The following is a 71140-nucleotide window of genomic DNA, read 5'->3' on the forward strand; positions in this document are numbered from 1 at the left end:
CCAGGTGAAAGATGCTGGCGGCTGGGCAGTGCCAGTGGGGATGAAAAGGAGAGATGGATTTGAAACATAGGAATAATCTCTCAGATTGTTTCTTGGCATCACTTACCTAAAATACTTCTTTCAAATATGGATGTATACACCCCTCCCTTTAGGACACTTGGGACAATGTGCCACTTAGACATAGGGGATGGAACAAATTGGAGAGTCTGTCAATGCCCCCTGCAATCTTTTCCCTTGATGTTATCTCATAATGCCCCACAATTCTCTAAAAACAGAGAGCATAAATGAGTCATTGGTTCATTCCACTGACGTTTGTTGAGTGCTTGTTATGAATGTGGCCTTATTCTAGCTCTTGTGAGGTTACCAATTTTTTAAAAAACAAAAGTAATGCAAGACTGCTGATGAAAATTTGGAATATGAGAAAAGCATAAAGAAGAAAATATATATCTTTAAGCACACCACCCATTGTTAACATTCTGATCTATGTACTTCTAATATTTTCTCCATTTTCATATGTACACATACATTTTTTTACATGCATATATAGCTATCAAAGTATATATATAAAATTTTGTCTGCCATTAAAATTTTTACTGTGTAACAATCATGCATTGTAAAAAACAGTGAATAAAATGTATATAGTCAGTTTAAAGACTAACAAAACATGCATTCAATCACCAGCCAGGTTAAGAAGAAATACTGTTGCTTGTCCTCTGACATCTCCCTCCCACCTTTACATAGCCAAATCCAGAAAAGATCTGTTTTCCTAACCTTGTTCGCCTATTTTATTATTTAAATTGCAGCAGGAGGGAAGCATGTCTACTTTATCCAATTTCACACAGACACTGGAAGACGTCTTCCGAAGGATTTTTATTACTTACATGGACAATTGGCGCCAGAACACGACAGCTCAGCAAGAGGCCCTCCAAGCCAAAGTTGATGCCGAGAACTTCTACTATGTCATCCTGTACCTCATGGTGATGATTGGAATGTTCTCTTTCATTATCGTGGCCATCCTGGTGAGCACTGTGAAATCCAAGAGACGGGAACACTCCAATGACCCCTACCACCAGTACATTGTAGAGGACTGGCAGGAAAAGTACAAGAGCCAAATCTTGAATCTAGAAGAATCGAAGGCCACCATCCATGAGAACATTGGTGCGGCTGGGTTCAAAATGTCCCCCTGATAAGGGAGAAAGGCACCAAGCTAACATCTGACGTCCAGACATGAAGAGATGCCGGTGCCACGAGGCAAATCCAAATTGTCATTGCTTGGAAGAAAGTGAGTTCCTTGCTCTCTGTTGAGAATTTTCATGGAGATTATGTGGTTGGCCAATAAAGATAGATGACATTTGAAACTCAATGATTTATGTTTGCTTGTTGGAGCAATATTTTGTGCTGAAGACCTCTTTTACTTTCTGGGCAAGTAAATGTCATTTTAATCAATATCAATGGCGAAAATAAAGCCAAATTTGAAGTAAAGTGTCTGGGCAGTGGCCGTGGTGATAGAAAGGAGAGATTTACAAATCACTGAATATTCTTTCTCATGAAACATCACTTGTGTGTGACAAATTCAATTTATAAATAACCCAGATGTATTATGTAGAAGCCGAGGCTCAAAAGCTATCACTTGCTTACTAGACTGACATATGAGCATTTATCTATAATATTAATTCATGAGTGTGGAGTCTGAAGAGATGAATAAGCAAACCATAAGATTACATTTATTGTTTTCCTGGCCTTTAACCTATTTAGAAGTCTTAAGACAGAACAAACATTTTTCTTTTTCTTTTTCTTTTGAGACATGGTCTCGCTCTGTCGCCCAGCCTGGAGTGCAGTGATGCAATCTCAGCTCACTGCAGCCTCAACCTCCTGGGCTCAAGTGATCCTCCCACCTCAGCCTCCCTAGTAGCTGGGACTACAGGCACGTGTGCCACCACACCCAGCTAATTTTTGTATTTTTTTGTAAAGACAGGGTCTCACTATGTTGCTCAGGCTGGTCTCGAACCTGAACAAACATTTCAAAGGACAAATAATCCATACCAGAGAAGTTGAGTATTTAAGAAGTACCCAGTATAACAAGAACATATTTTAAAACTAACATTTAAAGTTTTGCAGAAAACTAATCTTGAAAAGTTCTCATTATTTAAGAAAAAAAATAAAAAGTTATAATGTCGCTTTAAAAATGTATTCTTTTAACTTGATTTAGTTTTCCTCTATTTATAATTACTTATTAGCATTTATGTTTAAGAAACTAAAGGATACAGAAAGGGTCTAAATTGCTGATGCCTTCTGAAGACCTAGACAGGAACTACTTAATATTTTGTACCACGTGGTGAAGGATATCATAGAATGTCAGGGCTGATCATTCCACTGTTGGCAGAGACCACTTCACTTACAGATGACAGAACTGCAATCCCCTGAGAGGAGACAATTTCATTCACTAATTCGGTCAGGCAACATTGACCTACTTGGTTCACTGGCCTAGACCCCAGGAGTATAAAGATGAACAAGGCCGGGCACAGTGGCTCACACCTGTAATCCCAGCACTTTGGGAGGCTGAGGTGGGCAGATCACCTGAGGTCAGGAGTTCAAGACCAGCCTGGCCAACATGGTGAAGCTCCTTCTCTACTAAAAATACAAAAATTAACCGGGTGTGGGGGCAGGAGCCTGTAATCCCAGCTACTGGGGAGACTGAGGCATGAGAATTGCTTGAACCCGGGACGGGGAGGTTGCAGTGAGCTGAGATTGCATCATTGCACTCCAGCCTAAGTGACAGATGCTAAACATCATAGTACAATGTGACAAGGTCCTAACAGAGATCAATGCAAAGGGGACACAGCCAGCCAGCACAAGGACAGGAGGGCATGTCTAACGCAGGTCAAGGTCTTCTCTCTCAGAGCAGCTGAGAGTAGCAGGTCAATGGCAGCAGAGAGATGTGGCGCCTTGGCATCCCATGGCTTCATGCCTCCTAGTTTACCCTGTTCTCCTCCCCATGCGCTAGCCAAGGCACAGCAATGATGGGCAAGGCCTCAAGCCTCAGGGTGCTAGGACAAAATTTAGAAAAAGAGGCTCTTCTTCAGAGAATGCTTGTAGAACTCCTTATTCCAACCACAAGGTTTGTCTCTTTAAAATTACAGAGTGAGATATATACAAGGTACCTACCTCCTAATAACAGATTTGCAATTATGCCAACTGAAGCACTCAGTACAGTGTTAGAGAAAACCATCCATGTTCCAAGAGCAGATGTAGGAAGAGTGGCTTCCCTCCTCAGATCAGAAACCCAGAAATGTTGTCCCACCCAGAAACATCCATCTCAGAGAGGCCAGAGCAGCCATCAGGCTTTAAATCCCAGCCCTCTGCTCTGCATCTAGACAGAAATCCGAGGTTTCCATCAGGTGACAAAGACCCTCTCCTTAACCAAACTATCAAGCTCCTCTGAGCCCTCTTCTTGACTAGAGCCCAACCATGGCCCTATAAAAACTGCAGACTCTCGGCACACATGATTTCGCCCACCTTCGCACACTAAGAGACATAAACGCTAGCATAGGTTCTAAGAGCTGAAAGCTAAAGCGCCTGCCCGAGAAAAGTGAATGTTGCCTGAAGAATTTACTAATTGTTCCAACCAAAACCTGGTGACAGGCAGATAGTCCCCTGATCCCTCTCTTAAGGCAGTTACTTTAGAAAGTTTGCAATTATAAATCCTTTCTCTCTCCCTTGAGATGTAAATCTTCTACCATTCAGAGCTGTATTGTCTCTTTGAAATGCAAACATTCAAACTCTCCTTGCTGGATGGGTGCCTTGCTCTAACTTACTGCCCCCCATCATAGACAGAAGTTTCTTTCTCCTCTAGATAGGAGCCAATTAACAAACCCAGATCACACTGACCAACCCCTTCCCACTTTTTATGCATTTCCACTTCCTTGACTCTGCTCAAGCCCCGTCCCCACTCAGTTATCTTTGCACAAAGGGAAGGTGAGCTGGGCCTCTTCCCTCTGGCAATAGCTAATGATTTCAGTCAATCCTTACTGCTTTAACTGGCTTTCTTTACCTTTGACACAGGTAAACACATGGAAAGCAAAATCGAGGGAGGTTTTTCTGGCCGGGCGCGGTAGCTCATGCCTGTAATCCCAGCACTTTGGGAGGCCAAAGTGGGAGGATCACTTGAGGTCAGGAGTTTGAGACCAGCCTGGCCAACATGATGAAACCCCATCTCTACTAAAAATACAAAAATTAGCTGGGTGTGGTGGTGGGTGCCTGTAATCCCAGCTACTTGGGAGGCTGAGGCAGGAGAATTGCTTGAACCTGGGAGGCAGAGGTTGCAGTGAACCAAGATTGCATCACTGCACTCTAGCCTTGGCGACAGAGACTCCATCTCAAAAAAAAAAAAAAAAAAAAAAATCGAGGTTTTCCTAATTAAGTACATTTTATTATTATCATCACTGAAAGTACAGGTGGTAACATAGAGGGTTGTCAGCCAACTTCACTTTTGGGGAATGAGAGAAATGCTGACTCTCTCAAAGCATGTTGGGTGTCTAGTGGTTGAAGCCATTTGCCAAGATTGTCATACTAGGATCCACTCCCACCAAACCTGGGCTTTTCACTTTCAACCCAGCAACTGAAAATGCCAGTTCAAACAACTTGCTGTTTTTTTCTACCCCATTTGCTTTTAGAGATCCTCCTGCCTGTTCTGCTGGCTCCATATGACCTGAATACCACTTACTTCTTAAAGCATAGCTCAGATGCTATTTTAAAAGGAGCCCAGGATAGTGGCTGATTTGATAGAATCTAGCCCCAGATTACCCAGGGTCAAGTCCCAGCTCTGGTACTTGCGGCCTTTAAAACCACGAAAAAATTACTTTAATCTCTGTGTCTCCATTTCCTCATTTGTCAAACGGTTATCATTATAGCACGTCCCTTACAGCTTTGTTAAGAGACTTAGGCAATAGCCACTAAGTGCTTAGAACAAAGCTATTTTTGTAACTTTCTCCAGGAACACTTCCTTAACAGAACCAACCCCTCCACCCCTCAGTTTGTTCTTCCCTCCACACCCTCTAACATTATAACATAACCACAAAGAGTCCTGATGGGATTTGGAGTTACACTGCCTGGGTTCGAATCTCAATTCTGCCACTGCCATTCGCGCGTTTTGTATTGCCAGCCACCTTACTCTCCCCTGGCCTCAGTTTCCTCATCCTTAGAAGGGGAGCAGAGCACATGCTGGTAACTCCCTGAACATTCCTCTCGTTCCTTGTATTGGGTGCCCAGTTTGTGCCCTCCCATGGCGCTAGCACTGAGTGGGCTCAAACTCTGTACGCGTTTACTAAGCATGTCGACTGAAGAAATCTGGAAACCTAGTACAGCGGCACCATATCGTTACCCCAAAGGAAAATGCATGCACGCTGTCAGAGATGAGGAACACTGCGTCTGGAAACTTCTTAAGGGCACCCACGTGTCCTCAGCTGCAGACAGCAGCCAGAAGGCACCCAGGGAATTCGAGACAGCGGAAGGCGGAAGGGTCCCGCAACAACCCACCCTTCAGCTCTGGTGAGTTCAGAGTGAGAACACACCGCCAGGCTTGGACAAAGGCACCCGGTCTACACCCCAGCGGCTTCCCGCCGGGGCCTACGTGGACTTCAGCCTCCAGCCACAGGGCCAACAGCTGCTGGCCAGGGCTGCCCGCCTGGGCTCACTGCGCCTGCGCAAGGAGTAGCGCGCCCCAGGTCGTCTGCCTGGGCCCACTGCGCCTGCGCACGGAGTAGTGTACCCACGTGGGCTGCACCGGCCCACTGCGCCTGAGCACGTAGCGGTGCATTTCGGGACGTGTAGTTTTCCCCGGCAGGACGGTAGAAATCGTGGTTTGTGCGGGCCAAGCGCTGGAGCCTCCGCTGCCGGGAGCAGTAAGTGTGTGACGTCGGGGTAGGAGGGAGTGACCCAAATTCCAAAAGCTCTTTGGGGTGCTGCGATGTCGCGGCCGGCCCCGCGCTCGAGTTTTCCCTCCTAGACAAAAGTCGGCCGGCTCCCAGTCGCGCCGGGGCGGGGATCCGGAAGGTGAAGGCCGCCAGGCCCCACCCGCGGGGCGCCCCTGCTGGACCTGGCCGTCGGGCGCAGTCAACCCGCTGAGCAGCGTGTTCCGGCTGGCACTTGGCCCGGGCGGGGCTCAGGATTGGTTCAAGCCTACGGTGTTGGTCCCCGGAGAGTCTAGGGAGACAAGCAATCCCCTGGAATGGTGGGGGAAGCGATGACAGCCCCTGGTCCTCATCCGCGGCTCTGGGGGAAGGGGGTGGGGTGGGGAGGGCAGGTGTTGCTCCCTGAGTGTTGGGGGAAGGGGATGGGGAGAGGACCCTGAACTGGCCCCCGGGTTACCCAGAAGGAGCTGAGGCCCAGAGAGGTTCAGCGACTTGTCCAGGGTTGCACGGCGAGCACAGGCACCGACGTTGCCCTCCGGGGCCTGGGCTTCCAGCAGGGAGAGACGCGGACACCTGTCATCGCTTCTCGGTGGATCCCTGAAATGTTGAGTTGTGGAGTCTGGGAGCTGAGATCGGGCAGGGCTGGTTTCTTGTAGCCCCAGGCCTCCGTGTAGAGGGCCAAGTGATGCCCAAGGTTCACCTGGCAGCCCCCTCCCTGGACCTACCCCTCCTTATGATTGGGTGAAGGGTTGGGTGAAAAGGGTAGAGACCGGGAATGAGAACAGCTTCAGAAAGTTCAGACAAAGGGAGCAGCATGATTCGTGGCTGGAAGGAGACAGGAAGCGATAGACTGATCCTTGAATTTGTTAGGTGTGCCAAGAAGAAAAAGTATTAATAGACTGTGGATGACACATTATCCATATTGCTTTAGTTGGTCTAACCACAATAAGCAAATAGCTTTTTTTGTTGTTTCTAAGAGAAACCTGACAAAGGAAGACAGGGTATTTTTCTTTTTACAGTGAAGGAAATAGAAATATTTGGAGTTGTATCTAAGCCACTTGTTATTTTTGTGTTTTAAGCTAAGATCATGGATAGGTCCAGGAAAAGTTAAAAATTTCCCGCACTTCATAGATTTTAAGCCCCTCAAAAACATCCCCATCTTGTTGGCTTTTGCAGTTCAACCTTCATATACCAGCTGCCTCGTTTCTAATATTGCATCAGGTGTACATATGGCAGCAGAACAAATAGCTTACTGATACTTTCAGCTTTTTTCTTCTCATTTGCCAAAGGCTCTATGAAAATGGCTGGCTTGGGCATGTAATTGAAGGGAGGTGGGGAAAAGTGGTAATTCAGAGGCAGTGGGTGGGAATGAGCAGGGCAGATCAGGGTGGTTCACCCTCTTGACTCCCACCTCACCACAGCCCGTCTGCTACTATTGCAGATTGACTCTAAGTATGTTTCTTTCCTAAAGAGCTTGAATTGTATCACTCCAGGTATGAAGTTGAGGCAGCTGCCAGTATATTTTGGCAGTCAGGTTCTGTGATATCAGAGAGGATGGTGAATTGTGAATTCTAGAGTTGCAGAATTGTTCTTTAGATTCTGATTTTTTAAATGACAGCACTTTGGTTTGGAGGGTTAATGACTTGCCCCAGGTCATATGCCACACCATGGGTGCCACCAAGAGTAGAGCTCAGATCTCCAGTTGTCCCGGTCCTCAGGCTACTGATCTTTATTCCCTGCCCTGCTATCTTGGAATGACTGCATTTTGCCCTGGATGTCACTAGCCTGTATCCTTCAGGTTGGCACGTCCGGTCATGGAAGGAGAGAGATTTAACATAACAACAATGGCTGACATTCAATGCTTTCTGTGTGCTGGCCATGGTGCTTAGTGTTTACAGTCTAATCTGCAAGAGAATTTACAGATGGGCAAGTTGAGGCTGAGAGAGGCCAAGTGACTTGTCCAAGGTCACACTGCTAGTGAACATAGCACATGTTTTCCAGAGGGCCAGACCACTGGATGTTTTTTCATTCATTTCCTCCTGTAGGATCGTTGGACGTATTTCTCGTTCTTGATTTTGGGAATCAATATTCTACATACATCAATTCGCTGGGTATGCAGTTTTGCCTCAGAAAATTTTGGGGGAACAGCCAGACTCATCTACTATATTTGTATACAACTCAATTAAAGCAGGAATTGTAAAAATAAAATTTATAAGATCTGTAACATTTTAATATACAACATAACTAATCACTAAGATTATTAGAGATACTCAAAGTGAAAATTGTAGCAACAGGTTATAACATGTTAGGAACATATTTCTTTAGGGCAGTCAGAATCTGCTGCTTCTTAAAGACAAGTGAGCCATTTACACATGAAGGTAACAAGCACATTCAGCCACCATCATTATAGTTAAACAGATCTATGATTTGAATTCCTATCACTACCTTATCTGACTTTGAAAAAGTCATGGGGAAAACTGGGCTACCTTGTGCCAACTGCTAGCTTGTTTTCAAGATATTATAATCTTGAATAGATGGGGGATGAACTTTTTATACTTAGATAGCTTTGTAATTGAAAGTTTATATAAAAACATCTTGCCTGAAGTTCATCTTATCCCCATTCTAAAGGCCTTTGAAATTTTCAGCCACTTTTCTTACGGTAAGTACATTTCAAGAAAAGTGTTTCCCTGACTTTTGAATGCAAAGCTCTCTGCCTGTGTCAGGATGGTGCCGAGGTTAAAGCCCTGGAGCCAGACTGGATGGGTTCAAATCCCAGGCCCACCTGTGAGACCCTCAATGTGTTACTTAAATTTTATTTCCCCCTTTCTAAAGTGGAGGCCGTAAGCTGTTTTATGGGGTAGTTGTGAGGGCTAAATGCCTTAACTCATCTAAGCACTTTAGCCACTTTTTCGTGTCTCACACAAAAAAGTTAAGCTATGATTATTGCGCTATAAAGCATTGGATTTCAGAAAAAGTAGGGGCACTAAACACCATCTGCTTGACACCTTTCTTCACTTACAGATGGGACTGAAGCCCTAAGGGAAGTCACTTACCAGAGGGTGTAGGTTCTTCATCCAGAGCTCAAGTCTTCTTGGGGTATGTGTCATATTCTAAGAGTAGTGACCTACAAGGCCCTGGAGCGAATTCCAAGGCTCGGGCTGCCGGCCCTGCCTTCTCACTTTCATATGCCATAGTGTGGCATATGACCTGGGGTAACATCCTCTGAACCAAAGTGCTGTCATTTAAAAAATCAGAATCTAAAGAACAATTCTGCAACTCTGGAATTCACAATTCACCATCCTCTCTGATATCACTTCCTTCCCTACCTTCTACTAGGTCTCCCTCAAGCTTTGGAGAGAATTCTACATCTGAATTGCATCCAACCATTTTTCTGCCCTGTCACTTATTCCCTTGCTCCCAGATAATCTTCGAAAAACCAAGATGAGCTTAATTTACACTCAGAGGACTTGACAAAGACACTCATTCCCAAACCAGCTTGCGTTTAGGTCTGGAGGCAGGTGGAGGGACAGATTTTAGACTTGGGCCCTTAGGTTCACAGATGAATGGGATGGGAGCCCATGTCCCCTCAGGAGCAGCGCTGTGCTGCTGGGGGCTTCAGAGAGCTGCTGAGGAGAGCTTTCTACTCAGCAAGGGCCAGGCCTGTCTGGGCCCTCACCCAGCCCATCCACTTCCCACCAGTCTCTCAATCGCCTTGTCAGGACACAGCCTGCCTCTCTGTGGAGCTCACTTTCTGTTCACGTGCCCTCTCTCCATCAAAGAGACATCTTTCTAAGGTGGTCTGCCCTAGGAACTCCAAATTGACCTGTTTCTTTCTTCCTGCCCAGATCAGACCTTCCAGCTCCCTGGACCTGACCTTCCAGCTGCCTCTCATGTACTCGTCGGGGGCTTGTGTTGATAAGGAGTGAATTCACAGTCTACCATGAATTGGAAGGTGAGTATAGTTTTAAATATTTATGGCTTGGGGTTTTTTCTTCCTCCTGATTGTGAAAATTCAGAATAACAGTTCTACACCAGTAGATTGATTAAAAAGAAAAGGTAGGTGAAAGCATAATATTTATGTTTCATTTTAAGTTAAAACATAAATGTACATTTATTCGCTGGGCTTCTGGAAGAAGGCCAGGCCTTTTCTTCGAGTGTGCATTCACTCACTTCAAATCTTCCTCACTTTTCTTACAAAAACTATAGCTTTAAAGCTTTACCTGCAATTTTGCATTGTGCTTTCTTTTTTTATACATTTTTTTGTAGAGATAGGGCTCCACTATGTTGCCCAGGCTGGTCTTGAACTCCTGGGCTCAAGCAGTCCTCCTGCCTGAGCCTCCCAAAGTGTCGGGATTACAAGAGTGAGCCACTGTGCTCGGGCCGTTTTGGTTCCTTTAAAGTAGATGCAGTGGACTGAATATTTGTGTTTCCCAAGTTCGTATGTTGCAACCGTAGTGCCCAGTGTGATGATATTTGGAGTTGGAGCTTGTAAGAGGTAATTAGCTGATGAGGCTGGAGCCCTAATGTTTGGAATAGTGACCTTATTGAAAGGGCTCCAGGGAGCTCTCTTACCCTCTTTCTGCCATGTTGGGGGTACAACAAGAAGCCAGCCATCGGCAGCCTGGAAGAGGGCTCCGCTAGAACCCCCCTGTACTGCGCCCTGATCCTCAGGCTTTCAGCCTTTCGAACTGTGACAAGTACCTCTTTAATAAGTCACCCAGTCTGTGGTTCTTTGTTCTAGGAGCTGAATTGACTAAGACAGTGGATTAAGATCTTATGAGCAATGCATACACAAAATCTTTCCAGTGTTTCATACTCTTCCCTGATCTTTTACAGTTGTCTTGCCAACAGCATTTTTTTCCAACTCAAACTTGAGTCTTTCAAAGTATTCAACTTAGTTTTCATAAAAACTTTTGCTTTACACAGTCATATTTCACAAGCATAATGTTTAAATAAGTTATGGAACATAGCATCAAGTACAACTTAAATAAACTGCTTGGCGAGTAAACACACCTGACTCCTGTGAAACATTAGATTCAACTGGTGGGAGCAGAAGTTCAAGGGCAGCCAGAGAGTAGGTCAGCAATCGGGTTTCACTAAGGGAAAGAAGAATGTCATTTTAAGTCCCGGAAGTCAATAAGGTGAGGTGGAGGTTGTTTAAGAGAGCAGCCACTAAAATATATGTTTACTGTAGTCACTTTGCAAAATCTAAAATCAAGCAAAAATCATACATTGTCTCACCATCTAGAAGTGGCTACTATTAACAATCTCGGTATATTCATCTTTTTCTTTTTTTTTTTTTTTTTTTTGAGACGGAGTCTTGCTCTGTTGCCCAGGCTGGAGTGCAGTGGTGCAGTCTCGGCTCACTGCAAGCTCTGCCTCGCTGGTTCACGCCATTCTCCTGCCTCAGCCTCTCCGAGTAGCTGGGACTACAGGCGCCCGCCACCATGCCCAGCTAATTTTTTGTATTTTTAGTAGAGATGGGGTTTCACCGTGGTCTCGATCTCCTGACCTCGTGATCCGCCCGCCTCGGCCTCCCAAAGTGCTGGGATTACAAGCGTGAGCCACCGCGCCCAGCCCATCTTTTTCTGTATATATGTGTGGCGTGTTTTCATGCATAGGATCTTATTGTACGTGTTTTTTCAATTATTATAAGCATTTTCTTCAAAACATCCAGTGGTTTTCTATTGCAAGGAGAAACTGGAAAGGTCTGGAAGCAGGATCAGGGAACCGGGAAGGTAGCTTTCCCATCTTCCCCAGCTCTGTGGGGTGAGGGTCTTGGCAGGTCCGGCAGGAGGGTTGAGGGCCCAGGAACTGGTATAAGTTAAAGATGGCAGAGTGAGTGTTCTGTGAAGGGTGGGAAGATATAGGAGAGTTTGTTTCGCATGGCTTGAGGATCAGAGCTCACAGTGGAAAGGTTGGGAAGGAAAGAAGAGGCAGTGAGAGGATGGAGAGGGGAAGGAGCGGAAAGCAGTGTGGGGTGAGGTTTAGGGAGGCCATTCGCCCACTGCAGTGGCTAAGTCAGTAGAGGAGAGAGGCAGTAACTGGTACTAAGGGCCGGGGTTCAAAGCATTAAACCTAATGCCTCAAGGCAGTGTTTCTCACCCCTGAGCACTAGTTAAGGCAAGGATTTCGAGCCCCACTCCCAGAGTTTCTGATTGGGTAGATCTGGCTGGGGCCTGAGAATTTGCACTTCTTACAAGTTCCGGGTGGTGCTGGTGCACACTGGTCGAAGGCAATGCGTGGGGAGTTCTCCTCTTTAATTGTAGAGTGACACCAACCCATGTGACCACTCGGGCCAGTCTTGCTTGTGACAGTTTTTTCCGCCATCAGGAACAAAATCTGCCCAAACCTTCCCAGCTTCTGCACCAGGGAAGTGGCTACCAGGGAGCAGCTTCGTGTTTAAACACAGCCCCATCTCGTGTAGTGTTAGAAAGGAATGGCCCCAGGCTGGGCATGGTGGCTCATGCCTGTAATCCCAGCACTTTGGGAGGCCGAGGCAGGCGGATCACTTTGAGCTCAGGAGTTCGAGACCAGCCTGGACAATGTGGCGAAACCCCGTCTCTACAAAAAAATACAAAGATTAGCTGGGCATGGAGATGCGTACCTGTAGTCCTAGCTACTCAGGAAGCTGAGGCTGGAGAATTGCTTGAGCCTGGGAAGTGGAGGTTGTAGTTAGCTGAGATCATGCCCCTGCACTCCAGCCTGGGCGAAAGAGTGAGACCTTGTCTCAAAAGAAAAAAAAAAAAAAAAAGAAAGTCATGGCCCTGATTGCAGAGAGCTGCGGAAGGTGGAAGGTTCAGTAGCCCCCAGTGCGTCTGGTGGCCTTCCCCCTCTGGCTCAGTGGGCCATGGCCGGCAGCGACAGTCAACAGTGCTACCTGTGCATTAGCAACAAGTATGGCCTCATTATTTAAAAACTTAGTTATTTCCATTTCACAGGTATTGGGGTTTTGTTTTTAAAATTTAATGTAGATCTAGGCCAGGCATGGTGGCTCACCCCTGTAATCCTAGCATTTGGGAGGCTGAGGTGGGAAGATCACATGAACCCAGGAGTTCAACACCAGCCTGGGCAACATAGTGGGACCCCAGCTCTACAAAAAATCAGAAAAAATTAGCTGGGCATGGTGTCACGTGCCTGTAGTCCCGTCTACTCGGGAGGCTGAGGTGGGAGGATTGTTTAAGCCTGGGAGGTCAGGGCTGTGGGAAGCCGTGATCATGCCACTGTACTCCAGCCTGGTTGGAGTCTCAAAAAAATATTCATATAGATCCAGTCTACCCTGGCAGCATTCATTTTCCTCCCTGAAGGTCTGTATGTTTCAAGAGATGTAAGGGGTTTGTTAAAAGGAAATTGGAGGAAGGGGTTTCATACCACTGAAGGTTAGTGCCTAAGAGAGGGCAGGAAGGGGGCCCTGGAGCCCTTCGCTTTACCCTATGAATGTTCTTGACCTTTGCTGCCCTTGTGCTGCGTCCGTCTCAGTCCACACTTCTGCCTCTTGCCGTGCCTCTCCACTGCCTGTAAAACAAAGTGAACACTGAAGCCTCCCACCAGGGTCCATTGGCTGATGCGTTTCCATTTCCACGGGTTTTCTAACTTCTGGATGAGAGAGTACATTCCTGCAATTGCTAAAGCTAAGTTTCCTGTCTGGATTGTAGATAGCTATGGGCAGTAATGTGGGCTTTGTTATATTAATAGTAGGGCCCCGGCCAGGCGCTGTGGCTCACACCTGTAATCTCAGCGCTTTGGGAGGCCGAGGTGGGCAGATCACGAGGTCGGGAGTTGGAGACCAGCCTGGCCAACATGGTGAAACGCTGTCTCTACTAAAAATACAAAAAATTAGCTGGGCGTGGTGGCACGCGCCTGTAATCCCAGTTACTCAGGAGGCTGAGGCAGCAGAATTGCTTGAACCCAGGAGGCGGAGGTTGCAGTAGCTGAGATGGCACCATTGCACTCCAGCCTGGGTGACAGAGCAAGACTCCATCTCAAGAAAAATAATAATAGTAATAGGGCCCCATTGGTTTATTCAGAGTGACTGAGAAAGCTGGAAGAGAGTAGAGTGTAAGCCATTGCCTCAGGTAGCCTGGGAAATCCTAGCAAACAAAAAGAAGTTTATACAACACCATTCTTTTCATAGCTGGTTTTTATGCATGGCGTCAAACCTTTACCTCTAAAATGTGAACCTTCAAGAAAACAGGATTTCAAGGTTTACTGGAGGGAGGGGATTAGCTAGGTCTGAGGGAAGAAGAGCCTGGAAACGAAGTCAATGTTTAAAGCTCCTTATGTTTACCAGAGTAAAAAGTTGAGAAGTTTCACTTTCGGAAATTTTTCAGTCTTTTTTACTGACGCCAGAGTGATCCTTCTGAAGTGTATGTGTTGTGCTTATTCTTTACTGTTAAAACGATTTCATGGTTGAAAACTATTAGCTAATTACTGAGTGTTCTCGTGTTCTTACAGTTTTAATAAAATTAAAACGATTTAAGTATTTGCATCCCTGCCTCCTTCCATGATTTTCATTGTATTTCTATCATATCATGCTATATCCTTCTGCAAATATCCATACATAACCAGTTAAATGATTTCAGAGGTAGTGAGTCCAGTTGCCTCTGGAAAATCCAGTAGCCAAGCCATAGTGTATTTGCATATTTTAGTTGTGAAGTGGATGGGCGTGAGGAATGAATCATACATAGTACGGGATAGCATGATGCTACAGAGTTGGGCTTTGGAGCATTTGGAGCTGGGTCAGGCCCTGCCTCGCTGACTGCTGGCCTCCCCGCCTCTGCATTTTCTCAGCCCCACCACAGTCAGGGTGAGCCATCTGCTCATGGAGGTGGCTAAGGGCAGAAGGGAAAGAGCTGCGTAAGGCCCTTTGTATGCCGTGAGTTCCCAGTCTACAGCAGCTGATGCTACAGCTTGTAAGCGTGAAATCCACATCTAGTTCTGAGTCATAAAGAGTTTTGATACAATCATAGGAACATTTATCTACATACATTGTGATTTCATGAATTTCAGTTTATTGAAAATCAGGCATCAGTGGAAGGGAGACTGGCCCCCGGGTTAGAATGTCCTTCCAACTGGCTCCTCATGAGGGAGCTGTGGGACCCCTCAGCCTCTCAACCTCCAGGAGCTCTTCTTTCCTTGCTCATATAACCAGGGGGTCGACTAGGTCCCCTTGAAAGTTCTTTCCAGCCCCCCGGTTCTGTGAGCATATTGTACACACTAAGTAGGTTCAGATCAACTTCGGTTAGACTATTAGAGGGAGGTGCACATGTAACCCCCATAGTGGAATCTCATTGGTATTTCATTAATAAGTGATTGACAGAAATAAGGATTTCTTTTTTTTTTTTTTTTTTTTTTTTTGAGACGGAGTCTCGCTCTTTCACCCAGGCTGGAGTGCAGTGGCGCAATCTCGGCTCACTGCAGGCTCCGCCCCCTGGGGTTCACGCCATCCTCCTGCCTCAGCCTCCTGCGTAGCTGGGACTACAGGCGCCCACCACCTCGCCCGGCTAATTTTTTGTATTTTTAGTAGAGACGGGGTTTCACGGTGTTAGCCAGGATGGTCTCGATCTCCTGACCTCGTGATCCGCCCGCCTCGGCCTCCCAAAGTGCTGGGATTACAGGCGTGAGCCACCGCGCCTGGCAGAAATAAGGATTTCATTGGGATAAAATCCTACCTGGTCCTCTAAAATAATGATTGCTCTACCAAAGCATACCTTTTCACTATTTGGGAGGGAATTTTTAATCACACAAAAAGCACATAATTATCATTCAGGTCATACTAACCATGTGTATGGAACTAATATTTGCTTTGAAGTACTATTGCAATATATAGAATTTCACACAAAAAACCTACTAGTGCAAAGAGTGAGTAATTCAAATCCATAGTTTTTCCCTAGACTTTATTTTAGTGAATGGGGTTGCAAGAGCAGTTAGTAAGTAGCTATGTTTTAATGTTTTGAGTTCTGTTGTGTTTTATTTTACCATCAAGTGCCGGTGCTAATGAGTCTCTAGAAACAAGAGAAAATCCCACAGTACTAAAGCTGCAGTTTCCAGAAGCAAGGTCTGATTGACCCTTACTTTGTAGATGAAGGGGCAGGAGCTCAGAAAGAAAGGAGCTCATTGCCTGACCCAGGTCACACAGTCAGTCGGTGGTAAAGTAGAGCTCTGACCCAGGCCTCCGGGCTCCACCTCCTTTCACTGGATCTGGCTGCTGCCTCAGAAGCAAGGGCCTGGGTGATCAGCAGGTTGCACGGTTGAGCTGTGAGAGACCAGAGTCCCCACGCCTATAGATGACCGGTGGTCCCCTCCATGAAGCCAGTCGCAAGCAAGCAGCAAAGAGCAGAGCTGTAAATTGACTGTTGGCCCCATGGGGATAGAGACCTTTTCTGCTTGGTCTCCAGTGTAGCCCCAGCCCCCTATCCTCGTGCCTGTTGCAGAATAGGTGCTAAGTAAATATTTGTTGACTGAAGGAACATAAAAGAAACCTCCCATATCAATGATGGAACATTTAGTTAGCATGGCTTCTTTCTTCTTGAAGGTTCTTGAGCACATGCCCCTGCTGCTATATATCCTGGCAGCAAAAACATTAATTCTCTGCCTGGCATTTGCTGGAGTGAAAATATACCAAAGAAAAAGGTTGGAAGCAAAACAACAAAAACTGGAGGCTGAAAGGAAGAAGCAATCAGAGAAAAAAGATAACTGAAGGTGAGTCCACAGTACCCGACCTTGCAAATGGGAGCTGGCCAGTGGGTGGGGTGACCAATCAATGAACAAGAGAGGTCTGAGACTTCCCTGTCCGTCGGGTCTGAACGGCTGCGTAGGGGCATGTGGCCTCACCTGTTCTCTAAGGTAGACCTGCTCCATAAAGGGCCAGGTGTGCAGATCCTGGTCCTGGGATGTGAGTGCTGCTGAGCCAAGGCACACGGAGGATTAGTTCATCCTTCTCGAAACCTACTGTGGCAGTGGTTCTTGACAGGTATTGGGTTAAGAATTGAGGACTCAGTGACAGCTGTGGACCTTCTTCCCAGAGCAGTGCACACACTGAAACCATCTGCATTCATGTGTGGGGAGAAGTTTGCAGATATGAGGAGTCACAGATCATTTGAAATTCCAAGGTTAAGAAACCCTGTTATCTTTAAGATAAAGTCTGACTCCATGGTATGACAAATAAATCCCTTCCCAGTCTGGTCTTAACCCAGACCTCATTTGCCACTTCTGCCCACTCCCCATCCCCCTGCAGGCCATTCCTCAGCCACCATGGCCTTTGGCCTTGCTTATTAGATTCTTCCTGAGGACCTCCTCACCAGGCCTGAGGGTGCACTCATCATTGTCACCCAGTGCCTATCACAGTGCACACCGGTGGGCTTAGAACCTACTTGGGGAGTTGCAATACATCAAGGCACCAGAAAGTTCCTGTTAAGCCCGTGTTACAGATTTAACACATGACAGTTCACAGTTACCTTGATTCCAGTGTGTTGATACAGTTTCTTCACTTCGCAGGTTGAGTTCTGTACTTTAAAAATCAGAGGATTCAGCCAGGTGTGGTGACTCATGCCTGTAATCCCAGTGCTTTGGGAGGCAGAGGTGGGAGGATCACTTGAGCCGATGAGTTCAAGACCAGCCTGGGCAACATAGTGAAACCCTGTCTCTACAAAAACTTAAAAAAAAAAAAAATGCTTAGCTGCACACTTATTGGGTGTGGTGGCACATGCCTGTAGTCCCAACTACTCGGGAGACGGAGGTGGAGGATTGCTTGAGCCCAGGAGTTCAAGGCTGCAGTGAGCCATGATCACACCACTGCACTCCAGCCTGAGTGACAGAGCGAGACCCTGTCTAAAAAAAAAAAAAAGCATTCAAATATGGTGGTGGTGGGGTTCTAGGTCAGTGGTTCCCAAACCTGGCTAATGATCAGAATTGCCCAGGTGTTTGTTTAAATGAAGATTCCCAGGCTTCAACCCAGAGAGATTCCATAATGGCCCTGGTTAGGTTTGGGTATCTGGGGTTTTTGTTGTTGTTTTTAAGATAGGGATCCTACTCTGTCATCTAGGCTAGAGTGGTGCAGTGGCACAATCTCGGCTCACTGTAGCCTCAGCCTCCTGGGCTCAAGCAATCCTCCCACCTCAGCCTCCTGAGTAGCTAGGACTACAAGAGCATGCCACCACACCCGGCTAGGTTTTTAAAACAATTTTTAGTAGAGAAGGGGTCTTGCTGTGTTGCCCAGGCTGGTCTTGTACTCCTGGGCTCAAGCGATACTTTTGCCTCAGCCTCCTGAAGTGCTGAGGTTACAGGTGTGAGCCACTGTGCCCAGCCTCTGATCTTTTGAAAACCCATTAGATAATACTTAGGTTGTCTTCTCAGCAACAGGTCATTGTAGGAACCACTGGGCTAGGTGACCTCCCAAACCCAGCCCACCCTAAGATTCCATGCTTCTGTCAGTAGGAATTCCCTTGCAGTGCCATCAGGCTTGTTGAGGCTAAAGACCTCCTGATGAGGAATAGTAGCAACACCTACTAAGTGGTTATTCTGTGCTGGGGACTTTGCTAAGCATTTCATGCACAACTGTGTTATTCAGCCCTGATGACTCTGTGAGGCATGTTCAGATTGAAAGAATGGCTCACTCTACATGGTGAAGAATAGAATCAGAAATTGATCCCAGGTCAAATGCATTCAATCAGCATGGCCAAGCCCAAGCTGTGCTACCTTCCTGAATAAAGGCAAGTGAGCTGGTAGGGATGCTTCACTCTCTGTTACCACTTCCAGCAGCTGCCCACTCACTGGTCCTCAGTGAACTGTAGGCTTTTGCTAGATAGAAGAAATTACTTTCTTTCTTTCTTTCTTTCTTTTTTTAAGGTGTTTGATTGACTGAAATTTAGGAGTAGGCATTACGATGGGGAGGAGAGAAAAAGGGTGAGGGAAGGCAGTTTAAATTAAAATGTTGCTGATTGAATTTATATTCCTGACAATCCCCATTTTGTGTGCTAAACTGATCAAAGGAAGAAAAGATGAGATGGAAGATCATAAAGGCTTTGTTCCTCCCACAAACATCAGCAGAAACCTGCAGTTAGGTCAGGGCTAGATGGCTTAGAAGCAACTCAGGGAGTTGGTCTTCCCCTCTAGACTGGCAGCTTCTTAAAGACTAGAGACTTGCTTCAAACAAAAAGGGTTTTCAGGCCGGGCGCGGTGGCTCACGCCTGTAATCCCAGCACTTTGGGAGGCCAAGGCAGGTGGATCACTTGAGGTCAGGAGTTCGAGACCAGCCTGGCCAACATAGTGAAACCCCATCTCTACTAAAAATACAAAAATTAGCTGGGCGTGATGGCACGTGCCAGTATTCCCAGTTACTTGGGAGACCGAGGCATGAGAATTGCTTGAACCTGGGAAGCAGAGGTTGCAGTGAACCGAGATTGCGCCACTTCACGGAAGCCTGGGTGACAGAGTGAGACTCTGTTTCAAAAAAAATGAAATAAAATAAAAAGGGAGTGGGATGTTTCAGATGGAAGGGAAACTGTGATGCTAAAAATACATTCGTTAATAAATAGAGTTGAGTTGTGTCAGTTTGTTAAGTTTAAATGGCTGAGCATAGGTCTTTATGCTGAGCAGTAAACATCAGGTATAGTCTTATCAAACACTTCCTACTCATCCCTTTGGTTTTCCCTTCTAGATTCTGCCATGTAAATGTCAGCTTGAGTGGACTCCAGCTGAGAAGAAAGAGAAAAAAGACTTAATTATTGAATAATTTGTCAGAGGATAAACTCCCAACCTAGACCTTTCACTTAAAATAGTGTGAATTTGTATATATTTTTAAAAGAACCAGTACTGGCCCGGTATGCTGGCTCTTACCTGAAATCCCAGCACTTTGGGAGGCCGAGGTGAGTGGATCGCCTGAGGTCGGGAGTTTGAGACCAGCCTGGCCAACATGGTAAAACCCCGTCTCTACTAAAAATATAAAAATTAGCCGGGTGTAGTGGCGCACGTCTGTAATCCCAGCTACTTGGGAGGCTGAGGCAGGAGAATTGCTTGAACCTGGGAGGTGGAGGTTGCAGTGAGCCTAGATCATGCCACTGCACTCCAGCCTGGGCAACAGAGCGACTCTGTCTGAAAAAAAAAATAAAAATAAAAAAAAATAAAAGACCATCCTGGCTAATACGGTGAAACTCCGTCTCTACTAAAAATATAAAAAATTATCCAGGCGTGGTGGCAGGCGCCTGTAGTCCCACCTACTCGGGAGGCTGAGGCAGGAGAATGGCGTGAACCCAGGAGGTGGAGGTCGCAGTGAGCCGAGATCGTGCCGCTGCACTCCAGCCTGGGTGACAGAGCAAGACTCCATCTCGAAAAAAAACAACAACAAAAATAAAAGAACCGTATTTTGTTTACTAAAATAAAATGCCTTTGTAAAAAAAGGTGTCGTGGCCTTTGGAAGAAGTCAAATTGTATATCTCTATCTCTTTCTCTTACACAGCACCCTCCACCCCATGTTGTAAAGGGAGGGTTTTTGTAAACCTACACCTCCCCCACCATCTCAAGCTGGGGGGTCCCAGGTGAGAGGCTTCCACAGAGGACAACGTGGTGCAGAAACATCTGTGTGGGAGTGGGGTCCCCAGCACTGGGTGCCTCGGCCAGCTACCCCCGACCCCAGACCCCCTCATAGGCTGCCCTCCCGTACCCTCCTTTCTCGTCTTTTCCTCCTACAGGTGTTACACCCCTGTGAGAGTGTTTTAGAGTGTTTTCATCGTTAGGGTGGAGGGAGGCTGTGTGCGTCCAGGGAAGCTGACTCCTGTGTTAACCATGAGGGTCCTCGCAGGGAGGAATCGTGGGAGCCCTAGGGTGTGTTTTGTCCTCTCCTCACCTGTTTGCTCCTTGGGATTTGCTGATGAGAGATGAAGGGCAGGGCACCCTAGGAACCACTGGAACCGAGGGCAGGGAGGATGGGAAGATGTTTTACTCAGCACCTAACACACGCAGATCCCTGTGACAAGAGCTCATGCTCTCCCACTTCTCACAAGACCCCAGAGTGGATGGGGAGTGAGGCAGCAGCAGCCGGCACCGGAAGCAGGGCGGAGTGTTTGGTCTGGTTGCTGACGGCTGCATGGGAAACTTGCAGGAGTGTGTGTTAGTAAACGTCTCCCCGTCCTGGCCCAGTTTGTGTCGAACATTGCGTTTTCCATGTGGGGAGTCAGGGGAGTTGACATCTTAAATTGCACTGTGCTTGCTGGATGCTGTTCAGCACAATTTAGAAAGCAGGAAAGAATTTACAAAGTTCTGAGGACAGACAGACCCTGGCCCTATAAGCTGCAGTGCTCACCACGGTCGAAGTGAACTTTCACGTAAGCCCAGACCTCATTCTCTCTGAAGGAGGCCTCTCCAGCCTTTGCCAGGAGCCCTGGTGACTTTATTCTGCCTAATCGTGCTGCGGCCTGGGGTCCTGTTAGAACATGAATGGAAGACTACAGCAGAGGTGGGATGCCCTTGGGTTTCTGCTATCCCCACGCTTCCGTGACATGCTCAGATGGGGCCTAGAACTGACCCTGGCCCGTGGCCTACCATCCTCCCTTTGTCAGGGCCTCCCTGCACCCTGGCAGGTTACCCCACCCACCCTGGCCCATGTTCCTGCCCCAGGGGCCTGGCCTCTCTGCTGCCCACCCTGCAGATGTAGGGCATCACCTGCTCTTGCCTTGCCTGGCATCAGACCTACTACCACTTCCTCCCTCATGCCCACCCACCTGTGTGCCTCATAAGTCCAAGGCGGGGGATCTGCTGACCAGTAGACACTCATGTGCTAAACACAAGCGCTTTTCTAGGCTTTAGGATTTAAAGCTACACTTTGGAATTTGTGGAAGATCTGGCCATCTTGGAAAATTAGGTAGAAGATGACATAAGGACTGGATTAAACCACTTATCATCCCAACGGTGCCCATGGCTTTTCTGTTTTTTGTTTTTGTTTTTGTTTTTTTAGAGATGAGGACGTGCTGTGTCCCCCAGGTTGGAGTGCAATGGTACAATCATAGCTCATTGCAGCCTTGAACTCCTGGGCTCAAGCGATCTTCCCACCTCAGCCTCCCGAGTAGCTGGGACTAGGCCCTGCTAATTTGTTTATTTTTAGCAGAGACAAGGGTCACGCTGTACTGTCCAGGCTGGGTGTGGGTTTTTTCTGAAGAGTATTTGGGAGTTTTGTTTTTGCTTGGTTACTTTTCCTATATACCCTTCTACCACTAGGGGGAGATGATTAATCACTAATTGAAGGGATTTTGTTCGTTTTTTATGTTTTGGGTTTTTTTGTTTGTTTGTTTCAATAAAGAAAGAGTTTAATTTCAGTAAGGCAGGCCATGCAGGAGATGGAGTTCTTATTCAAATCGGTCTCTCTGAAGGCTCAGAGGTTAGGGGTTTTCAAGGCGGAGTCCTTGCTATCATTCCACTCCTTAGGTACATGAAGTTGGCAGATGTGTAGTTTGATGTTAAATTATTGGTTAGATGCATGCACCGCTGGTTGTAGAGACTGGTAAAGCCCACTAGCAGGACCCCACCTGGACCACAGAGATCCCACAACCCGCTGGACCATGACCCAGAACAAACACAAAGGACCTGAAATGCGTTGCAAAGGCCAGAAGCCGACATCCACATTCTCCACCCACCGAGAGCCCCAGAGTCCCTCATGCACATCCTGCTTGATCTGTTACACACATTCACACATTTGTTTGGTTTTCAAGCTTACAAGTTATTAGAAACAGAAAGGAAGAAAGGCTGTCAGCAGCAGAAATACCTTTGAGCAAGAGGGACAGTCTTTGAGAAGCAGACTTGAGAACTCACCGTGTGCTCTTCATGCGCCAGACACTGCAGCAGCCACAGCATCCCACATGGGATGCCACACGTGATGATGTTATGTTCATGGTGATGACCTCAGGCATGAAGAAGAGGTTCAGCCGTTTCACGCAGTCTGCTTAACAAGTACATACATAAGACAGACATACGTGAGGAATCTCAGAAACCAAATAATTCAAAGAGTCTGGGATTCTTTCAAAAGGGTTGCCTCTGCCCAAGCTTTCTTCAAATTCTGTCTATAGGGAAATGTAGCTGTCAGTGTCTCATTCCCGAAGACTTCCAGATGCCTGGATCTTTAGAGTTCTCCACCTCACCCCACGTTGATTACACAAATGTTCCTGGAGCTTTGCTTAGTGCCCTGCTCTGTGCCAGGCCCCACAGGCGGAGATGGCAGGGACCCAGGCCTGACGTTGGAGAGCTCCTGCCCCACTGCCGGAAACACACGCACCGTCACACCGTAAGGGAACTCCCCCACGCAGGTCTCATCTGTGTCAGAGTGAAGCCAGAGGATGGACGGTGGAGAGTCTAGAAGGAGAAGAGAAGGGAGGATGGGTTCTCAAACATGAGTAAGCAGGAGAGGCCATTTAAAATGCAGACACTGGCCTGGCACGGTGGCTCATGCCTGTAATCCTAGAACTTTGGGAGGCCGAGGCAGGAGGATGACTTGAGGTCAGGAGTTTGAGATCAGCCTGGCCAACATGGTGAAACCCTGTGTCTACTAAAAGAAAACCAAAAATTAGCTGGGCGTGGTGGTGGGTGCCTGTAATCCCAGCTACTCAGGAGGCTGAGAGGCAGGAGAATCACTTGAACCTGGGAGGCGGAGGTTGCAGTGAGCAGACATCGCACCACTGCACTCCAGCCTGGGTAAAAAAGTGAGACTCTGTGTCAAAAAACAAAACCAAACAAACAAACAAAAAACCTAAAAAATAAAAATAAAAATAAAATGCAGACTCCTGGGCTGGATTCCAGGTCAACTGCATCAGAACCTACAGGAGAAGGACCAGAAATTTGTGATACGAACATCCCCAGGCGAATCTTGACCCTCCTTTTGAGACCTACACTGTAAAGGATGGGCAGAGGGGGAGGCAGCAAGAGCCCGGCCTGGGAAGGAGCCAGCGGGAGAGGTGGGAGGAGGGGCAGGAGACAGTGCACGCGCGGCAGCAAATCCTTCGGCCCTTACTCCCCAAGAGCTCACAGCTGCCTCCACAGAGGGTAACGGTATCATTGTCCCCTTTTCGCAGATAAGGAAACTGAGGCAGAGAGGCCCTGCCTAAGGTCCCCCAGCTGGTGGGAGGCAGAGACAGGAACCAGCCCTCGTGGTCTCACTGTGAGACTGGACTTTTCACAGCTGTGCTGTCGAGTCTGAGCCAAGTAAAGTAAAGCGAGAGTTTTTGTACTTCGAAGTCTGGGACATAATATCTTCAAGACATCAGCGTCAGTGACGCGATGGTGACAGAGGCCAGCATTGCTTGTTGTATCTTTTTCCATCCTGTTCCTATCTACACTTCCATTCTTCTGTTCATTCTGTTTGCATTTCCCACCCTGTGACCTACTCTCCACTCAACACACAGATGGCTTTCACAGACACACACACACATGTCACTCACAGACACACCCTGTGCCCAATGTCAACAGACAAAACTACAAATTTCGTCATAGACCTCATTGTCTTTTATTCTTGATTCATGAGTGGGGCAGCCTCCCTTCTATAAAACAGAGCAAGAGCTCCCACAGGACAATGGCAGAACAGTGGGCTTTGTAAGGTGGGGACAAGGAAACAGAACAATAGAAAAGAAGCTGATTGGTTAACATCAGGTTACTTCAGGACCTCCTAATCATGCTGACTCAGGTAGACCGGAAGCTCCTGTTTTCAGGAAAAACTGATCTGTTTGGGGACCTACCTGCTTCCTTATTAAAGTTTTGGATTGATTATAGGGCTCTTAGCATGAGTGACTCCATTTTGGTTTGGTTTGGTCTGGTCTGTTGGGGCCTAGTGCAGGATCTCAGTCCAAAACAATAGCCTCCCATAATTTTTGTTTAATGCTGGGTCAGTGGTAGGCTTGGTCCACTTGCACTTCTGCCTGGGTGGGCCTTCCTCTTTTCCTCCTTTTCTCTCTGTAGTGAAATCCCCATTCTTCTTTCTGTCCTCCACTTCAGTTTCACCTCTTCCTGCAACCCTGCCCACAGCTCTTCAGCGCCAGGCCCTGGACTCTGAGCTCTCACTATGCAAACCTCCAACATCTCACTGAGTGGGAGGTGGCCCCCACCTCCACACCAGACCTGGACCTTGAGGGTCCAGGCTTGTTTTCCTTGGTACCCCTGGCCCTGACACACCCAGCCAGGCACACAGAAGGTGCTCCAGTATTTGATGAGTGGATGACTGGTAACACCAGAGGAAAGGGAGCAGGGAGTATGGCCAAGACCATTAGCTGCCTTCCTCAGTGTTCCTTCTCCCCTTCTCCCTAGTAATAGAACCCTGACTTTTACCTGGCCATATGGTCACTCAAAATAAAGGACTACATTTCCCACCTTCTCTCGCAACCAAGTCTGGCCAATCAGATTTAAGTGGAAGTGTAGTGTGGGACTTCCTGGAAGGATCTTTAAAAGGGACAGGATGGGCCCCTCTTCCTCCTTTTCTCCTTTTTGGCTGCCTGGAATACGAATGCAATGGCTTGTTCTGCAGCCACTTTGGACTAAGAGGTGACTTTGAGACCTGAACCAAATCTAGGACAATGGAGTAAAAAGATAGGATCCTGGGCTCTCAATGACCATGGATCCATCATTTCACCCCTGAACTGACACCGTGATACTTCTTATTTTTGGTGTTGGTGGTGGGGTAGCTTCTATTTTGTTGGCATCTCTGTGGTCTACTCGTAGTTCATCTGTTTTAGCTGACACATGGAGCCAGTTAGAGATGGGTGCAAGGGCTTCCTGATAGGAAGACTTGGATTCTGGTCCTGACCCTCCTGTTACTATTGTTAGGTACATGGCTAGGTGAGTCGGTCACCACCCTAGCCTGGCCTTTGTGAAATGAGCTCAATGATCACTGCCCTGTCTACTGTATAGTGTTTGTCTGAACTGAATGAGGTCAAGCATGTAACGATGGTTTCCATGTGGCAGGACAATCACAAATGGAAGGAGTGTATACTGCCTGGGTGGGCAACTCAGCCACCAGTTGGCCAGGCAGGGGCTCCATCCAACCCAATTGGATTGAGCCAATGGCCAAAGAACCCCATCTGCTAATTTACCTCTTAGGTCCTTGTAGGGGCAGCACCATTTCCTAATACACCCCCACCTTGGAAGCCACCTTGATCCGTGGGAGGGAGAGGGGCTGTGGGTGTTAGTGATGGGGAAGGCCAGAGAGGCTGGGATGTCGCATCAGCCAACCACTCAGAAGGAGAATAGCGCCACCAACATCAGGAACTCTCTTCTAGCGGACATGTCTAGCGATACGTGGCTCAGCCCTGCATTGCTGCGTGTGGTCACCCGCTCTTAACTAAATACAGTGCTCTAAATATGGCTGCTCCCAAAGAAACTGTGGACTGTCCTCACCAGCCGTCCTGTCCCACCCCCACCAGAGGAAACCTCTTATTATTAATTCCCTAACCAATTGCAGATATTGCAGATGGTCTTAAAGGAAATGCCAGAGAACAAAGTTTCCTCTGATCAAAGTATCTCTAGATGTGTCTACCCTCATTAGACGCCAGCGATAAAAAGGAACAAAAGTTTTTCTCAAAGAGTGAAAAGGAAATGAGATCAGTGATGGCAGGTCTACTTGTGGACATGTTTGCTTCGACCTTACCATGGACCACTCACTCAGTGGGTGCCAGAAACAATGCAGTGGCTTAGCTCAGATTATGTGATTTTTTTTTTCTTTTTTTTTGAGATGGAGTCTTGCTCTGTCACCCAGGCTGGAGTGCAGTGGCATGATCTCGGCTCACTGCAAACTCCACCTCCCAGGTTCAAGCGATTCTTCTGTCTCAGATTCCTGAGTAGCTGGGATTACAGGCATGTGCCACCATGCCAGGCTAATTTTTGTATTTTTAGTAGAGATGGGTTTTTGCCATGTTGGCCAGGCTGGTCTCGAACTCCCAACCTCAAGTGATCCGCCCACCTTGGCCTCCTAAAGTGTTGAGATTACAGGTGTGAGCCACTGTGCCCGGGCAGGTTATGTGATTTTAAAGTCCCACTGTATTTTATTAAGGAGTTGACTGAACTTCAAGGAAGTAAAGCAACTTATTCAGAACATATAGCTACGAAGCTAGAAACTCAAGATTCCAACTAGGTCCATCCAATTCCAAAAGCCTGGTGAACTTTCTGTTACTTTCTATGGGAAGTTTTCAGGTTTAGTATAAAGCAACATTTCTTAATTATGAATACAATCTTATGTAACCAAATTGCACATTAAAGGGTAGTCCTTTTGATCCCTCTTTCCTCTTTTCTAATAATTTTTACAAGGCCTCAAAGGAATGGAACTCTAAATCTGTTTTATTAAATTGCTTTAGTTTTCAAACAAAAATAGCTCCTGTTGGTTTAGCTTTAGCTGATAACCGAAAAACATTCCTTTTTTATCGCTGTAAAATAATGTGTCTTTAAAAGATATTCTGTCTCCTCTTTAATTTTATGTTGAAATAAAATTTTTTGGTGTCCAGGGGAGTTGGCTATTTTCGTGGCTGGTGTCTCATCTGAGGTCAGAGGTGAGCCTTGCGACATAGAAATGATGGGGGTGAAAAAGGAAAAGCTCAGCTTCAATAACTGAGCTAAGCACGGTGGTGAGGAGCATGGGCTTCAGAATCTCTTGGCCCTAGTGTCTTGCCAGTGCCTCAGTTTCCTCATCTGTAAAACAACTGACAGGATTAAGATAATTAAATTATAATAGCTATGCGTTAGTGGCAAGGCAGCATGAAAAATGGCTCTGAGCACGAATTCTGGGTTGAATCTCTCTGGGCCTCAGTTTTTCACATCCATTTTTTTTTTTTTTTTTTTTTGTGAGGGAGTCTTGCTCTGTCACCCAGGCTGGAGTGCAGTGGCACGATCTCGGCTCACTGCAACCTCCACCTCCAGGGTTCAAGTGATTCTCCTGCCTCAGCCCCCTGAGTAGCTGAGATTACAGGTGCCTGCCATCACGCCTGGCTAATTTTTGTATTTTAGTAGAGATCAGGTTTCACCATGTTGGTCAGGCTGGTCTCGAACTCCTTACCTCAAATGATCCGTCCACCTCGGCCTCCCAAATTGCTGGGATTACAGGAGTGAGCCACTGTGCCCAGCATGTGTAGCTGTTGGTGCCTATTATTCCAGAACCCCAGAGGCATGGAATAAACGGAATGTAGGGCAAAACCCACTCATCTCCCAAAACTCAGGCCACCCACACGTGGGCCTGCACAATGACAGCACATTGAAGTGACCAAGGAATTTTGAGTACCATGGTTTGCTCTCAAAGAACTTAAATCCTAAACGTACATGAAATCCCGAGGGAAAAAGACCTCACAAATATACTACACAATAGGAGTTATTTCACCAGGTTAATTGCCAATGAGAAATGCAATGTTTCTATTGGCAGAGCAAGACTTCCTTTAGCACCTGTGGCTGGCTGAATAGTGGCCACCAAAGGTATCAAGGTCCTGTTCCCTGGAACCTGTGAATGTTGCTTTGGATGGAAAAAGGTCTGCCTATGTGACCAAGTTAAGGATTTTGAGATGTGAAGATGGTTTTAGATTACTCAGGTGGGCCCTAAATGCAATCTCAGCTGTACTTGTAAGAGGGAGGCAGAGGGAGATTTGACACAGGATGAGAAAGTGGTGTGGCCACAAGCCCAGGAATGCAGGTGGCTACCAGTAGCTGGAAGAGTCAAGAAACAGGTCCTCCCTGGAGCCTCTGGAGAGAGTGCTGCCCTGCCAACAGCTTGCCTTTGGCTGTCTTGTCTGTCCTGTCCTGTCCTGTCCTATCCTTTTTCTTTTCTCTCTTTCTCTCTCTCTTTTTTTTGTTTTTTTGGAGATGGAGTCTTGCTCTGTTGCCCGGGCAGGAATGTGGTGGTGTGATATTGGTTCACTACAACCTCTGCTTCCCAGGTTCAAGTGATTCTCCTTCCTCAGCCTCCCAAGAGCTGGGATTACAGGCACCCACCACCACGCCCAACTAATTTTTGTATTTTTAGTAGAGATGGAGTTTCACCATGTTGGCCAGGCAGGTCTCCAACTCCTGACCTCAAGTGCTCCTCCAACCTCGGGCTCCCAAAGTGCTGAGATTACAGGCATGAGCCACTGAGCCACGGTGCCTGGCCTCTTTCCCTTCCCGTCCCCCTTCCCCTTCCCCCTCCCTTTCCCTCCCCTGCCCCCCCTCCCCTCCCCCTCCCCTGCCCCCTCCCTCTCCTCTGCCCCCTCCCCCTCCCCTCCCCTCCCCTCCTTCCCTCCTTCCTTCCTCCCTTCCTCCCTCCCTTCCCTCCCTCCCTTCCTTCCTTCCTTCTCTCTTTCTTTATTCTTTCTTTCTCTCTCTCTCTCTCTCCCCTCCCTCTCCTCCTTCGCCCCCCTCCTTTCTCCCTTCTCCCTCTGTCTTTCTTTTTGAGACAGGGTCTCACTCTGTCACCCAGGCTGGCGTGCAGTGGTGCGATCAGAGCTCACTGTAGCCTCAAACTCCTAGGCTCAAGCAATCCTCCTGCCTCAGCCTCCTGAGCAGCTGCAACCACAGCCGCTACATCTGGCTTAATTTCTGTTGTTTTAAGCCACCAAGCCTGTGGTAATTTGTTTCAACAGCCAGGACAAACTAATACAGCACTGTTGTCTGTCAAGTGAGGCCTGCAACAGTGGAAACTTTATAGTTCTGAGTGGTCAGCTGTTTGAGGTGTGATTAATCTCCAGGAAAAATGTTACCAGGATTCCCTTTGTAACCACGACAAAATGCTGAGAAGTCCACCACTTAGTTGCTGAAAAGCACTGAACATTCACTTTCATCTGACAAAGTCTTTCTGAATAATACAGGGAGATTCAGGAGGGAAAGAAGGCAAGCAAACGATGGGATGCTTTCTGCACTTGGCTGTCAGGAAATTCTGGGTAGAAATTTTTTCTTTCTTTCTCTCTTTTCTTTTCTTTTTGAGACAGAGTCTGACTCTGTTACCCAGGTGGGAGTGCAATGGCGCAATCTCTGCTCAATGCAACCTCCGCCTCCCAGGGCTCAAGTGATTCTCCCACCTCAGTCTCCCGAGCAGCTGGGAACATAGGTTTGCGCCACCATGCCCAGCGAATTTTGGTATTTTTTGTAGAGGCGAGGTTTCGCCATGTTGCTGGCCTCGAACTTCTGAGTTCAAGCAATCCTTTCACCTTGGCCTCCCAAATTGCTGGAATTACAGGCATAAGCCACTGTGCCCAGTCCAGAAATGTTCATAAATTGTTTTTTTTCAAAGACCTTATTTTTTAGAGCCATGGTTTAGATTCATGCAGAATTGAGTGAATTGACTGGGTGCCCCACCCCACCCCCCACGTCTATCAACATCCCATTTAAGTTTACAAGTTTTTTTTCTTTTTTTCTTTTAGAGAAAGGGTTTCACCTTGTCACCCAGGCTGGAGTGCAGTGGACAACCATAGCTCACTGTAGTCTCAAACTTCTGGCTCAAGTGGCCCTCCTCCCTCAGCCTCCCAAGTAGCCAGGACTATAGATGTATGCCACTCAGCCCAGCTACTTTTAAATATTTTTGTAGAGATGAGGGCTTGCTATGTTGCCCAGGCTGGTCTTGAACTCGTGACCTCAAGCAGTCCTCCTGCCTCGGCCTCCCAAAGTGCTGGGATTACAAGTGTGAGCCATTGTGCCCAGCCATAAATTATTCTTTTTACACACCTCAGAATGATTACCTCTAAAATGACTGTCTGAATATATATAACCAACAGTGAATTTGATGATATGTTTAATAGGGGTCAAGCCTTTTTCTATAAAAATGAAAAAGACAACCACAAATTCTTACAACGGACATTGGCAGCAGCCCCAAACCTAAATAGGGAGGTGTTGTCCCAGCTGCAAGTGGCTCAGCTACAGGGTCTCGAGATGAAAATCCACGGCACAGTCTAATGACCTGCTGGGATTCCTGGAGTTGGTGGGGAGATTGGCTGGATAAGTGGTCTCTGCAGACCCCCATGCGTGCCACCCCTTTGCCCACCATAGCCCACTTGAACCCACCACTGTCATAACTTTCCAGGTCCTAACTGGGACCACCTACTCCCCTTGGAGGGTCCGGATGGAGTTTCCCCTCTGCGGCTGCCTCTCACTCATCCTCCACCACTTTGCTGACAAGGAAGGAAGGACAATCGGGAGGAGGGAGTCTTGCTTGGTGGCCATCTGGACAATATCTCGCCCATGGCAAGCTGGATCCCTGTGGATTACTTTGGTGGGCGGAAACTGGTTGGCACACTATTTAATTTGGGCTTTTGGGGGGATGACTGCATACTGGTTCTCTTTTTTTCTCAGACCTAAATTTTGACCACACAACCTTGCAGCCCGCTCACACCTGCTTACTGCCATCCACCTTTGGGCTGGGTTAGACCTAGTCCTCCCCTTGAAAAAGCCCTCAAAGTGCCTTCACAAGATAAGAGTCGAGACCCCTAACTTACCAACAAATTTTAATGAAACTTCTAGCAAACTCAAAGCGCTTTGCCAACATCCTTAGGAGCAACTCAGTTCTCGCAGCACCCCTGTGAGGTCGCTGTTGAAGTATCTTTGGCTGCAGTGGTGTGGAATCCATCTCAACAGAGTTCATGGTAAAGACCAGACATGTAGCAGCCTCACTGCTTGTTGGAGGAATCGCCCTTAAGAAAATTTCCCAAGATAGTAGTTTTCCCATCTCCGTACTTTGCTAGTTAATGTTCTCCACTTGCTTGGGTTTATCCTTTCAATTCCTTTGCTAATTAAATTGCTGAAAAGTATACATTGGTAAGAATAGACACTGTCAATGGACTGCAAACAAAACTTGTTTCTGTTATTGATGATAAACCATTTCAGAGAAGACCAGGCTGAGTCTAAAGGGTTCAGATAATTACAAGGGGAAGGCAGAAAGAGTAGTTCATGGCCACAGGACTTGGCCACCTCTGGGCAACACGCAATGCTTGCTAAGCTAATGACTGTAGGGATATAGAACTGGCCCTCAGCCTCTCTGTCTTCCTTTGGCCTCTGCTCTTCCTGCTGCCTTCTCTCTTTGACCACGATGACACACTTTCCATAGGCCTTCCTCACCACATCACAGAACTCAGAGAAGAGGCTGTTTTCTTGTTTGATACACAGTTCGTCTCTTAGGAACATCCGGTATTTCCAAGGCACCCATCCTTGACTATCTGCAGCGTGCACAATACACCAAGTTGGGGTTTGTATGAAATATCCATCACTGATATCTTCCCCAGTTACGAGACTTTCTGGGATATTGGTTTCCCCAAAATATACGGTCTTAAATCCATCATATTGCAGTGTTCTCAGGGTTTTCAGATATTGGAGGCATTGCTTCCTCTTGATGCCATCAAGTTGACTTCTGATAATGACGTTTCTTAAAAGGGGGCTTGCAAAGCGAGGCATGGTGGCTTCTCAAGTGTTTTTAAAAGCTTGCACGTCTGCATCTGGGGAGAGATGGCAAGTGGGGGATGATGACCTCATAAAGGGCTTTCTTACAGCGGTGCCAGTCCCACAGATACACTTCAGATTTCAAGCATCATAGAATAAATACTCAGAACAACTCTCTGCTGACCCATAAAATATGGGAAATGCAGATGCTACCCATAAAAATGCTACTTTGACATCACTTCTGCAATAGGTCTGAGACAGAGGGTGGCAATCTTTTAATAGTAATGAGCCTACCCATTTGGCTTAAGATGGGGAGAAATGTTTACATTCATTTATCCATTTCAAAAATACGCACTGAGCACCTGCTATACGCCAGGCATTGTGCCAGGTACCAGGGGTATAGTCATGACACACCCAGGGAGTCCTGGACTTACATGTTGTGTGTCTGTGTATGCATAGAATTTGTCCCAGTTGCCTTCCCATTTGCACAACTAAGAGTGATTTTTCTAGGTGGCAGAAGGAAGGTATAGCAAATTGCAGAAGAAAGTCAGTCTGCACACCTAGCTTCCACGGGAGCTTGCAGGTCTTTTTTTTTTTTTTTTCTGAGAGGGAGTCTGTCTCTGTTGCCCAGGCTGGAGTGCAGTGGCATGATCTCGGCTCACTGCAGCCTCTGCCTCCCAAGTTCAAGTGATTCTCCTGCCTCAGCCTCCCAAGTAGCTGGGACTACAGGCGCGTGCCACCACGCCCGGCTAATTATTTGTATTTTTAGTAGAGATGGGGTTTCACCATGTTAGCCAGGATGGTCTCGATCTCCTGACCTCGTGATCTGCTCACCTCAGCCTCCCAAAGTGCTGGGATTACAGGTGTGAGCCACCGCGCCCACCAGGAGCTTGCAGTTATTGAGCTAATTCAATACCTCATCTTGAAAGCACTTCTAATTTTATAGACTCAGGCAAAATGACAGTTTGCTTCAAACTCTAACAGTCTCTTCCTTTGTATTTTCCTTTGTATTTTCTTGCCTCTTTAATCAGAGCTAAAGACGTTTCATAAAATGGGCATGAAGGATTCCCTCAAATAAAGATGTGGACAAAATTATTGGTCAGGTCCTTTGCTCTACTGTTGAATGGAGGAGGACTTCTTCCTCCCCCCACCTCCACACAGGGGTTTTCTTGGAGCTCAAGTTTGGACAACCCCAGACAGTAAGATAATCTCATCATGGTAAAGTTAATACGAAATATGTGGTCTCCAAACAGCCTCTCCCAGAGGCCAGGATCAGCAGGTTTGGGTGGATAGTTGGCTTGTGGTCATTTTCTCGTAGGATTTTTCTTTTAGTAGTGGAAACTGTTTTTCAGATCAAATTTGGATGCCAACTATGTGGAACAGAAGTGTGGCTGCTCTGGTGGAAGTGGCAATGGTAGTCCTAGAGTCTCGCTGTCAGCCACACCCTTTGTCTCCCCCTACCCAAGGGACCCTGTGGCCTGGAACCGCAGTGTGAGATGCTATATAGTGCAATGAAGTCAATTCTAAGACAAGGGTTCTTGCCTTTCTCATCTAATTCTTAGTTATGGATTTGAGACGCTTGTTCAGAAGTATGGAAAATATATATAATATGTTATCTTTTAGATGTGTGTGTAAATATGCATATGTATGCCATGTGCTTATATTTTATCGCATAAACAACATGAATAAAGCAAACACTCTAGAATTCTCCAAATGTATCTTGTTTTACAGTTTTCACTTTGGAAAATGTCAACATTTTTACATTAAAAAATATTACTCAGCCATAAAAAAGAATGAAATCACGTCTGTTGCAGCAACATGAACAGAATTGGAGGCCATTATTCTAAGTGAAATAATTCAGCAACAGAAAGTCAGATGCCACATGTTCTCACTTTTAAGTGGGAGCTAAATAATGTGTACACATGGGTACAGAATATAAAATCATGGACTGTGGAAGGGAGGCTGAGGCGGGAGGACCATTTGAGGCCAGGAGTTTGAGACAAGCCTGGCCAACATGGTGAAACCCCTTCTCTACTAAAAATGCAAACAAATTAGCCAGACGTGGTGGCTGACACCTGTAATCTCAGTACTTTGGGAGGCCAAAGTGGGTGGATCACTTGAGGTCAGGAGTTCAAGACCAGCCTGGCCAACATGGTGAAACCCCATGTCTACTAAAAATACAAAAAAATTAACTGGGCATAGTGGTGCATGCCTGTAATCCCAGCTATTTGGGAGGCTGAGGCACGAGAATCATGAGCCGAGATTGCACCACTGCACTCCAGCCTGGGCAACAGAGCAAGACTCTGTCAAAAAAAAAAAAAAAAGTAGGAGGGTAGGAGGAAGGTGAGGGATGAGAAATTATTTAATGAGTACAATGTACACTACTACACTCAAAGCCCAGACATCACCACTAAGCAATCAATCCATTTGACAAAACTGCACACCTGCACTTGTACCCCTTAAATTTATACACAAACAAAAAACAAAGGCAAATCAAAAAGAAAAATAAAACAAAATGATCTCTAAACAATACAAACAGTAACTGATGAAACTAGCTGTTTATCATGTCAGTTCCAAAATCACACAGAGATGAATTTCCTTCAAATGACCCTACAGCACAGTATTTTGATCATATATTCTCCAGTAGAGTATAAGTTAAGGACAAAGAAAAACACATGAAATCTTAAATGGTACTCGGTAGTTTTATTGTTAATAATGATGCTGGTATTATTATTTTGAAACTCATGTCGATTTCTCAGCTGCCATTTGATATTAATTTTTTTTTTTTTGAGGTGGAATTTCACTCTGTCACCCAGGCTGGAGTGCAGTGGTGCGTTCTCAGCTTACTGCAACCTCCACCTCCTGGGTTCAAGCAATTCTTCTGCTTCAGCCTCCCAAGTAGCTGGGACTACAGGCGTGTGCCACCACACCTGGCTAATTTTTGTATTTTTAGAAGAGATGGGGTTTCGCCATGTTGGCCAGGCTGGTCTCGAACTCCTGACGTCAGGTGATCTGCCTGCCTCAGCCTTCCAAAGTGCTGGGATTACAGGCGTGAGCCACAGCGCCCGGCCAGTGATTTTTAACCTTTATCAATCTGATAGACAAAAAGATCATTTCATTGTTTTAACTTCTTTAATTATGAGTAAATCTGGCAATATATTATGAAAACAATGACAAGAAGAACTCGATATAAAATGCACAATTCAGACGTCCTTGAAGATCATTTTAGAGGCAGCATGAAGTGGGGGTGGCGCTAGTGGTGGGGGCTGGGTGTGGAGAAAACCAGCCAAAGGAGGACTCATGGGATCCTGGAGCTTTTGACTGGGGTTCACTTGGAGCCCAGACTCAGGCTGGTTCTGACAGGAGCACCTGCCAGGCCTCAGCTTAGGGGCACAATGTGGGACACATGGACTGGGGGTGTGGTCCCAGAGCCTAAGAGGCACCAACAGAGAGGTCTCTGCAGAGACCCATCTGTGCCCCACACTCACCACCCCGGGACAGGCCAAGCCAGCGTCTGGCCAAGAACTGCTTTTGCACAAGGAGCCGGAAGTAGTTTGCCCCGGTAAGTGGGGGCCTGGACTCAGGCAAAGCATTGCACCACGGATGGCCAGAGAAACTCAGAGAACCTTCCTGTGCTTATTAACATACTCTCTCACTTCCTCTGCAGCCTCTGCCAAGCCAAGCAGCCAGCTCCTAGGACTCCCCTCCCTCCACCTGAGGCTCCTTGTCCTCCCTTCCTCGGGAGTCTCCAGCCTCCCGGGGCTTCCCCTCCCTGCTGCCCGCTCCAGCAGAGGCTGCCAACCGCCTGGGAGAGAGAAGTGGGCTTCCTGGGGCCACCTCCCCAACTTTGGAGTGTTCGGAAGGTGATGGAGTGACCACCAGGGGGCAGTGTGAACAGGTCTCCATAAGACTGATCAGGTAGACACCTTTGCAGCGACCTCCCAGGTGGGGAGCCCTCCAGACACACCTTTCCCATGGGAGCTTCTCCCTCCACCCCGAGTCACTACTATCTGCTTTCCTAGAAGGCACTTCTTTACTTCTAATTCTTCTCCACTACCCAGGTAACTGATATTCTCAAGTGGGACATTGTAATTTGTTTAATTCATTTAAATTGATTTCATATAATTGGGAGATCAAGATTGTTCAGTTGCAAGACAAAGTCTTAACTTGAACTCTCAGGACAGGGGTGGGTCCCTAAACTCAATGTGTGAGTGTTGCTGCCGGGCTGTTGAGCCATCTTCCACCCGCCATAGATCACATTCTTCATCAAAGAAGAGGGAATATTTGGAAACTGGTAGTACAAAAAACCAAACAAACAACAACAACAACAACAAAAAAAACACCAAATCACCAAAAACAAACAAACAAACAAACACCCAAAGCAGTTGCTGCTATAAATAGATGTGTGTATACATGTGGCTGGTATGAATCTTATCCACAAATTCAGTTTTGTGGAAAACATCACATTTATTTATTTAAATCAAGTCATATGGGACTTGGGCATGGTTGGAGGTTCTTACCCCACCCCACTTCCCAAGGCCAGTGCACAGGCAGGGCCTTGAGGTCACCCTTAGCTGATGCTTGGGTCTAGGTGCCCAGACCCAAGCCCTTGTGGTCCCATCATGTGGGCACTGGCATCTTTGCTGAGGCTAAGAATTTCAAAGCCAGGACCCAGCCCATTTAGGTAAACCCAAAGTCACTCTCCCAGGTGGCCCAGTCATCTTCTTGAGAACAAGAGCCATGAGCCTCTCAGTTCCCTGCCTCAAGAGCCTCTGTTCAACCCTAGGCTTGTGGACAACTCTACCCCTTCTTCTCTCCCCTCAGTGAAATGGTCCCTTGTCCCATCCCTCTCTGGGACAAGTACCACAACCTCCCCACTATACACAGGGAAAGGGTGAGCCCTCAGGTTTTTGGCCTGCCATCTTGAATCTCCTCCCAGGCAACAAGCCACAGAGGGCCTGGCATTCTCCTGTGAAAAGCAGGGCGGAAAGGAAACACAGAGAACAAATCCACAGAGAGCAAACCCACAGAAAACAAACCCACAGACAACAAACCCGCAGACAACAAACACGGAGACAAGAAACCCGCAGACAACAAACCCACAGAGAACAAACCCACAGACAACAAACCCACAGACAACAAACCCGCAGACAACAAACCCACAGACAACAAACCCGCAGACAACAAACCCACAGACAAAAACCCACAGACAAAAACCCACAGAAAACAAACCCACAGACAACAAACACAGAGACAACAAACCCACAGACAAAAAACCCGCAGACAACAAACCCACAGAAAAACCAAACAACCCCACAGACAACAAACCCACAGAAAACAAACCCACAGACAACAAACCCGCAGACAACAAACCCACAGACAACAAACCCACAGACAACAAACCCGCAGACAACAAACACGCAGAGAACAAACACACAATGAAAAACCTGCAGACAACAAACCCACAGAGAACAAACCCACAGACAACAACCCAGAGACAACAAACCCGCAGACAGCAAGCCCACAGGGAACCAGCCAAATTATGTCTGCTGTGCATTTTAGCAGATGATGCTGCCACCGTCTGTGTGTGAGCATGGGTGTGTCAGACTTTCCCATCGTCTCCAAACTTGTTTTCAGAATAATGCTTCCAGTGAAATGAGTCGGCCACATGAGGTTACAAAGCCCCTACTCTGTTCAGCACCTGGGGTAAGTAATAATATTTTGGAGCACCTAGTGTGGGGAGTAGCCCTGGCCCCTTTACACGTCATGTCTTAGTTCATTCTTGTTGCCATCCTTGGAACTGAGGCCAACATCTGCACATTTGCCAGACAAGCTGCTCAGGAGGAGAGGGCCACAGCCCCTTATCTCCTCGCCAAACAAGAGAAGATCCCCAGTTGCTTTCTTTTCTATGGAAGAGATTCTTTTAAAAACATTTTTTTCATGGAAAGAAAAATCTGAAAAAAAAAGAATGAAACCGACCCAATAGTCCCATAAACAGTTTTTTTTTGTTGTTGTTGTTATTTTGTTTGTTTGTTTTTGATGAATATAGAAATTGACCCTTCTGGTCCTAAAGCTTGAAAGTTAAATTTGTTTTATCTGAGTTGCTTCCTCAGGAAAGCAGCCCAAGTCCTCTCCAAAAGTATCAGAGAACTGAAACTCACCAGATCACCTTGTCTAGACAATGAGACGTCAGGCCCTCCATTCATCATGACTGCTTCCTTACCCCTCCCAAGTTTCTGTTACATTTCTTCTCTGCTATATAAACCCCTAATTTTAGTGGGTCCAGAAGATGGATTTGAAACTGAACTCTATCTCCTGGGCAGCAGCACCCAGTTAAAGCCTTCTTCCCTGGCAATACTTATTGTCTCAGTGATTGCCTGCCTGCCCTGCCTGCCTGCCCCTCCCTCCCTCCCTCCCTCCCTTCCTTCCTTCCTCCCTCCCTCCCTTCCTTTCTTTCTTTCTTTTTGAGATAGAGTCTCACTCTGTCACCCAAGCTGGAGCACAGTGGCTCTATCTTGGCTCACTGCAACCTCTGCCTCCCAGGTTCAAGAACTTCTCCTGCCTCAGCCTCCTGAGTAGCTGGGATTATAGGCACCCGCCACCACAGCTGGCTAATTTTTGTATTTTTTTTTTTTATAGAGATGGGGTTTCACTGTGTTGGCCAGGCTGGTCTCAAACTCCTGACCTCAGGTGATCCACCTGCCTCGGCCTCCCAAAGTGCTGGGATGGGAGGTGTGAGCCATGATGCCCAGCTGAGTATGTGTGTCTGTGTGTATGCTTATGGGGATGTGCAAATGCGTGCGTGAATGTGTGCATGTGTCCTTGTGAATTGTGAATACCTGGGACTTGAGCACACTCAGCTCCTGATGCACTTCCTGTTTCCTCAGCAGCTGAGCTCAGGCCTGGAACTGAGTGACAGCACACCCGGGCACCCCTCTCCCCGGGCACCCCTCCACCTGGACACCCATCCCCCCGGGGAACCCCTCCCACGCCTGCTTCCCACGGCATTCCCAGCTCCCACCACTGGGAAGGAGCTGGAATCATGAGTCAGGATAATCACCGTATTCTCTTCGACCTTCCTCAGCTCCTGGTTTGTTAAGGCAAACCCCCATCTCTGGCTTCTCCTGGGACCTCACCTGGGAAAGAAGGAGGCAGCCCCAGAGCTGGAAGCTGCTTCAGGGCTCACCCGGAACAGCAGACTCAACCTGGGCCCATCCAGGCATCTCCTGGGAGCTTCACACAATTGCTTCTGCCTGGCACCAGCTCAGAGGTTCTGACAGAATTGGCCTGGGGTGAGGCCTGGCATCCATGGGATTTTTACAAGCTTCCAGGTGATTCTACAGGGAAGCCAAGGTGAGCACCCCCGTCCTAGAACCAGGTCTGATCAGGGGCTGGTGGGGAACTGTGGGTGGAGAACATTAGTGCTTCTAGAGCCTCAGGGTTGGTTTTGAAAGGAACGTAACACATTTTTTTTTTCTCACATAGACATATATAGAGAGACTTTTTAAAATAGACATATATAGAGAGAGATGTTTTAATAAAGAGAGGTTTGGGTTTATATAAGTAAATAAGATAGAAAATAGGGAATGAGATTAGGCTTCCACTTGCTCTCAAAAAATGGTTTGAGAGCCTTGAAACTGGTTCCACTCTGTGATAGCCATGAGTACTGTTCGCCCAACTTTTGGCTCTCAGCCTTCCAGGCCCCGGTGAGATGGGACTTCCCTGCCCCTCATGGTTGAAAGGAGCCATGGGCTTATTCTAGCCAATGAGTGGTGGATGGACATGAAACGTGTCTCTTCCAGGCTGGAGCATTTAATTGTCCAGGTGAAATACTCAGGGACTCCTCCCTCCAGAGCTGAGAATGGCCTATTTCCAGAGGGTCTGCAGGAGCAACCTGAGTCTCAGAGCACAGCTGCCAGCAGACCGGCTGCACACATGTGGCGGGGGAAAGCAAGCAAGCCAGCTGTCTGCAGCCACTGAGAGTTTGGGGTGATTGTTTTTCAAGATGAAACCAGCTCACCCTGACTTATACAAAGTCTTTGAGTTATATAGATGGAGAATGAGGCTCTTGGATCCCTCTATTCTCACAAAGCAATAGTCTAGCTAAATCCATCTAACTAGGGAGCAGAAAAGGGGAGGTGCTGGCTTGCACACCTTAGACAGTTGTTCAAGAAGTCAGGACACCAGGCCTGGAGTGATACTTCAGCCACCTTTCTAGGTGAGGGTCTTGAGGCCACACAGACAGAAGTGGCAGAGTTGGGACACACATTGGTCTTCTCACTCACAGTCTGGCACTGAGCTGTGGGCTGCCAGGACACCATGCCCCCACACGAGTAGCCTTCCCACTCCTTACCTTGAAGGAAAAGTGTTTTTTGGACAAATACCTAATGGAAATATTACATGGGCCTTGGAATCTGTTAGATCTAGCTTCCTGAAACTCTTGCTTGCTGTGTGACAATATACAAGTTTCTTAACCTCTCTGAGCCTCAGTGCTCTAATTACACTCCCCTCATAGAGTTTCTAAGAGCATCCTGGGGCCGGCACATGTCAACGCACCCAGTATTTGATAGAGTTTGTTAAACGTTGGTTATCCTCTCTCCCTATTGCACCTCGAATAGTAAGGGCTGCCTGCCAGCTTCCATATCCCCAGCAGTGCCCTCAGTTGTTCAGATGTTCATCCACCTCCCACAGAACTCAGGTTCTTTTGGAGGAAGCCACGTCAAGTCCTGCTCCAAGCTTAAGCCAGTGGGTACATTCCATGCTCTGCCCCATTGCCAGGGTTCAGGAGTGTGCTTGTGATCTAAGCATCCCCACTCCCAGATACATCTCAAGATTCTTGCTTGGACTTCCGGGCACTCAGGCTCTTCTGAGAGGGAATCAAACTTACTTCTCTCCATGTCCTTTCTTCTAGGAGATGCGTCCTTCATAAAACTCTCATCAACACTGTTCAGACGTGTCCCACCCCAGCAGGGGACAGCCTAGGCTCAAGCTGGGATCCCTACTTTATTTATTTTCTGCTAATTAAACTTCCTAATATACTCCACACTAAGTGTGTTTGCAAGGCAGGGGGTGTGGGATAAGCGGCCCTGCCTGGCTGGGAGAGGGGCAGCTCCCTGCTGTACTATATATTAATAAAGAGACACATGCATGGCAGGGCTTGTCTGGGCCTTGGTGACAGCTTAGGACAGAAGGCACGTGACAATCAGGGGTTCAAACAACCCAGGGAGAACACTGCTTCAGGGAAGACAGCTCAGCATCTCCCCGGCAAAGAATAATGACATTGATAATACTCTCCAAAGAATTTCAGGATTTTGAGCAAACAGAAAAGCAACACAGAAATTCATATCATCAAAACAATGTGGCTTTATTGGACACTTAAGACATTTACTGGAGGCTCAACAACAGAATCCTGCTGATTGGCTTTACTTCATTGATTTTCCATTGTGTCTAATTACATTGCTAATGCTGATGGTGGATGAGCTACGGCTCTTTTCCTGCCTGTCCTGAGGTTTATCCACTAATGTTTCAGTTCTGTTGTAAGATATTGTCCTAAGCCCCCAACATCTCATGCATGCTGTTTTTTTTTGTTGTTGTTGTTGTTTTTAAAAAGTTCATAGCCCATGGAAGACTCTCCTCCATCACACACTGAGGTTCCCTCCACACCAGGCCTGAAAGGAGTCTAGCTTGTGGGGACTGTACACATGCTGTGGACCATGCAGAACCTGGAGAGGCCATGACCCCTTCTAGAAGTGATCTGCCCTGAATCCTTCCCTCTGTAGGAGGCATTTATTCAATGCCAGGTTCCTGAAAGGCTCTGAGATGGGCATTCCCTCTCCTGAGCCCTCGCTTCCATTACTGCTTTCCTATTTCTGGCCAGGGTTCCCTGGCCCCTCCTCCCTGCTCCCATGGGACTCCAGTTCACCTCCATCTCTGCTCAATTGCCCTGCACTGTAGTAGTCCATTGGCACTCTGTCTTCTTCAGGAGAAATAGTTGGAGGAGAAGTTTTTAGGGTTTCTTGGGCCAGGGCTGGTCTACGGTCACTGGGCAGCAGGAAACGACCCTTAAGGGCCTAGGAGGGCCAAGGCTGGTGGGCAGGTACAGGGGAAGCCAGCACTGCTGTCCACCACTGTGCAGCCTGGAGGCTGTTTCCCATGACCCTGCTGATGGGACCCAAGGCACCCCAGGCTGCCCACTGTCCTGCCCCCAGCAGGCTCTCAGTGCCCCGGCTTCCCTGCATGCCTGCCTGACATGGACAGTGCACCTTCAGGCCACACTTGCCCTGCCAGCAAGCCTCCAGTGAACTGGGAACTCCACAGAGCATAGAGGACTCGCCCCAACACTGTGCTGAGAGGCTTCACCAAACTGTAGCCTGGCTTCCACCTGCGCTAAGCTGCATCCCCAAAGGCGACCCCAGCCCTGGCTGAGTCTTGGCTCAAGAGTTTGCAATGCAGCCAAACCACAAAATGCACCTCTTCCAGCCCACCCCGCTAAACCATTTTCAGTAGTTATCCCCTCACCCTTCTGGAACTTTCCATTTCCACGTGGCCCCCACGTTCCGTTTTCATTTCCTCCTTCAGTCCCTTTTTGTTCCCTTTCTGTTCTCTCTTTGAAGACCTTGGTCACCGTTTTCTCAGTTGGGGTTGAGCTTCGTCGGTACTGGAATCTCTCCCCTCTGCTGCAGGAGTCTGAAGGAATCAGTCTTGCCGCCTGTAACACATGTCCAGTGCTGCTTTTTCTCTGATGAGTGTCTTAGTCAGTTTGGGCTGTTAAAACAAATGGCTTAGGCAACACATGTTTCTGTCTCACAGTTCTGGAAGCTGGAAGTCTGAGATCAAGGTGTTAGCAGATTAGGTACCCGGTGAGGACCTGCTTCCTGGTTCATGGGAAGAATACTTTTTGCTGTGTCCTCACATGGTGCAGAGAGAGAGGGGGGTCTGGTATCTCTTCCTGTAAGGGCGCTGATCCCATCATGGGGACCTACAATCGCGACCTCATCTAAACCTCCCGAAACCTCATCTAAATCTCATCTCCATACTATCACATTGGGGATTAAGGCTTTAACACGTGTATTTCAGGGGACAAGGGACAAAAGCATTCAGTCCATGGCACATGCTCAGTGCCTTGACTCCTGCAAGTGCCACACCACAGCCTCGCCGGGGCTGTGTCCTGGAGGTGTGTGCCATGGGCCCTGTGTGCCATGGGCAAGGCACACAGCAACCTCCCAGCCACCCCACCAGCGAGTGAGCTCCTGGCACCTTGGCTCTCCCTGGTCACCCATCTACCAGTCTTTGTGCCCCTGTGCACTAAAGGACCAGCTGCCTGGGGACTGTGGGCCAACTGTGGCCCCGGCTACCCGTGAACTTCCCCTCCGGCCAGTGGCTGCAATCACATCTTCTCTAAAGACGTCTGAAGCCCAGCCTCGGGGAGCCGAGTTGGTCCTTCCCTGGGTACTGAGCCCTAGGGAACCCTTGAGAGTTCTCTTTGTATCTTTATAGTCTCTTCCTCACCACTTAATCACTTCCTTACAGGAAACATCCTCTGTTCAAGTGACTGTATGGTTTCTGCCTCCAGCTTCATTTGTGGACGCCATAAGAGAGGCAGCTGGCAAGCAGGGAGATGCATGCAGCACACTTAGTGCCTGGTACATACGAAGTCCTTTTAGTCTGGATTTCATCATTTTTAAATGGGTATTGCTATTTTTAAAGGAACAGTTACAAATATTTATTGTGTGTTTTGAAATAAGTGGGTCAAGATCAATAAGATATTTTTGATCAATTGATCAATAAGATATCTTTTATTCTTAAAAATCATATTCTTCTGGTTCAGTGGGGAAGAGACTGCCGACCTGTATTTACAGCATTATGTGATAAGCGTTCTCCTTTTCAGGTGTGTATTAGTCTGTTCTCATGCTGTCAGTAAAGACATACCTGAGACTGGGTAATTTATAAAGGAAAGAGGCTTCATTGACTCACAGTTCCTCATGGCTGAGGAGGCCTCAGGAAGCTTACAATCATGGCAGAAAAGGAAGCAAACATATCCTTCCTCCGCATGATGGCAGGAAGGAGAAGTGCAGAGCAAAGTGGGGAAAGCCCCTTATAAAACCATCAGATCTTGTGAGAACTCAATTATTATCACGAGAACAGCATGGAGGTAATTACCTCCCACCTGCTCCCTCCCACGACACGTGGGGATTATGGGAACTATAGTTCAAGATGAGATTTGAGTGGGTACACAGGCAAACCATATCAAGGTGCCTCCTGCAAGCACCTACCTCCACCCCTCCTTCATCCTTGCCCTCATTCTATAATGATTTGGTGAAATCTGGTCCCTGCCTCAGTTTTACAGCCTCCCCATGACTCTGGTTACTTCCTGATGAGTTTAAACAAAACATAACTAGGTTACCCTAGGAAAGCATTTCTGTTCCTGACACCCCCCGTCTGCCTGCTGCTTCCACTCCACCTGTATGTGTCTGGGCACATCCCTGCGTCCCTTTGCTGGCTTCTAGCCCACTCACTTCAAGTGTTTAAACCATGAGTTTCATGAAATCATAGAAGATCAGGGCTTGAGGCAGTGGTGGGGAAATGATAGGAAAGACATTTCTGGATGCATTCTGCCATCCTGCAGATCCCTAAACCACCTCTGCCTCTCCATTCCCTCCCTCCAGAGAACAGCTTCTCCTTGTCTCCTATGGAATAGTTCCGCCCACATTCATGGGCCCTTCCTGTACCAAAACTGTACAGGTCTCATTTCCTTACCAAACACTTGGCAAACAAATGTACCATCCTTGCAAAAATTCTGTTGAATAAAATTTTCTCTCTTTGATCCATCCAAATGTTTTACAAAGTGATACAGAAGCCATGGAGAAACAAGCAGTTCTGCCTTATGGATCAAGAAGGTTTCACAGAGGGGGTGATATCTGAGCAACAGTGCTTTTTTGTTTGTTTGGTTGGTTTTGAGATGGAGTCTCGATCTGTCGCCCAGGCTGGAGTGAGGTGGCACAATCTCGGCTCACTGCAACCTCCGCCTCCCAGGTTCAAGTGATTCTCCTGTCTCAGCCTCCTGAGTAGTTGGGATTACAGGCGCCCGCCACCATACCCCGCTAATTTTTGTGTTTTTTAGTAGAGACGGGGTTTCACCACGTTGGCCAGGCTGGTCTCGAACTCCTGACCTCAAGTGATCTGCCCACCTCGGCCTCCCAAAGTGCTAGGATTACAGGCATGAGCCACAGTGCCCAGCCAACAGTACTTTTAATTGGCATTTTCTTCAAAGACTTTGATGTCCTATAGGAAGGGGCCCATGACTCAGCCTCAGCCAATCAGAGCACTCCATTCACTGGGTCACCTACACACCTGCTCTTCCCTGATCCACTGTAATGCCCTCACCCTGAGATCTGAAACTTGAGCAGAGGTACCAGGCGGCAGACATGGGAGCTGAGCTGTCTTTTGGGAGAATCCTAGCGAGAAGGTTCTCCAATTGGGGCGGCCAAGTAAGGGCCTCATGGCAGACTAACCCCTCTCCTTCCTGAGGCTGGAAGGAGCTGCTGTCCTTTTGATTCTGTGAGCTGCCTCAGTTGCCTTCCCCAAAATCACACACACACACACACATACACACACACATACACATACACACACACACACTTGCATGCGCTAGGTAGAGCTGTTTTCTATAATTGCCAACAGAAGACTAACTGTATTTGAAGAATGAGCTGGCATTCTTCTGCTCTGGTAGAAGTCAAGGCAATCAGTTATGAGAATCAGAGCCCACCTGTGACTCCAGAAAGAGGGGCATAAATACCAGGAATTTAGTCTCTAAAGTCTTTCTTTAAGTCCCTTTTTAAAAAATGTGATGAGTACATCACCCAGGAAAATCTAATTGTAATGCAACAGAGTCGATGCAAGTTTTATTTAGGAGATGGGTTACAATCACCTGGGGAAGCTCTAGTTACCTTGATTTGGTTTGGTACAAACCCTGGTACCATCAGCCACAGATCCCCAGAGGAAGTCATTCCTGGATGACTTCCTCATCGATTTTAAATAATTTCCATTTCAGAGGAAGGCCTTTATCTGACCTGATCCCCTAAATATCGGGAGAAACTTACATAGCGACAAAGACAGTAGGTGTCTGGAATGTTGAGAATCAGTGTGTTCTGTCACTGTCTCTATCAGGGCTGGTGGCACATGCAAATCTCTTTCCCACTCTCCGGCTGAACACTAACACCACGGTGCCCACACCTTCCTTATTACTCCATGTACATGGGGTTTGTCAAGACAGTGGTTCATGGCTCTGACCCTGAGCATGTCAGATTTCAGGGGCTTTATGCAAAATATCCATACCACTTGGGGTCATTTCCCATCAGTATTGCTCACAATGGAGCCTACAAACCCCTAGTTCCCATCCAACACATCTCCAAGGCAAACTCTCAGACCAGCTCCCAGAAAGGAGGTGAGTTTAGATCAGGCAGCAGAGAGGTGGCCTAGGAAGGCGTCCTTGGAGCTCATGCACCTGTGTCTGGGCGCCAACAAGAAGATGGTGGCTTTTGCTCTTTGGGAGATACCTTTGGAGCCAGTCTCTGACCGCATGTCTAACAGGACAGGCATCCTTGGGGTTTCCATGGCAGTCTACTGACAGTCAGGAGTGAGGATTAAATGGTACAGAGTCTCGCTGAGTGCTCTTTGAGAGGACAAGCAATGAGAAGTCCTACAAATGATCATTGAGCTGAAGTAAGAAGTGTACCGAATCTGTTTTTTCCCCTATAAATATAAAAGCCTATACATATAAAAATCTTGGTGAAAAAAAATGATCCCAGCCTCCCACACAGCACATCACACATCTTCTCTTTTCAAATTTGACTCCAAGGCCCACTTCCTTTGGGAAATCATTTATCCAATGGTATCATTTAGGATATTTTTGGTTGTGAGGAACAAAAGCCTAGCTCCAACAGACTTAATAAAAGGAACTCATTGCTTCACAAACTGAAAAACTCCAGTGGCAAATGAAGGCTCTGTACAGTTGGTACAGGCTGTGGTCTCTGTAATTTCCTGTTCTTCTCCCCGCTAGATGCTGGGTTTTTTTGCCTTCAAGTTGGCTTTCTTCATGGTGGCAAAATGGATCCAACAATTCTGTCAGAGGTTTTCGAACCAGAGCGACTCCATCTTGATTAAAGGCTGTGTAAAATGAGGATGAGACTTGCTGGACTGCATTCCAGGAGGGTAGGCATTCTTAGTCACAGGGTGAGACAGGAGGCCAGCAGGACTGATATCACAAGATACAGATCACAAAGACTCTGCTGATAAAACAGGATGCAATAAAGAAGCCAGCCAAAACCCACCAGAACCAAGATGGTGATTAATGTGACCCCTGGTCATCCTCACTGCTCATTATATGCTAATTGTAATGCATTACTGTGGTAAAAGACACTTCCGCTAACGCCATGACAGCTTACAAATGCCACGGCAATGTCCAGAAGTTACCCTACATGGTCTAAAAGGAGACCCTATATAGTCTAAAAGAACTGAGGGTTCTGAGAAATCCCTGACCCTTTCCTGGAAAATTTATGAATAATCCACCCCTTGTTTAGCATACAATTAAGAAATAACCATAGTGTACTCAGTCAAGCAGCCCCCTGCTGCTGCTCTGCCTATGGAGTAGCCATTCTTTTGTTCTTTACTTTCTTAGTAAACTTGCTTTCACTTTACTTTATGGACTTGCCCTGAATTCTTTCTTGTGCAAGATTCAAGAACCCTTCCTTGGGGTCTGGATCAGGATCCCATTCCTGTAACAATTCCAGGCTCAGATCTGCTTTTAACACCATCCAGAGCAAGAGAAAGCTTTTTTGTTCCAGAATTCCCCATTAAAGTTCTCCGGTCACTCTTATTGGGTTGTTTCGCTTAGGGTCAGGTGTCCATCCTGGTCCCAAGCAATGAGGCCAGGAGATGGGATGCAACAACAGGATCAATCTAGGCCTCTTATTCCCACTTTTTAAAACAATTATTATTATTATTTTTAAAAAATTATATTTCAGTCAGCTTTCTCATTTGAAACTTATTCCAATTCTTGAACTGGGGGTAGTTTCAGCTTCCCTGGAGCTGTATGGGTCCTCAAATGAAAATTCGGGGCAGCTGGATTAGAGAAGGGGGAAATGCACGCTGCAGGGGCAACCAACAAGGGGAGATTGTGCCAGTTCACTCTTCCTATCCTCAGATTCACCTAAGTTCTGACGATTCAGCCCCATTTGGATGCATTCTGTACTCCTATGACTGTGGATTACATTTTTGTCTACCTTTGTGTCTTCTGTCTTGTCCTGCCCTGTAAGCATCTCAAACATATGCATAAAGCCTATATAAACTATATAAATAAACTAACACTTCTGTTTTCAACCTGTAGGATGATGACAATGATGATGACAACAATCATGATGGTAATGATGTGGAAAATGTGAAAAGAGAAACAAATACTTGGAAATATATCTCACCCTCTATAAACAAAGCTCAGGGTTTAATTCTGACCTTTATGAGTTCATGGGGTGAACTGCAGACCACTGTCTGTGGACAGGAAAAAGATATTTCATCTCTAGCCCCAGGGACATCTCCAAAAGCTGAGCTAGATGAACTTTATATAAATTGGTACAAAATATAATTTTCTCTTTGCCTGCTGAAAGCCACTTGTAGAAATTCTGTTAATCACAATCTCCCTAAGTTAATCAGTCATCTAGACAAGATCTTATCTCTTTTTTAGACAAAGAAAAGTATATAAGTAACAGGTATTTGTAAACCACTTGAGTGAAGCATATGATATCTAATGTAAGGAAATCTAGAAGTGTCCACAGGGAAAATCTCATGGATTCAATTGATAGCACAGGTCATCAACTGACATGCAGACGGAATTCTCTTGTGGAACAAGACAATACAGCCATTGCTTAGAGACTAATTGTCAATGAATTAGTCATTTCCTGTTTCAGAATAGGATCATCACCACCACCATTAATGCCAACATCAACCACCACCACCTACACCACCACCATTAACATCATAACCACCACCAATAACATCACCAACACCAACGCCGCCATCAACGTAAACCATCACCACCACCAAAACCATCAGCATCACCTAGAACCACCATCACCACTTACTACAACAAGGCTTATATTTACATACTTATTTTACTTTTCAAAATACATTCACATGCATGGTTTCATTAGATCTCATCTACTTGGTAAGGTTGGCAGATCTGACATCATTAGCCTCATTTTATCTGTATGGAGACTAAGTTCTAGAGAAGCGAAGTGATGTGTGAAAGGACACCAGAGTGACTGATAATCAAACCCAGACTAGAGTTTGGTTCTTCTGACTCCACAATTAATGCTTTTTTTCTTTAAAAAAAAATTTTTTTTTTGAGACAGGGTCTCACTCTGTCACCCAAGCTTGAGTGCAGTGGCATGATCACAGCTTACTGCAGCCTCGACTTCCCAAGCTCAAGCAATCCTCCCACCTCAGCCTCTCAAGTACCTGGGACCACAGGCACGTGCCTGGCTAATGTGTTTTAAACATTTTTTGGCCGGGCGCAGTGGCTCATGCCTGTAATCCCAGCACTTTGGGAGGCCAAGGCAGGCAGATCACAAGGTCAGGAGATCGAGACCAGACTGTCCAAAATGGTGAAACCTCATCTCTACTAAAAATACAAAAAAATTAGCCAGGCATGGTGGCACATGCCTGTAGTCCCAGCTACTCAGGAGGCTGAGGTAAGAGAACTGTTTGAATCCAGGAGGCAGAGGTTGCAGTGAGCTGAGATTGTGCCATTGCACTCCAGCCTGGGCAACAAGAGCAAACTCCGTCTGAAAACAAAACAAAACAAAACAAAACATTTTTTTTTTTTTTTGTAGAAACAGGGTCTCCCTAGGTTGCCCAGGCTGGACTCAGTCTTCTGGGCTCAAGTGATCCTGCTGCCTCAGGGTCTCTAAATGCTGGGATTCAGGCATGAGCCACCACACCCAGCTCCAGTGCTTTTTTTGACGTACCTAATTCTTTCAATGAAAATGAAGAATTTCCAACTTCTGATATTAACAACTTTGGTCCTATATTCAAGCCAGAGTCTTTGAAATAAAATAGCCTTTTAAAACCATCTGTCTCCAAACCCTAGATGTCTCAGGTGAGCAACTAGCTGCTCAGTTTATGTGACTCTCCAGAAGTTGAATTTTAACTCAGGACCGACTCCAAGTTCACTCTTCTTTCCATGACAAGGGGTCACCTCCTTGTATGCCCCCAGGAGTCTCCCGGATTCCTCCGAGAACAGTGGACAGTGCTCCTCCCCAGAGCACAGGCTTTGCCAGTGAAGATTGAATTTGGCTAGAAACCGCTGCCCCGCTCTCTCTTCTCGAAGCACCTGGAAGCCTGAGGAGGAACTGGGTTGCTGGCTCTGGTCACAAACTAGCAGCCAGAAGCACCCCTTGTCAGCGATGCACCCCCAGTCCCCCTCAAGGGCTCCAAGTAAACCCAAAGCTGCTCCCCTCCAAGAAGTCTGGGGCCACCCTGGGGAAGGCCTCCTGGCCTTGACTCTCAGGGGGTCTCTGGGGTTGCGGTTTGGGGCCCGCTGCTCCCGCCCTTTGCCCCCACGTGGGCCTGGCAGGGCTGCAGCACAGCTCTGTTGCTGATAGTCAGTGTGGAGCACTTGGCGACCTTGCCCTGGAGCCCTTTCATTTTGAGTTCAGAAGTCAGATTTGAGTAATAAACATCTTCTAAGGACTTGTCATTCTTTCTGAGGATGTTGCTGGCCAGCCGGAAAACGAAAATCACCGCGTAGATGCCGATGATGGTGAGGATATACCAGGCAGCGCTAGTTCCGTCTGGCACCTTCAGAGCCCTGGTGGAGTTGGTGTCATTCCTCCCCTCTGTGTGGTCACCCAGCAGGAGCCCCAGGAGGGTGCTGGCCTGGGTCTGGTTGGAGGCTTCATGGGGAGTCCACTTGGCCCCTGAGAAACAGAGAGGTCCGGATGAGATTCAGTGTCCTAGGCTGAGGGCTGCCTGGCCACACCAAGGAGAATGAAGCCCTCATATCTGTGAAAACGTGGTGCTGCTCAAAGAGGCCTTCTCTGAGGCATGAGCAGGAGTGTAACAACAGGTATCTCAATATATTTTTAAAAATCAAAAGAGTCCAAAATACTATTTTGTTGTTGTTGTTCTTGTTTTGTTTTCTGTTTTGTTTGTTTGTTTGTTTCTAGAGAGACAGTTTCTCTCTGTCACCCAGGCTGGAATGCAGTGCCATGATCATAACTTACTACAGCCTCAAACTCTTGGGCTCAATCGATCCTCCTGCCTCAGCCTCACAAATAGACATGCAGCACCATGCTGGGGTAATTTTTTTCTTTTTTTTCTCTCTCTCTTGTTTTTTTTTTGTTGTTGAGATGGGGTCTTGCTATGTTGACTAGGCTGGTTTTGAATTCCTGGTCCCAACAGCACCTCTCACCTTAGCCTCCCAAGCACTGGGATTACAGGCAGGAGCCACTGTGCCCCGAAAAACACTAAGTTCTTGAATAAGAGACACGACATCATAAAGATGTCAGTTATCCCTCAGATAATTTATACAAGAAACATAATTGCAATAAAAACAGCAATAGGATTTCTTTGTGAAATCAATAAACTATTCATTTAGAAAAATCAACTGTTGGCTGGGTGTGGTGTCTCAAGCCTGTAATCCCAGCACTTTGGGAGGCTAAGGTGGGAAGACTGCTTGAGCCCAGGAGGTTGAGACCAGCCTGGCCAACATGACAAGACCCTGTCTCTACAAGAAATAAAAAAATTAACCAGGTGTAGTGTGCAAGCCTGTGGTCCTAACTACTCAGGAGGCTGAGGCTGGAGGATCACTTGAGCCCAGGAGGTTGAGGCTGCAGTGAGCTGTGTTCACACCACTACATTCCAGCATGGGACCCTATTTAAAAAAAACAAAAAACAGGAAACAAAAAAAGAAAGAAAGTAAAAGAAAAAGAAAAATCAACTGTCAAGACTAATTAGAAAAAAAATCTGAATAAAAAGAATGATTAATGAATTAGCCTAGCGACAAATTTTAAATCAGCCAGCCATAAAAACGAATTTACCTTTTTTTCAATGAATGAAAGCTTTATATGCACACAGCCCAGCTGGGACTTGCTGGGCTTTGCAGAGTGTGTGGGTTGGGGGTTCTTCAGAACCAGGTGCAACTCTCCCTATAAAACTACAACAGTGTGGGCACGATGGCTCACACCTGTAATCCCAGCACTTTGGGAGGCTGAGGCAGGTGGATCACCTGAGGTCAGGAGTTCGAGACCAGCCCTGCCAAAATGGTGAAACCCTGTCTTTACTAAAAATACACAAATTAACCAGGCGTGGTGGCACACGCCTGTAGTTCCAGCTACTAGGGAGGCTGAGGGAAGAGAATTGCTTGAGTCCAGGAGGTAGAGGTTGCAGTGAGCCAAGATCAGGCCACTGCACTCCAGCCTGGGCGACAGAGCAAGACTCTGTCTTAAAAAATAAAAAAATAAAAAATAAAACTACAAAAGCTAAAATAGTGTGATGCTGAAAACAGAGAAGCAGACCAATGAAACAGAGTAAAAACAGCATCAATAGTTAGGAATTAGAATTTGATAGCTAGCTAATAAAGGAGCATTTCTGATCGGTAGGAAAAGATGAATTATTCAATATGTAGCTTGGGGGAAATAGCATTAGATCCACATCTCTCCACCATATGACCAGATAAATCGGTCCAGATTAAAAAAAAAAAAAAACAGCCCAGATAAATAAAATATTTTAACATAAAAAGTGAAATAATTTATAGTACTAGAGTACAGCATGGCAGATTTTTTCTTTATCATCTCAGAGTGGAATATTCTTTTAAGCATAACAAAAATTCAGAAGAAACAAAGAAGAAATAGAAATCAAATTCAACTACATAAAAAAAAATTAAGCTATTTCATACCATAAAACCAAGAGGCAGATGACAAAGTGCAATTTATATCACTGATTTTCTCAATGGCCTTCAGTTCTGTAAGAAAAAGTTTAAAACTGCAGTAGAAAAATGTGCAAAAGATATGGACAAATAGTTCATAGGGAAAAAATGAATATTCAACATAAGAAGAGCTTCTCAATAGCACTCATATAAGGAAAATGCGAATTAAGATAATAACTAGATAGCATTTTGTTACCTATTGGATTTGCAAATTCATGATGTTTCAGAATAAACTAACAAAAAAATGGCTTTTTTTGTTCTTTTGTCCAGCTTAGGAGAAAAGTGTCTAAATTGGGAGCAAAGGTGGCAACGACGTGGACTTGACTCCAAAAAAATTTTTTTTAAAGACAAGAAACAAGTGCCTCTGCATTTCAGGGGGTCAGGATTGGCATTTTTAAAATGTCAACAAATAAATGTTCATAACCACACTTGACATTTTTTCCAAGGAGAATTTTAATTGTATAATTGCTGGTAAATTCATGCAACCAACATGGAGGGCACACGGACGAGATCTATGAGCATTACAAATGCACTTACCTTTGACCCAGCAATTCTATCTCTAGGAATCTATCCTAAAGATGCTCCAGAACATCTAGAAACAATATACGCTGAAGGTTAGTCATTGCAGTCCTGCTTGTGATGATGAATGCTTGGGAGCAGCCTGAATAGCACTAACTGAGGAACGGTGAAATACATTTTGGAACCTCCACGCAGTGGAGTACTATGCAGTCATAAAAAGCAATAAGGAGTTTTTTATGGTACTGAATGTTAATAAGTGAAAAAATAAGCTAATGGTCATATGCTCTGCAATGCCACTTGTAAAAAAGGGGGAAGTTATATGTTATTTGCTTGTAGTTTTTGTATGTATAGAACATCTCTGGAAGAATGAATAAGAAATTAGTATCTGCAATTGCCTCTGAGGAAGAAACCTGGGGGAAGAAGATATATTTTTCACTGTATGCCCTTTTATACACTTAGTACTGTGTATACTTATTTTTGAAAAGAAAGAGTGTACAAGTTGGTACTTTTCTGGTCTCCCTGGTGAAGTGCCCCTGGGTAAAGACGTTGTGTGCCCTTGTAAGACCAGAAGATTAAGATCTCAATTGCTGTTTAATTCAAAACTGTTTTCTCTGCTTGGAGAGCTGGTGGAGAAAATGAAACAATGAAAACCAAAGATGCAGAGTGCAATCCTGTGAGACGCTTCCCAGTGCGGCCTTACTGGCTCAAGCCCCCATTCCTTGCTCTATGTGAACACAGATGTATTTAAAAACACATCATAGGATCAATCTCGTAGCCTGCTGGGTAGAAAAAAGGTGCTCCAAAATGCTTCCCATTTGATAGTTGTTTGTTTGTTGCTAATTCATTTTGCTAACGCCAAGACTCAGAGAGGCCAGTGTTTTTTATTATAGTTAGTTGCCAGAATGAGTAAATGAGCTTATTACTTTTAGATGAAGAAAGAAACTATTTAAAAATTACTTTTCAAACTACATGTGACAAAGCCCAGGACAAATGAACAGATTTAATTACATAAAATTAGTCATTCGCAAGAAACAACACCACAAGCATAAATTTACACCATTGTTTGGTGGAATAGTTTGAGACATTAAAGTAAGGAAAGTGAAAAATTCCCGTAATTATTACAACAAACAAACAGCAAATCAACCCAACAAGAACACAATATCCTTATATTAGGGCAAGAGAACTTATTGAAACTCAGAACACATGTATAAACTCATAGAACTTTCTAGAAATTGTCATAGAATGATGCAATATATTCAAATACAAATAAAATATCCCCAACTACAAACTACACACAGAACATTAAATTATTGAAAAAGCAGTCCATTTTCTACATGAAAGAAACTCACTATATTAATTACTGCAATACATTACATTTTACCTTTCTTACAAAGGTAAAAGTAAGTTAGGCTGTATCTTAATGGATAAACATATCCTGTAGAAGAGAGAAACTTTTTCCTCTGTGCCATTTTGTACTTGTAATTTAATGACGTGAAATATGTAAGTAAATCTCAAACTGCCCATCCTTGCATTGTAGCTGAGTACTCACATTCCATGGGGTGGTCTTGTCCTTGACTCTTGGAGGGGCAAGTTCAAGCGGCTACCATGCACAGAAGGGGAAGATGATGAAAGGAGAACTCCGTCTCCTAGGGAAGGATCAGTCCTACTGCGGTTGAGCTGCACTGAGTTTCCAGAGTGGGGAGTAATGTGATCTTCCAACAATCTTAGGGCAGCACCAAACAGAAACTTAGTAAGTGGATGACTTTGCTTTCATGCAGTTAATCGGAGGATCCGATATGCTGTGTCTTCTGTTGCATCAGAACAGAAAGCACTTCCCAGCTTTGACTTGTTAAGAAGTTCTAAATAAAAACAATTTTTTAAAACGTGCTGGTATTAAGGAATCTCCAGCTCTCCCAGGTCCCATCATGAACTGAGGTGGCCAGAAGCTCTTCTTGAGGCTGGCTCTCAGCTTAGAGCTTGGATGGCTATTGAATTCCCCTGTGTTCGGCACCTGTTGCAGGCGTGGTAGATGGCCAGGTGTGCAGAGATCTGTCATCATAGGGCCAGGAAACTCCATGGTCAAGAGTCACCAGCTTCCTCTGGACAGTCTCCCAGATGAGGAAACCCAGACAGGAAGGAAGTGACACCCCCAGGGTGACACACCTGAGGGGCCTCGGGCTTTCCCTGAGGGGTCAGTGGGCATTGGGCTCCTGTGCCGGGTGGTGAGAAATGGCTCTTCTCTTTCCCAGAGTCACAGACCCCATTGGAGTTGAGGTAGGCTTAATTGGAAAGTGCTAGAGTAAGTGTCTGGGGGTAAAGTTTCCCCAGGAGCAGGGAAGGACAAGTTGGAAGACTGGCAAGTTCAATCATCCAACCATTGTTTCCAGCTCCATTTCTTCCTAATCCTCACTCTAGGACTCTAACCTGCCACGTTTGTGATGGTTGCTGGTTTTTAAAATACAATTTGATGAAATTTCCATCAATGGGGTACTGGGTAAGTAAGTTATAAAATAAGCCATATGATCCAGCAATTCTACTCCTGGGTATCTTCCCAGGAGTAATAAAAGCATAAGTTCACGCAAAAACTTGAACACACATGTTCAAAGCAGCATTATCTGTAATAGCAAAAAATGGAAACAACCCAAATATCTATCAACTGACGAATGAATACATAAAATGTGGTTTATCCATACAATGGAATGTTATTCAACAATAAACAGGAATGAAGTACTGATATATGCTATAACACGGATGAAACTTGCAAACATTGTGCTAAATAAAAGAAGTCAGTCACAAAGGACTACATATTGTAGGATTTCATTTATATGAAATGCCAAGAATAGGCAAATCTACAAAGATAGAAAGTAGATTGACTAGCGGGAGGGATTGGGGGTGATAACTAAGGGTATATAGCATTTTTGGAGGGGTAATAAAACTATTCTAAAATTGTGGTGCTGGCTGTACACAATCTGTGAATATACAAAAAAATTGAATGTATACTTTAAATGGATGAATTTTATGGTATATGAATTATATTTCAATAAAACTGTTAAAAATTATACAAGCTGGGCACAGTGGCTCATGCCTGTTATCCGAGCACTTTGGGAGGCCGAGGCGGGTGGATCACCTGAGGTCGAGAGTTTGAGATCAGCCTGACCAACATGGAGAAACCCTGTCTCTACTAAAAATACAAAAAATTAGCTGGGCATAGTGGAGCATGCCTGTAATCCCAGCTACTCGGGAGGCTGAGGCAGGAGAATTGCTTGAACCCAGTAGGCGGAGGTTGCGGTGAGCAGAGGTTGTGCCATTGCACTCCAGCCTGGGCAACAAGAGCGAAACTCCATCTCAAAAAAAAAAAATTATAATATACATATACAATGGAGTATTACACAGCTGTGAAAAAGAATGAGGAAGCTATTTATGTACTGATGTATAAAGCTCTCTAAGGTGTGTTGTTAAATGCAAAAGGTAAAGAAGAGAGCATGTTACCACGTATCAAAAATTGAGAGAAGCATATATATATCTGATTTTGCCACTGTAAGCATTTAAAACACCAGTGGACTGTCCAAGAAATTAAGAAGAGGAATTACCTATTGGAAGAGAGAACCAGGTAGATATATGGCAGGTGTGGGAGGGAGAGCCCTCACTAAATATTTTTATGCTTTAAATATTTTTAACCATATGTGTATTACCTATTCAATAATAAATGCACCCATTTGTTAGATATCTTTGTTGAAGATTCATTTGGCTCCTGCTGTCTCTTGCTATGGGATGGACCATGGCATCCCCCCTCTGCCACACAGACAAGGGGTTTGGACACTGACAGTGGGAGGTGGGAGGGGATAGCACCTGACCCGTGTTAATAAGGGGCTGGTGGCAGTGATGAGGGCTGGGAGTCAGGGCTCTGGCCCCAGCCACGTCCTTGCTGCATGACCCTGGGCCAGCCCCCTCATCTTTGTGAGCCTCAGTTTCCTCATCTGCGTGGTGAAGGTGGTGAAGGATGAGCAGGATCTTATGTCCTTGGTCCTGAGAAGGCAGGAGGGAAGCCTGGGGCTCTGTGTGGGAAGAGCCACTCTCTGGGGAGGTATCTGAACAGATGAGGCAGAGCACACTGGGCAGCCAATGTGCCAGAGATGGAGGCTTTGGAGAGTGTGTCATTTGTGAAGTCAACAGATTTAACATTCAGCTCAGGAGGATGTTGGCATGAGATGTGGGGAATCATAAGTTACAAAATAATCATGAGACAGAAGGAAAGATGGCCTTTTGTTGAGCAGCCATTCTGCTCCACGGAAAGTCCTGTCTAGTCCGTGTGTCGAAGGGGCACTGATGTTAGGGAATAGATCTGTGTCAAGTGCTTCCCACACCTCCCAGAATCCTGCGAGGCAGGAGAATTATCCCCATTTAAAGAGAGGACAGTCAGGCTCAGGGAAGTGACTGGCCCAATGTCCCATAGCTCATAGGTGCCAGAGGTGGGTCATCCACACCAAAGTCATTCTTCCATACCCTGAATGTCAGCTTCACGCCGGACCCAGGATCCTGTGTGGTGAACTGTCTCGATCACTTCCCTAAAGGTTAAATCATAAACTCTCACTGCCAAGGCATATCCACGACCTTAAACTCTCCCTGTTGGGCAAAACCAATTCTGATGTTAAAAGGCAGGATAGTGGATACTTTTCAGGGGAGGGTCAATGACGAGGGCATGAGGGGAACTCTGGGTGCCGGTCATATTCTGTTTTACAGGTTTGTTCAATTTGAGACACTTCATAGAGCTGTAGCCTTGTGCACAGGCACTTTTTTGTATGCGTCGTCTGCTTCAGTGTAAACCTCTTCCTGTTGTCTTTTTTTGTTGTTGTTGTTGTTTGTTTGTTTGTTTTTTCTCTCTTCTTGTCTTGCTCTGTCACCCAGGCTGGAGTGCAGTGGTGTGATCTCGGCTCACTGCAGCCCCCGACTCCCAGGTTCAAGCGATTCTTCTGCTCAGCCTCCTGGGTAGCTGGGATTACAGAGGCGTGCCACCACACCCGGCTTCCCTGTTGTTTCTTTAATGTAGAAAGCCCTGATAGATGGTGGGAAAACAAAGTTTAAGGTATTCATGGAAAAATGCAAATACTATTTTTAAAGGATTCTATATCTGGCCACATGGTGCCATCTCACAAAGAGTGTCCCTGTCCCTTGGGGGAGAGTGGTCAGGATCACGGTCAGTGTGGGGCCCTGCAGCTGCCTGCTTCCCTATGCCGTGTGGATGACGCCCGCCTCCGGTCATTCCCCTGTGCTTACATAACAGTGAAATGGAACAACCTGTATCAGCACGAGGGCCAAGAATTTTCTTCTGACTTGTGGATACCTCCTTCCTTAGGCCTCTGATTCAGTCTAGACAAATATTGTCCTGAACGCAACCAAGCAAAGCCACTCGCCTGGTAAATATTTGTATGAGCTACAGTTCTGGGAGAATGAATTCCAGTATCCTGCAATCCCCTTGACATCGAAGACCCAACTCTCCCAGAGGGCAATGGCTTTTTTTGTCCACTGAGAAGCCAGTCAGCTTCAAAGAAAGGTGTCTAAATTGGGAGCAAAGGTGGCAATGATGTGGACTTGACTCCAAAAGAAATTAATAAAAAAAAAGAAGTGACTTTGCATTTCAGGGGGTCAGTATTGGCATTTTTAAAATGTCAACAAATAAATGTTCATATCCACACTTGACATTCTTTCCAAGGAGAATTTTCTAGAGGAGGCAGACCTCATCGGTCAGCTCCGATGCCCTGCAGTGCAAAAAGACATTAAAAATGACGGTGAAGGACCCCTGAGGAGAACAACTGAGTCTCTTCCTTGCCCTGCGTCTCCAGATAAAGGATGCCCTGCATCCCTTCCTGGCTAAGAGCACAGACTCCAGAGGCTTTTCCCTCTGCTGGAGGTCAAAGAGGCATCGCATATGTTTAAAATCTTTAATTTATATGTCACCTTTGTCCTTCCTTTTAACTTCATTTTTCTCTTATCCAGCATTTAGGGACTCATCTCTAGGGAGGTTCAAAGGAAAGCTCATGGCCTTTAGAACTGGAAGAACCATGTTCCAGTCGGGACTTGATCATTTACTAATTGTGGGATTGCAGCCAAGTCACTTCGTCCCTCCGCTGTAAAAAAAAAAAAAAAAAAAAAGGAATAACATATGATGACATTTGTGGAATGACTCTCCAAGCCCAAGAGGGCAAATATTGTCACAACTCATTTCTTCTCTCAGTTAATTACTTGCATCCTCGGCTGCCTGGCTGGCAGGACAACCTATATTCACCTCCCTCTTAAAGCCTCCCAGGTTGGCCAGGACTCCAAGTGGCTTTGTCCAGAATGAGTAGGGTGGTTGGCCTGGCGTCCTCAGCCAATCAGAGAGGACTAGCATCTGAGCACTCCTCGGTGCTGTTGCTTCTAGCTGCCACATGGGGCTGCTGTTGAACACCGGCCTGGTGCAGTTGGCCAGATGATGCTTCAGGGTCTTCTGAGACTTCAAGAATGTGCCCACAGGGAAGGCATTAGCTCTAAACCCTTGCCTCTACTAGTTTACGTCACAGAACAGACAGACAGACAAGACTGTTTTGCTCCCTCTGCTCTCTCCTTTTCCTAGCTTCAGTCCTGGGGAGCTCAGAAGCTACAGTTCATTTTTTGTTTTTTTTCTTGAGGGAGTCTTGCTCTGTTGCCCAATCTGGAGTTCGGTGGTGTGATCTTCACTCACTACAACCTCCATCTCCCAGGTTCAAGTGATTCTCTTGCCTCAGTCTCCTGAGTAGCTGGGACTAAAGGTGCCTGCCACCATGCCCAACTAATTTTTGCATTTTTAGTAGAGCTAGGGGTTTCACCATGTTGGCCAGACTGGTCTCGAACTCCTGACCTCAGGTGATCCGCCCACCTCAGCCTCCCAAAGTTCTGGGATTACAGGTGTAAGCCAATCCACCTGGCCAGAAGCCACAGTTTACAAATCTGGGGGGTTTGGGGCATGGGAGCAGAAACAGAAGAGTCCCAATGAAAGGAAGATACCAGCTGAGCTGCCCACTCTCCCAGCTGCAGTTCTCCTGCCCATAGCAGGCCCCAGCTGGGACAGGGAGGAGCCCTAACCTTAAATCAAATTCAGAATTTTGTTTATGACATAAGACTGCACATCTTAATTACTGAATTAAGACTATATTTTCCAATCTATCATGACTATAGGTGCAGGGCAAGATCAAATTCCAGTGTATGTAGGGCCCGCAGAAGAGATTTAAAGAAACAGTGGGGGCAGAAATAAAGCTGTGTGGTTATCAGATCCCACGAGTCTTGTCTATAAGGATGATGGTTACAGTCGGGATGCTCCGGAGTGCAGAGCCCCATCTCAAGCAGAGTTAGCAACAAGGGAGAGTTTACTGGTTCATGTGAGGAAGAGAGAGGAAGGGGAGGGCTAGCCAAGGGGCTGGATGCAGGAAGGAGGATCCCCAGGGTTCTCTGTCCCCCTCCTGTCTTCCATCTCTGCCTCTCTCTGCAGGTTGGCCTAATTTCCCCCGACTGCAGAGAAGCACACAAGCTGTGGCACTTGGTGCTCAGACTCACACCTCAACAGTTCCACCAGTAGATGGCAGAGAGGTACTTTCCTGCCTGTTCAGCCAGGAAAATCCCAGGGCACAGCTCTGACTAGCCTAAGTCAGGAACCTGCTGTGGGCAATCACTGTAGCATTAAGATGGGGGCCAGCGATGGAGCCGGTCTGCAGCACATGTTCAGCAAAAGACAAAACTCGCCTGTTTTAGATCACTCCGGCTGCATCACAGAGTGTGGATTGAACAGGCACAGAACTGGAGGCAGAGAAACAAGTTAGGCAGCTGCAGGCATAATCCAGGCAGGAGATGACAGTATTTGAAAGAAGGAGTGGCAGCAAGTCTGGAGAGAAGTCAATGGATCCGAGAGATTTTTAGAACGTAGAATGTGCAGAGCTTAATTAGTTGGTGCAGTGGGTTGAACGGTGTCTCCCTAAAAGATATGTTCACCTGGAACCTCAGCATGTGACCTTATTTGGAATAAAGGCTCTTGCAGAAGTAAGTAAGGTGAGAATCTTGAGGTGAGATCATCCTGGATTACAGTGGACCTTGTATCCAGTGGCAAATGTCCTTATAAGAGACAGAAAAGGACAAGAAAGAGACACAGGGAAGAAAGCCATGTGAAGATGGAGGCAGGGATTGGAGCGATGCAGCCTCAAGCCACAGAATGCCTAGAGCCACCAGGGGTTGGGAGAAGCAAGAAAAGGTCCTCCCCTAGAGCCTTCACAGGGAGTAGCGTCCTGCCAATGCTTTGATTTTGAGCTGGTCTCTAGGACTAAGATACAATAGACATCTGTTTTTCTAATCCACCAAGTTTGTGGTTATTTTGATGCAGGGCAGGCAAGCCCCCAAATTGGGTTGTAGCCTGAGAGGGTTCTTGGCTTCATCCAGGAAGGAATTCAAGGGCAAGCTGGTGGCATTAGACAGCAACTTTTGTTGAAGCAGCAGTGGACAGCAGCAGCAGAGGTCCTGCTCTTTGCAGAGCAGGGCTACCCCATAGGCAGTGTGCCCAGAGTAGCAGCTAGAAGGCAGTTCTGTAGTCCTATTTATACCCACTTTTAATTATATGCAAATTAAGGGGCAGATTATGCAGGAAATTTTAGAAAAAGAGTGCTAATTTTCATGTTGTCGGGTTGTTGCCATGGAAAGGGGCCACAACTTCCGGTGAACTCCATAGTATGTGGCACACACTGGTGGGAGTGTCCTATGGAAAGGTGCTTCCGCCCTGTACCTGTTTTAGCTAGTCCTTAATATGGTCCAGTATCTGAGCCCTGCATTTGGAGTCAAGTCCAACTTCCTACCTCAATTGATGATAGCAGTTTCTGAAAACTAACACATGTAGATATAAATATAAGTCCTTAAGTCTATCATTATTATGCATATCCTATAGGGGAGTCATCGCGAATAAAACTGAACTTAATGTGGTTCATTCATTCAGATATTTATTTAAAAATATTTATTAAAGCTTACTGTCTGCCAGTCCGATACTGTACTAGGTAAGTGCTGGGGTTACAAACAGAACAAGATAGACAGATTAGTTGCCCTCACGGAAATTATATCTAGTGGGAAGAGAAGCAAAAAAAAGTAAGCAAGCAATAAACAGTAAGAAAAAAAAATACTGGGATTTGAGCCATAAAAAAAGAAATAAGATGTAGAAATCGGCAATAAGGAGGTTGGGGAGAAGATCCTTCTTTAGAAAGAATTGCCAGAAAAGGTGGTTGGGATAGGCAGAAAAATTAGTAATATTCCTCTTTTATCTTCACCTATATTAGATGATCAATAGATATTTCCTGAAAAACGAAGGACTGAGTATATTATAAGAAGGTATGATTAAAAATAATCACCAGAATGAATTGCTAACAAGCACATGAAAAGATGCTCAGAATCATTAGTAACGAAGGAAACACAAATTAAACCACAATGAGATACCACTTCACACATAAAAAGGAATTAACAGTTGCTGGTGAAGATGTGGGGAAATGTCATATTTCCCCACAGCAGCCATCATACACTGCTGGTGGGAATATAATATGATGCATCTGCTATGGAAGAGAATATAGTGGCTCTTCAAAAAGTTAATCATAGAAAGCCTGGGCATGGTGGCTCCCGCCTATAATTCCGGCACTATGCTGAAATAACAAAAGCACCCCAGTTTAGTCAGAAATAAGACACAATTACCCATTATCACCACCGCCATTTAGTATTGCACTGGGGAATTACCAATTCAATTAGACAAGAGTGGGGAAGAGGTACAAAAACTAGAAAGAAGGAGGCAAAAACAATCATTGACTCTATGATTGGAAAAAATAAGAGAATCAATTGCAAAACCATTAGAAAGAGCAGGATAATTCAGGAAGCTCGGGGGGCACGAAATAAATGTTTTTACAAAACAATATCCAAGAATCTATATTAACAACACTATCTTTGAGATATAATTGAATAAAAGATTCCATTTACAATAGGAACCCCCAAAGATAGAACACCCAAGAGTATAATAAGTGCACAAAATTTACACAAAGAAAATCTAAACGACAGAGGGACAAAATGGAAGATTTGACTAAATGCAAATATATTTCCTAATCTTGGGTAGAAAGACTCGTCTGTATAAAGATGACAATCCTCCCTGAATTAATCTATAAATTTAGTATAATTCCAATGGAAATTTCCCTTGTTTTGTTGTTGTTGTGCTGTTGTTGTTTTGTTTTCCAGACTACACTGAATGCCAAATATTCCATTTAGTGATTTTCTTCTTCCCTTTTTCTTTCTAATGACATATTTTGTGCTTTTCGGACCCGCCTTTCTTTCTCTTGGTACCAATGAATAAAGTTCCAGCTTTAAGGCTTGAAAAATCACAGCAAAGTTGCAGCAAAATTAAAAGGAAAAAAATGTTCCTTTTTCCCTGCAGCTGCAGTGAGTGGCAGACAGCATCCTGCATGATAAACGCCTATTCTTGGCTAGGCGCGGTGGCTCACGTCTGTAATCTCAGCACCTTGGGAGGCCAAGACAGGCAGATCACCTGAGGTCAGGAGTTCAAGACCAGCCTGGCCAACAAGGTGAAACCCCGTCTCTACTAAAAATACAAAAATTAGCTGGGTGGTGGCGCACACCTGTAATCCCAGCTACTTGGGAGGCTGAGGCAGGAGAATTGCTTGAACCTGGGACGTGGAGGTTGCAGTGAGCCAAGATCGTGCCACTGCACTCCAGCCTGGGTGAAAAGAGTGAGACTCTATCTCAAAACAAACAAACAAACAAACAAACAAACACCTATCCTTGCCTATGTCATTTTAACAAAGGAGTAAGTAAATCCCCTGGATTTCAGAGGTTGACGCTCTGCCCAAGAAAAGCAACCCTAACTTCCCCAAAGGCTAAAATTCAGATTGATTGGCTCTGGCAGAGATATTTAAATTGATACCTCTGTTTCCTCAAAGGTATAAGCCTTTGCGAACTTTCTTTGGTTTCTCTCTTCTCTCACAGGAGGCAGGGGATAAACAAATATGTTAGATTTCTTATTTAAACAAAGAGCTTGAGGGTTTTGCCTCATCGAAATTAACAGAGACAAGTTGATGCTAATATTTTTATGGAAAATCGAACATGCAAAAATAGCCAAGGAATTCCAGGAAAAAGTAATGAAAGAAAATTTCACCAAAAGATGTTAAAACATTTTGGAAAGCCACAGAAATTAAAAGCATTTGATCCTAGCATATAAAGAAGCAGACAGGGGGCTGGGCATGGCGACTCATGTCTGTAATCCCAGCACTTTGCGAGGCCGAGGCTGGTGGATCACCCGAGGTCAGGAGTTCGAGACCAGCCTGGCCAACATGGTGAAACCTCATGTGTACTAAAAATACAAAAATTAGCCAGGCATGGTGGCACGCACCTGTAGTCCCAGCTACTTGGCAGGCTGAGGCAGGAGAATCGCTGGACCCTGGGAAGCAGAGGTTGCAGTGAGCAGAGATTGCACCACTGCACTCCATCCTGGGCGACAGAGCAAGACTCTCTATCTCAAAATTAAAATAAACAAATAAACAAATAAATAAACAGGCAGATAGATCAGTGGAACAGAATAAAATCCAAAAATAGACTGAAAACATTCAGGAAAACAGTATAAAATAAAGCGGACATTTCAAATCAATGGAGAAAAGATTAGTTATATCAGAAATGAATGGGACGATTGAGTAGACTGGGAAAGAGTAAAACCGGAGCTCTACACACACCAAAATACATTCCAGATGGGGCTAAGATTATATATATATATATATATGTTTAAATAAAGCCATGAAAGAACTAGAGCAAACATGAGAGATTTATTTTTATAATCCCAGATTGTGGCACTCTTTCCAAGTGTGGTACAAAAGTCAGAAATCATTAAAAAAAAAAGACTGATAAATCCAACTACACAAAGTTAGACATTTCTTTATGGCAAAAAATGCTATCAAAAAGTCAAGAGATCAATGATAATGGGGGAAACATTTGTAACACATACAATAAACTGTCCAATTTTTTAATAGTCAAATACTTTAACATTAAGAAACAGACCAGCTGGCCAGGCACGGTGGCTCGAGGCTGGGGGATCACTTGAGGTCAGGAGTTCAAGACCAGTTTGGCCAACATGGCGAAATGCTGTCTCTACCAAAAATACAAAAATTAGCTGGGCATGATGGCACACACCTGTAATCCCAGCTACTTGGAAGGCTGAGATGCGAGAATCGCTTGAACCTGGGAGGTGGAAGTTCAGTGAGCAGAGATTGCCCCACTGTCCTCCAGCCTAGGTGACAGAGCAAGACTCAATCTCAAAAAAAAAAAAAAAAAAGAAAGAAAGAAAAAAAATACAGACCAGCAACTCAGCAGAAAGATAAAGGACATGAACAACTAACTAGTCACAGAAAAGGATATACAAATGTCTTTTTTTTTTGAGACGGAGTCTCACTTTTATCACCCAGGCTGGAGTACAGTGGTACGATCTTGGCTCACTGCAACCTCCACCTCCCGAGTTCAAGCGATTCTCCTGCCTCAGCTTCCTGAATAGCTGGGAATACAGGCACCCGCCACCATGCCCAGCTAATTTTTGTTTTTAGTAGAGACGGGAGTTTCACCACGTTGGCCAGGCTGCTCTCAAACTCCTGACCTCAGGTGATCCACCCACCTCCGCCTCCCAGAGTGCTGGGATTACAGGTGTGAACCACCACGCCCTGCCACAAATGTCTTAAACAGATAAAAATATGCTCATCCTCACTCATAATCATATACATGCAAATTAAAATTATCTAGGGATTTCATTCAACTACCAGTAGATGAGTAAAGATCATCTGTAAAACGGGGCTACTCACAGAGTATCCTCCACAGCTCAGTTCATGTATCTAAGGCAGTCAGAACGGTGTCTGACACGGTGAAGCCCATAGAGGTCAGTTATTATTATTGGCTTAAGGATAATTGGCATTATGAAGATGTATACCGTATATACCTTCTATTCCGCCCTTCATCTACTAGGGATTTGGGGGACTTAGGTATGAGCCTGTTTACAGGATACAGGCACAGACATAGTCATTGACCCATTGTCTCCATTGTTTGTAACAGCAAAAGATTGGAAACTACATAAATGCCCATTGAGAGAGAACTGATTCAAGAGAGTATGAAGATCCATGCAATGGGCTCCTGTGCAAGCATTGAAAGAAACAGGAAATGGCTGGGCGCAGTGGCTCATACCTGTAATCCCAGCACTTTGGGAGACTGAGGTGGGTGGATCCTGAAGTCAGGAGTTCAAGACCAGCCTGACCAACATGGTGAAATCCTGTCTCTACTAAAAATACAAAAATTAGCAGGGTGTGGTGATGGCGAGGGGCCTGTAGTCCTAGCTACTAAGGAGGCTGAGGCAGGAGAATCACTTGAACCCATGAGGCAGAGGTTGCAGTGAGCCGAGATTGCACCACTGCACTCCAGCCCGGGCAGCAGAGCGAGACTAGAAAAAAAAAAAGAAGAAAGAAAGAAAGAAAGAAGAAAGAAAGAAAGAAAGAAAGAAAGAAAGAAAGAAAGAAAGAAAGGAAGGAAGGAAGGAAAAGAAAGGAAGGAGAGAAAGAGAGAAAGAAAGAAGAGAAAGAAGGAAGGAAGGAGAGAAAGAAAGAGAGAAAGAAAGAAGAAGAAAGAAGGAAGGAAGGAAAGAAGGAAAGAAAGGAAAGAAAGAAAGAGGGAAGGGAAGGGAAGGGAAAGGAAAGGAAGAAGAAAGGCATGGTGGTGCACACCTCTGGTCCCAGCTACTTGAGAGGCTGAGAGGGGAGGAGGTCTTGAGCCAGGAGTTTGAGGCCGCAGTGAGCCATATCACACCACTGCACTGCACTCCAGCCTGGGCAACATAGCTTGACCTTGTCTCAAAAAACAAAAGAACAATCTTCCATATATTGCTAAATAGGGGGAAAATAAGTATGGTGCCCATTGGTGTGTGCCGTATGCCATCATTTGTATATAAAAGCTGGATATTCTTGTATGTGCATAAAATATTTCTGAAAGGAGACATAAGAATCCCTCTATTACCTCTAGGCAGTATTTTAAAAAATGGTTTATTTGTTTATTTTTACTATGTGTCTATTATCTATTGAAAAGGTAAATTATTTTTTTAAGTGTCAAGAGTTTACAACAAACATATTAACTCTTTCAGGGAATCAGCTGTTTCTATGAGAGTATGTTTGCAATTCTCTCTTCAAACATTTTATTACATTGGTTTTAACTTCCATCTGTGTGCCTGATATGCCTGATTTGCATCTTCTTGCGGGAATGTTCCCCTCTGTAAGAGAAACAAGCTCTCCCTCACTGCGATCTATTGAAAGTCAGCTCTCAACACAAGGCTTGTAAAACAATAATAATAATAATAATAATAATATAAAAAAGAAAAGTTTTTTAGAAGAAAAAATAGAGAAAAAGAAACATGCTGGCTCACAATCAGACAGCGAAGTAAACTGCGTATGCAAATTGTCCTGACTTTAACCCAAAAAGCCCTGTGAAATTCAGTGATTCAGTCTCCCTCTGTTTCAGCAACCCCCGGCATTGCTGGTGTAGACCTGTAGGCTCTGGAAGCATGCTCCGAAGTCACTCTGGGACCTGCGGGATTCTTGCACCTCAGGGCTACGTAGTACCCAAGGATGCTCTGCCCCCCTGTGGCGAGAAGCTTCCATAACAATGGGGCCACCGCCAAGGAGCCCCCGCAGACGGATTCCCCGGGTGTCTAGGCCAAGGGTTTTCAATAGAGGGCGCCAATGAGGCAGCCGGGAGCTATGTACAGAACGGGAGCTATGTATGCTAGAAAGCATAACAACAGTCAGATATGCGGATTTGACACATGCACATACGTAAGCAATTGTATATGAAAGCAGTCAAACAAGTAAGTGCTTAATTCTGGGCTTAGTGATAGTTACTTGTTAGCTTTTTAAAAAAACAAAAAATTCTAGTATTTTATATTTTATATTTAGACAAAATTCTCCCAAAGAACCGTGGCATCTGTTGAGCCAGGGCCTGCCTCAGTCTGACTGAGGGAGTTCCCACGGTGCGTGGGAACCCGTGGCTCCTGTGCTTGGGTGCCCCAGAAAGTGCATCCGTAAGGCCATAGGGGGCCAAAGGGACCACATTTAGCCACATAGTTGAAAACTTCGGGATGATTCTAGAACAGAGGTCAGCACACTCTTTTCTGCAGAGAGACAGGTAGTAAATATTTTTGGATGCGTGGTCCATACGTTCTCTATCACAAGGACCCAACTCGGCCTTTGCAGCATGAATGCACCCATGAATAGTATTAATATAGAAACCAAGAGTGTGTCCGTGTTCCAATAAAACTTTATTTACAAAAACAGGTGGTGGGTGTGATGGTTAATACTGAGTGCCAACTTGATTGGATACAAAGGATTGATCCTGGGTGTGTCTATGAGGGTGTCGCCAAAGGAGATTAACATTTGAGTCAGTGAGCTGGGAAAGGCAGATCCTCCCTTCATCTGGGTGGCCACCATCTAATCAGCTGCCAGCTCGGCTAGAATAGAAGCAGGCAGAAAAACGTGAAAAGGAGAGACTGGCCTAGACTTCTAGCCTCTATCTTGCTCCTGTGCTGGATGCTTCCTGCCCTCAAACATCGGACTCCAAGTTCTTCAGCTTTGGAATCAGACTGGCTCTCCTTGCTCCTCAGCCTGCAGACGGCCTATTGTGGGACCTTGTAATCGTGTGAGTTAATACTTAATAAACTCCTGTTTATATTATGTGTGTGTGTGTGTGTATATATAGATGTGTGTGTGTGTGTATACACACACATATATACACACATATAATGGAATATATATATACATATATATATACATATATTCATTCCATTAGTTCTGTCCCTCTAGAGAACTCTGATGAATACAGTGGGCTACACACCTATTAGAATGGCCAAAACCCAGAACACTGACAACACCAAATGCTGGTAAGGATGTGGCGTTTTGTATCCCCATTCATTGCTGGTGGTAGTGCAAAATAGCGCAGCCAATTTGGAACACAGTTTGGCAGCTCCTTACAAAACAACATGTACTCTTACCATACGATCCAGCAACTGTATTCCTAGGTATTTACCCAAAGGAGCTGAAAACTTGTAACCACACAAAAACTTGCACACAGATGCTCATAGCAAGCTTTATTTATTATTGCCCAAACCTGGAAGCAAGCAAGATGTCCATCAGTAGGTGAATGGATAAATAAACTGTGGTGCATCCACACAATACAATATTATTCAGTGCTGAAAAGAAGTGAGCTATCAAGACATGAAAACACATGGAGGAAACTGAAATGCATATGACTGAGTGAAAGAAGCCATTATGAAAAGCTACATACTGTATCACTCTAACTATGTGACATTCTGAAAAAGGCAAAACTATGGTGAAAACATCAGTGGTTGCCAGCAGGTGAGACGGGTGTGGGGAGGATAACCAGGTAGAGCATAGAGGACTTTTAGGGCAGTGAAAATGCTCTGTATGTTACTACGATGGTGGATACATGTCATTATACAGCAGGTCCTTGGATGACACCATCTCGTTCAACATCATTTTGCTATAAAGTTTATGAGAAAAAAAAGTCAATTCCTAGTGAGGCCACTGTCTCTGTGGAGGGTGCGCGTTCTCCCCATGTCTGTGTGGGTTTCCTCTGGGTCCTCCAGTTTCCTCCCACATCCCAAAGCTATGCACGGTAGGTGAGCTGGCATGTCTACATGGTCCCAGTGTGAGCAAATGTGGAAGTGGGTGAGCGTGCCCTATGATGGAAGAGGACCCTGTCCAGGGCTGGTGTCTGCCTTGACCCTGTGCCTATGGGATGGGCTCTGCCTTCTACGGCTCTGAAGTGGAATAAGCCAGTCAATAACACTCTCGCTTGGTTTTTTTTGTTGTTGTTGTTGTATGTTTGCTTTTGAGACAGAGTCTCACTCTGTTGCCCAGGCTAAAGTGCAGTGGCACAAACTTGGCTCACTGCAACCTCCACCTCCAGGGTTCAAGTGATTCTTGTGTCTCAGCCTACTGAGTAGCTGGGACTACAGGCAGGCGCCACCATGCCCAGCTAATTTTTGTATTTTTAGTAGAGTCGAGATTTTGCCACGTTGGCTAGGCTGATCCTGAACTCTTGACCTTAGGTGATCCACCTGCCTTGGCCTCCCAAAGTGCTGGGATTACAGGCGTGAGCCACTGTGCTCAGCTTTCACTTGTTTGTATTAATCTTTCCTAAATGTATGTATGGCTCGCATTTATTTCGATGTTTAGTATTAGAAGTGTTTGAGGTCTTTATAAGTTTGGTGATGTTTTGTGACCAGAAACAGGCCATAGGAACTTAACTCTTGTTTATATTAATT

At 45.9% G+C, this 71140-nt stretch overlaps 4 protein-coding genes and 1 long non-coding RNA gene across 6 annotated transcripts in view; 3 read left to right on the forward strand and 2 right to left on the reverse strand.

Moving 5' to 3' along the window:
• Positions 1–1478, forward strand: part of KCNE2 (potassium voltage-gated channel subfamily E regulatory subunit 2) — a 5489-nt gene extending 4011 nt beyond the window's left edge. Inside the window, exon 2 of the mRNA XM_003263887.4 lies at positions 804–1478. Within this exon, the coding sequence (XP_003263935.1) occupies positions 816–1187 (372 nt within the window). The 5' untranslated portion in view covers positions 804–815 and the 3' untranslated portion in view covers positions 1188–1478. The remainder of the gene's footprint in view (positions 1–803) is intronic.
• A 4341-nt stretch (positions 1479–5819) lies between these two features.
• On the forward strand, positions 5820–41319 carry SMIM11A (small integral membrane protein 11A). Of its 2 annotated transcripts, XR_004028590.1 has the most exons (7): positions 5820–5900; positions 9755–9861; positions 16444–16610; positions 19567–19774; positions 35920–36170; positions 39337–39605; positions 41164–41319. XR_004028590.1 is itself a non-coding variant. In XM_012501771.2 (4 exons), exons 2-3 carry the CDS (start codon positions 9850–9852, stop codon positions 16606–16608), a joined length of 177 nt encoding a protein of 58 aa, XP_012357225.1. In that variant the 5' UTR covers positions 5820–5900; positions 9755–9849; the 3' UTR covers positions 16609–16610; positions 19567–19968. The 2 variants fall into 2 exon arrangements, 1 of the variants encoding a protein (XP_012357225.1); XM_012501771.2 differs by lacking the exons at positions 35920–36170; positions 39337–39605; positions 41164–41319 and having other exon boundaries at positions 19567–19968.
• On the reverse strand, positions 31201–32267 carry FAM243A (family with sequence similarity 243 member A). Its single transcript, XM_004092309.3, has one exon. The coding sequence runs from the start codon at positions 32265–32267 to the stop codon at positions 31512–31514; it is 756 nt and encodes a 251-aa protein (XP_004092357.2). The 3' UTR covers positions 31201–31511.
• Positions 41320–50232: 8913 nt separating the features above from the next.
• On the reverse strand, positions 50233–51248 carry SMIM34A (small integral membrane protein 34A; the record flags this gene model as incomplete). The annotated part of the gene is made up of 1 exon (XM_030805992.1): positions 50233–51248. A coding segment is annotated over one exon (441 nt), but the record flags the coding sequence as incomplete, so codon positions are not given.
• Positions 51249–51505: 257 nt separating this feature from the next.
• LOC115833148 lies at positions 51506–56809 on the forward strand. Its single transcript, XR_004028591.1, has 2 exons — positions 51506–51601; positions 53500–56809. It is a non-coding gene; the product is annotated as an uncharacterized LOC115833148 (long non-coding RNA).
• The last annotated feature ends 14331 nt before the right edge of the window (positions 56810–71140 follow it).

This window comes from Nomascus leucogenys, chromosome 25 (genome assembly GCF_006542625.1).
Source record: "Nomascus leucogenys isolate Asia chromosome 25, Asia_NLE_v1, whole genome shotgun sequence".
Lineage (NCBI taxonomy): Eukaryota > Metazoa > Chordata > Mammalia > Primates > Hylobatidae > Nomascus > Nomascus leucogenys.

Excerpts from the sequence above, each read along its gene's own strand:
- FAM243A (XM_004092309.3), bottom strand. The coding sequence starts at position 32,267 with ATGCCTCGCTTTGCAAGCCCCCTTTTAAGAAACGTCATTATCAGAAGT.